This window comes from Punica granatum, chromosome 4 (genome assembly GCF_007655135.1).
Source record: "Punica granatum isolate Tunisia-2019 chromosome 4, ASM765513v2, whole genome shotgun sequence".
In the NCBI taxonomy this organism is placed as follows: domain Eukaryota; kingdom Viridiplantae; phylum Streptophyta; class Magnoliopsida; order Myrtales; family Lythraceae; genus Punica; species Punica granatum.
Window position 1 is genome coordinate 27,664,885 of NC_045130.1, and position 72,089 is coordinate 27,736,973.

At 35.6% G+C, this 72,089-nt stretch overlaps 4 protein-coding genes across 6 annotated transcripts; 2 read left to right on the plus strand and 2 right to left on the minus strand.

Annotated features, from left to right (window-relative positions):
- Window positions 1–13,988: 13,988 nt before the first annotated feature.
- Window positions 13,989–14,905, minus strand: LOC116205981 (metalloendoproteinase 5-MMP-like). Its single transcript, XM_031538697.1, has one exon. It carries the CDS (start codon window positions 14,898–14,900, stop codon window positions 14,019–14,021), a length of 882 nt encoding a protein of 293 aa, XP_031394557.1. The 5' UTR covers window positions 14,901–14,905; the 3' UTR covers window positions 13,989–14,018.
- Window positions 14,906–17,384: 2,479 nt separating this feature from the next.
- Window positions 17,385–27,225, plus strand: LOC116204682 (tRNA wybutosine-synthesizing protein 2/3/4). 3 transcript variants are annotated; one of them, XM_031536883.1, is made up of 9 exons: window positions 17,385–18,143; window positions 18,928–19,327; window positions 19,687–20,832; window positions 20,911–21,040; window positions 25,017–25,252; window positions 25,441–25,576; window positions 25,998–26,074; window positions 26,322–26,428; window positions 26,565–27,225. In XM_031536883.1, the coding sequence occupies exons 1-9, from the start codon at window positions 17,423–17,425 to the stop codon at window positions 26,669–26,671; spliced, it is 3,060 nt and encodes a 1,019-aa protein (XP_031392743.1). In that variant the 5' UTR covers window positions 17,385–17,422; the 3' UTR covers window positions 26,672–27,225. The 3 variants fall into 3 exon arrangements, with proteins under 3 accessions (XP_031392743.1, XP_031392745.1, XP_031392744.1); XM_031536885.1 differs by lacking the exons at window positions 25,017–25,252; window positions 25,441–25,576; window positions 25,998–26,074; window positions 26,322–26,428; window positions 26,565–27,225 and adding an exon at window positions 21,621–22,030; XM_031536884.1 differs by lacking the exons at window positions 25,017–25,252; window positions 25,441–25,576; window positions 25,998–26,074; window positions 26,322–26,428; window positions 26,565–27,225 and adding an exon at window positions 21,655–22,030.
- A 16,996-nt stretch (window positions 27,226–44,221) lies between these two features.
- Window positions 44,222–47,339, plus strand: LOC116204948 (peroxidase 42). Its single transcript, XM_031537334.1, has 6 exons — window positions 44,222–44,560; window positions 45,050–45,138; window positions 45,245–45,344; window positions 45,891–46,056; window positions 46,403–46,759; window positions 46,842–47,339. Exons 1-6 carry the CDS (start codon window positions 44,321–44,323, stop codon window positions 46,892–46,894), a joined length of 1,005 nt encoding a protein of 334 aa, XP_031393194.1. The 5' UTR covers window positions 44,222–44,320; the 3' UTR covers window positions 46,895–47,339.
- An 11,410-nt stretch (window positions 47,340–58,749) lies between these two features.
- On the minus strand, window positions 58,750–59,831 carry LOC116206348. Its single transcript, XM_031539193.1, has one exon. It carries the CDS (start codon window positions 59,701–59,703, stop codon window positions 59,029–59,031), a length of 675 nt encoding a protein of 224 aa, XP_031395053.1. The 5' UTR covers window positions 59,704–59,831; the 3' UTR covers window positions 58,750–59,028.
- Window positions 59,832–72,089: the final 12,258 nt, after the last annotated feature.

Below are 72,089 nucleotides of genomic sequence, written 5' to 3' on the forward strand. Positions count from 1 at the left end.
ACTGGCGACCCCAATGAAGAGTTGCGCGAGGCCCACCCCCCAACACACACAATTTGGGGGATCCCACCAGCGACCCCAATTAAGGGGTCAAATGCCAGCGACGGCATCCCTAATCCCCCCTCCCCCCACCTCTCACACACACACACACGCAAGCGCACGCACACGCACACGCACACGCGCACACAATTTGGGGGATCCCACCGGTGACCCCAACTAGGGGGGGTCAACTACCAGCGGGGGCGCCCCCAACCCCCCAATTTGTGGGATCCTCCAAATTGGGTTTTGGAGGGGGAGTTTTCCGCCGGATGGGGTGGGGCAGCGCCGGCAGTCGACCCCCAAATTGGACCCCCTCAATCTCCCGATCAGCCCCTTCTTTTTCTTCTTTTTTTTTATATTTTTTATTTAGATCTCTCAAAATTTCTTTTATGCAAATTATCCACAAAAAATCGTAACATTACCATTTAATTCAATTTTAGAAGGGAAAGTAACAATATGATATGCAGTGAAAATTTAAAAAAATTTCGTGATGTGTCGTGAATTTTTTTGAAAATATGACGTGCGGTCATATTATTTTAGAAACCATGATATATAGTGTATTTTACTTAAAATTTTAAGAATTGATGGAAAATATCAAATTTTTTTAGAAAACGAAACCTAATAGAAAAAATTTTAAAATCAAATAAAATTACATTAAAATCAAAAGCAATTTTAAAAGTTAAAAAAACAAAAAAATTGGAAAATTCGAAAACAAATGGAAAAAAATAAAAAAATTATTGAAATTCAGAATAAACGTAAAAAACAGAGAAAATTTTGGAAATTTACATACAAATAATTCAAAAAGATTTAGGAATCAAAGAAAATTAATTAAATTTACAAGCCACGTGTCAGCACCTAATTTCGGTCCATCGGCTCCGAGGGGGGCAAAATTGTCATTTTCTAATCTATCACATTTTCTTTAAAAAAAATATATTTTTAATTAAATTGAATTATGTATGTATAAATTAAAAAAAGGAAGAAAAGAAAAGAAAAAATGATTCGGGTAGGTCCGGGCAGCGTTGACCGGCTGCCCGTGACCAGCCGGCCCTAATTAAAAAAAAAAAGAGATTCGGGCAGGCCGGGCAGGGGCCGGGCAGCGCTCGCCGGCTGCCCGCAATCCCCGGTCGGCCCAGAACCCCGATATCATGGTTTCCGCGATTTTCGGCCAAATCGGCCGAAATCTTAACGTAAAAGGGGATGAAATTGCAATTAAAGGGACAGAAATACAATTCGGAGAGGGAAACAAGACCCAGTGAGCGAAATCAAACAATTAGCTCTCGTTTCGGAGAATTGGGATATCGGAGATTTCGAGAACCGTCGCCAGAAAACCGCGATAACCCCCCGATTCCGACTGATTTAGCGCCGGCTGAGGTCCCGATCGACCACGGCGAAGCATCGGCGGCGCCCAGAGCTATCTTCCGCGTCCATTCCAGCCGTCGTCGCAGCTTCCAGGGGCGAGAACCGCCGCCCACCAGCCTCGTGGTCGCCGCTCCCCCCGATCCCGGCCGCCCTTCGGCTAACGGGCCTCGACCCATTTCCCTTTCTTTGTAGGCTTGGCCCATTCAGGCCCAACGCTCTCCAATTCGGCTCAGCTTTCTTCTGAGTGGTTTCTCCTTCCGGCCAGTCCGACCCGACCCGATCCGACCCGATTCGTCCGGCGATTTTTTTATTTTACAGAGAAGTCCCTCAACTTTCCGGACTAGGTAAATTCTCAACTTAGTGGCATGATTAGGGCTCCTTTCCTGAATGTTATTGCTTGCTTGATGGATATAATGTGAAATGAGTATTCTTGGGTCGCGTGGGTGATCGGATTTGTCCCCGACTCGATTTTTACGAACTTTCTGCTTTGTCACATTTCAGTCCAGAGGATGCATTTTATTTTTTCAGATCTGCCCCGAAATCTAAAATTTATTTTCAATCAAGTCCCGGTCATTTTACTATTTTTCAATCAGTCCTGGAATTCTCAAAATTTTTTTGAGCATCCCAAAGAGCTTTCCAGGTTGTTTCAGTCTAGTCCTGGGGCCATTTTTCACCTTTTTCAGATCTGTCCGGAACTCTAAAAATTATTTTTAATCAAGTCCCGGTCATTTTACTATTTTTCAATCAGTCCTGGAATTCTCAGAATTTTTTCGAGCATCCCAAAGAACTTTCCAGGTTGTTTCAGTCTAGTCCCGGGGCCATTTTTCACCTTTTTCAGATCTGTCCCGAACTCTAAAAACTATTTTTAATCAAGTCCCGGTGATTTTACTATTTTCCAATCAGTCCTGGAATTTTCAGAATTTTTCAAGCATCCCAAAGAACTTTCCATGTTGTTTCAGTTTAGTCCTGGGCTTTTTCACCTTTTTCAGATCTGCCCCGAATTTCAAAATTTATTTTCAATCAAGTCCTAGTCATTTTAATATTTTCCAATCAGTCCTGGAATTCCCAGAATTTTTTCAGGCCTCCCAAGGAACTTTCCAAGCTGTTTCAGTTTAGTCCTGGGGCCATTTTTTTGATTTCAGATCAGTCCCGATTTTCAAATTCATTTCAAATAAGTCCTAGGACATTTTCAGTAATTTTTTACACAGTTTCCATTTTTAGAATTTTCAAATCAGTCCCCAATTTTTAGAATTTGCAAATCAATCCCCAATTGTTTCAGAATTTTCAAATCAGTTCCTGATCTTTTAAAATCGTTCAGTTTAGTCCACTGGACATTTTCTAAAAATATCTTACCCTTTTCTACTTGGATCACCCACCGACAATGTATGTGCCGCATTTAAATATTTTATTTTGTAATTATATGTATGCAACGTGACTATGTCGGAAATTAGAGTTTATCGAGCGGTCAACCAAATGGCTATCTCGACGACTCGAAACCCGTAAATCAAAGCATTCGGAAAATTTCTAATTAACCTAAAATTCTACATACGGGGTAATCGGGACGTTGAATTTGGCTAAATTAAATCACTTGACTCTTTTAAATAAATTGTACGAATTGATTAATAATCTGTAATCACGTCGACAGTTCAAAAACTGTTAGCCATGCCCTTTTCAAATTCACAATTTCAAAAGCAGCGAGATACGTGCAACGTAATCTTGATTTTCATACACACACATATTTACCGATTCAAGGGCATGATTACCAGTTTTTGTCTCGCCGTCATTCTAGTGTAGATTTGTGTTTAGAACGGGTTAAAACATGGAAAAACGGATTAATCACAAACTCGGCATAATCAACATGAGTAAATAGTCAGGTAGAGGGTTAGGTTTTGAGTTTTAGGTGAAAACACTCTTAATTTATAAAAGTCATATTGCCATGATACAGAATAATCTAAAAATAACCCACACATTTGAGACTCGACCACAGACATCATGTCTATCGGGTCCGTTTTAAATAATGCCGAATGCTACATACCATATCCATCATCCCTTTTGTTTGCTTTATGGTAGGATTTGTATGCCAAGATACCTCGGTTAATAATCAGTTAATCCACGTAAATTCGGCGATAACAAAACCCCATTGATTGTTTATTTGAGCTTGCTTGTTACATCTTTTGCACTTGATTGTTATGCAGATCGAGCCCGATCCTTTAGGACTCGATTCACACTGGGTCCAACGCCCACAACTGTCGATCACGGGGTCCAATGCCCCCATACACCAAGTGCGCATTTAATTTAAATTTCAGTCTTTTCCAAACTATACGGTGAGCATGAGTGAAATCATGGCCGAATGCGAACCGATCGGGATTTAGTCATTGTAGTTGTCTTTTATTTATTTGAGAGAACAATATAAGGTTTTATATTATACATATATTCATGTAAAATCCCGGTCGGAGAGTGGACGGTCAAAGTGTTTCTTCGAATTTATGGTGTCAAAACGCATAAGATGAGCGGAACTTAATAAAGCGGTAATTAAATTAAAATGACAAGCCTAGACAAGCTAGAGTACCGAAAGGGCGTGTGGGATATAGGCCCACACGTAATAGAACCCCCGAATTCGGAATTTTCGGGTTTCCGTACAGACCATTACCTTAGCATCTTAGGTGTACCCCGTACCCCTAGACCTGGGTAATTTGTCGGCCCTCGACCTTCGGGTCGTAAAATGGTAAGTGGCGACTCCTTCTCACGTGCGTCCGTCGCGCGTCCCCGGGAAGGTGGACACTCCCAAGCCGCGTTGCATTAGGCGCGCGCATGCGTGCCCCGACGAGTCGAAATTCGGGTGCGCACACCACGGAAACAAATAGAAAAACTCAAACAATTCCAGAAACTCAGAAAAAGAAATTTAAAAACCAAAGTAAATTTAGGAAAACTCATAAAAAGGACAAATTTATGAATTTCTTTAAAGAATTGTATTCAATTGTATTCAATTTTCGTTAATTTCTTTGCAATTTTTCTTTAATCAGAATTTTCTTTTTAAAATTTTGAATAAATTTTCAAATTTCCTATTATTTTTCCATATTTTCTGCAACTCTTATGAATTTTTTAAATTTCTAGAATTGTTTATGACTTTTCATAATATATTAATTTTTCTTTGACATTGGAATTTTATTATTTCAATTTTTCTATTTGCTCTTCTTTTTTCGTTTGGAAATTCGTATGCGAAATCCTCAGTACTAAATGATACTTGATGATGTGCCAAACTTTTTCATACTCGAATTCAAGGTTTCGTTCTAAAAGTTCACCATGAAATAATATTCTTTGTATGCGGAAATTTTTTGTATTTCTTACTTGGGAAGTGAAATCCTCCAGCACTAAATAATATTGATGATGTGTGAAAACTTTTTATACTTTTGTTCAAAGGTTTCGCACAAGAAATGCTTCTGTACGAAAGAATGTTGTTCTAGTACGAAAACTTTTTGTATTTTTTACTTCGAATTTCATATATGGGAAATCCTTCAATACTGAATGATACTAAAGATGTGCAAAAACTTTTTGTACTTTAGTTCAGAGGTTTTGTATGGTAAATCCTTTCGTATGAAGCAATGTTCTTCTTGTACGAAAACTTTTTGTATTTCTTACTTGGAATGCCATACAAAGGAAATTCTCAGTACTGATGATATGCAAAAACTTTTTGTATTTTAGTTCAAAGGATTTGTACAAGAAATCTTTCGGTACAAAACAATATTCTTTATGAGCAAAAACTTTTGATATTTCTTACATGGGATTTCGTAGAAACGAAATCCATTAGTACTAAATGATATCCTTTTGTTCTGTACTAAATGATATCGATGACGTACAAAAACTTTTTGTACCTTAGTTCAAAGGTTTCGTACAAGAAGTTCTTCACTATGAAACAAAATTCTTTATGTATAAAAACTTTTCGTATTTCTTATTTGGAATTCCGTGTAAGCAAAATCCTTAAGTACTAATGGATATTGATGACGTGCAAAAATTTTTCATACTTTAATTCAAGGGTTTCGTACAAGAAATCCTTCTGTGAGAAGTAATGTTCTTCTTGTATGAAAACTTTTCGTATTTCTTACTTGGAATTTTGTATAGGGGAAATCCTTCTTTACTGAATGATCCTAAAGATGTGAAAAAACTTTTTATACTTTAGGTTAAAAGTTTCGTACAATAAATCTTTTGACACGAAACAGTGTTCTTCTCGCACGAAAACTTTTCGAATTTCTTCTTTGGAATTTTTACAAGGGCTAAATGATAATGATGACACGCGAAAAGGTTTCGTACGAAAAACTTTTCGTATTTATTACTTGGGATTTTGTACAAGCGAAATTCATCAATAATAAACGATATCCTATTGTACTTAATGATATTGATGACGTGCAAACACTTTTGTACAAGAAATTCTTTACTATGAAACAATGTTCTTTTTGTTCGAAAACTTTTCGTATTTCTTATTTGAAATTTCGTATAAGCGAAATTCTTCAATACTAAATGATATTGATGATGTGCGAAAATATTTCGTACTTTTGTTCAAAAATTTTGTACAAGGAATCTTTATGTGAAACAATGTTTTTCTCATACGAGAACATTTTGTGTTTCTTACTTGAAATTTCAATTGAAATCCTTCAATACTAAATGATACAGATGATGTGCAAAAACTCTTCATGCTTTATGTCAGCACCCCATTTTGGCTTACCATTCCAAACAACGATATCAGCAATGGTCCAGACTATAACTTTAGCAGGAATACAGAAAACGGTTCGGAAGAGTAAGAAATCACTATTCATCCTCAAGTCAGCAAAATTGAGCAAATAACATAGGCATATGACAGAAGGACTCCAAGGGTCACCTAAAAGCAACAAAGTGACTAGAGAGCTCAACAATGTCAAAAATCGGCATTTCCAGTGTACCACATGGATAGTCCTATTTTCCGATGGTTTGCTCGACCGTCGGAAGATAACCAATATTGGACTTCAAAAATCCACGTCAATGCCAAACAGATGAAAAGTGTCTTCAAACACATTTCGCAAATCATCTGCTCTATACAGAACAACTTTCTGTGTATAGACAACTTTTCAGTGGAAGTCCAAAAATGTCGGTTTCTCAGAGAAAAGTTAATTCCAAATATCAGATGCGGCAATGCCCCACAATCATACAAAGCACAAGCAGTGTTTCAAATTGTATTTTGGAAGCCATACAGACACCCCGAATGACTTCCGAGCAACAAAACATGCATACGTTTCTTCGGAAGAGCATAACTAGAGATTGATTTGATGGAATAATGGCAAATGAAGTTTACCCTATATTGCCCTAAAAACTCCAGCGGATAGACGCAATTAGGCAAATCGGACATCAAAACCCTTCTCAGTTTCTCGAGTAATCTTCGAGGAGCACAAAAGGCCATTTTCAGTGGAAATCCATATCCGGAGGTTCTCTTTGGGAAAACTTGACGCCGGTTGCCTACCTTACACAGTGCTACCTTCTCAAGGCTCAATGTGGAATTGTCGGAATGAATCACACAACTCATCTAGACCCCCAAGCAGTGCTTTAAGGGTCTCAGATGCACTTTTCATGTCCTTAGATGCCCAATCTCAACAAACAGAGATCACGGTAATCTCCGGATCGCCCAAGCAACTCAAAAAGCAATATGAGAAATCCAGTTTCGGCCTCCTAGGACATCTCCGGCTCCATTTTTGCATTACCGACTTAAGTGCCCATGTAATTTGACAATTTATGTCAAAATGACCGACGTGGGATGCAGATACGAGATATGCTGTCAGAAGTGGGTAACCTCGCTCTGAATGCGTAAAAGGAGCAAAATCGGCTTTCGAGCCTCATACAGATATTTGGCAATTTCTCACGGAAAATGCCAATCTTGGATTCATTAAATCCGTTTCCTCGCGTATATCGATAATTCGACGTTCAATTCGAACCACGAGTTTCGAATGCGCAATCAATCAAGACCCAAACTTTCTCCCGGTTTCTACTTAATGCCTTAAAAATTTCGGCTTCTTCTTCTTCAATGTAAGAAGCTAACTTGCCAACTTGCCATCTCTTAGCCAAAATATCTTGGAGAGGTTGAAGACAACACTCAAGCCTTCATCAATGCTCATCAATGCTCTTGGCTCTTCCACATGAAGGATACTTGGCTCACATTCATCCTCATCTTCATTAAGTGGCCGAAATTTGCTAAGCATGGGAGTTAAGAGCACTTGCTTTTGCTTAATTGCTCATTAGTTTTGCCTATAAATTGCTCAAAAGTAATTAAGTTAATCACTTCTCTTTTTGTACACTCTCTCCAAGCTTTATCCCTCAAGAAATGCTCTCAACTCCATAGCCAAAACCAACAAGTTTCAACACTTCAAAACCAAGAGAGAAAAACAAAAGAAAACCCGAAGAAAACTTTGAGTTCCTAAGTCGGAAGCCAATGTTCATCATCTCGACTTAAGTTCAAATTTTCTCAAACTCCATGGACCACATGTTTTGAACCCTTGGAGTTCAGTGGTGAATTTGGTTTTTTTATTTGAAGTCTTTAAGTTATGGTTTCAGGTGTATTTTAGGCGTGGAAGTTCATCCCGTGCTCTCGGGTGAATAGTGGCAGTTGAGCTGCCGCGCGCCTGTCCGCGCACCCGTGCACCTGCCCGCGCGCCTGACGTTCTCTCGCTCGCCCATCTTTGCTGAGCGTGCATTCTTTGCACCCGAGCATCCTTCTAAGCGTTCAACCGAGTCACCCGACTCTCGAACACTTCCCCGACTCTTTCCTCGTATCCCGAGGCAAGGTATAATATTCTTGACTTAGAGAATTTAGGTCTTTTACATTTCTTGCATGTTTACGGAATTATAAGTTGTGTTAAGCATGTTTTACTTGCAAGTTATATTTTTATGCATTTTCACATTATGCCATGCATGTTCATCCTCGATTAACGTGCTAACATGTCGGGAAATGTTTGGATCGTCACTCGGAAGACCATCCCGACCCGAAACAAGTAAAAGAGCTCTCGGGTTTGCCTCAAGAAAAGGTGACCGAAGCTTGGCTTGCTTTCCTCGAGTTAAGATTGTCCTTCTTAGCCCGATCCAAGCTCGATTCTCGAGTTTTCTCATTTTTTTTACGTGCATGAAGTCGGTATTGTTTTATCGATTCTGTAAATAACATGTTTGTGCATGCTTCCGTGTTTGAATGTGTTGAACAAATCATGGCAATACCGGCTTTTGTCAAAAACGTGTCATTTATCGTGTTTGTTGTTTGAGCATGCGAGAAATGATTCAAAACAAGACGTGAAAACCTCGTGGAACTTAATACGGGCCATGAGATCTCTCGAGTTTCTCCAAGGAGAATTGGCCGAGAATCTCATGGAGTTATTCGGGTTCCATGAGGCTTCCTCCTCCCGTTTTAAGTCCGTTCTCGGATCCCGTGTAATTTACAAGTTTCTTTACATCAAGAACCTCACATGAAATGTCTTCAAGCAAACATGCATGGATTCGAATATCGATAACTTATTTGGGTTCATTCAGTTATGAGGGTATTTTTGGTTATTTGACTAAATTATCCTCGATCCTTGTGAAACCATCTCAGTTATCGAATCACGAATCGTTTTCACAATTAATGCATTCGGCAATAACCTTAAGCATTAATTCCACGAAAAGATTAATCGGGATGCTCATACGATTAATTCATTCAATTTAAATAAGTTTGTACGAATTGGACATTAATCTGTAACTCGCGTCGACGAATTACAAAACGGTGTTAATGCCCTTTTCAAAACCCTCATACTTTCAAATCCATATTGTGTTGTTTCCCTTTTCTGAAAATAAATTTTCAAATCAAGGGCAAGACCATCATTTTGTGATTTGGCGTCATCTTAGCATCGTTTAGGGTGTTAGTCGGGTATTCGGTATCGAAAATACAATTACCTGACTAATCATCACTCGACTTAACCAAATGCTAGAAAATGGTTAGGTGGAACTCTAGGTTCCAAATCTAGAGTCAAAATACAAGTTTAGATCAATTCAGTGATAATTCAGTGTCACAACACTGAATCACTGTACAAACAATCCACACACATGAGACTTGACTACGAACATCTTGTTCGTCAGGTTCTCAAAAGCAAAACCAAATGCTAAATATTTTGAACATGATTGCTTGCTTAGAATATGGCATTTGCTTGCAAAAACACCCCTGGGTCAATAAACTTGCTAAGACACATACATTTGACAGTAACAAACACTTTGTCTGTTATTAACATGTTGCGTGTTACATTTCTGCACCTGTTTATCATGCGGGTCGAGTCTGATCCCTAGGCCGAATAATATTCGGGTTCAATGCCCTAATAATTGATCACAGGATCCAACGCCCTAATCAACACTCACAGGGTTCAACGCTCTATTCAGTGAGAGCGTACATTGAATTTCAATTTTTCGGTGTTTTCCTAAACTAACGGTGAGTTAGAGCGGAATAATAACCGAACGCGAGTCGACTGGAATTCGACCATTTGTAATTTGTATTTATTGTTTTCGAGAACATTGTAAGGACTTTTATTTTGTACATCCATTCTGTAAGAATTACAGTCAGTAAGCGAACGGTCCAAAAGTCGAATTAATCGAATGGATCTTATACTTGACCAAAGAAAAGTAAATCCAAGAACTCGCAGTTCTGGTTCACGCAGGGATTCAACCTCCATGGTTCGATGAACTGTAACGCAAGATTGTGAACCAACTCTCGACACACGGGTTTACTTCTCTCTCGGCTACACAGCTGACATCGTTTAAATCATCGAATTTACGGTGTCAAAATGTGCGAGCCGAGCGCAACTTAATCAACGCGATAAATAATAAAACATGTAGCAAACCAGAGTACCGAAAGGGCGTGCGGGATATAGGCCCGCATGTAACATGATCCCCCGAACTCGGACTTTCCGATTCCGTGCAGATCAATGCCTTAACAACAACTAGGTGTTCCATACCCCTAGACTCGGGTAACTTATCCGCCCTCGACCTTCAGGTCGTAAAATGATAAGTGGCGACTCTTTCTCTTACACGTGTCCATCACGCGTCCCCATGGGAAGGTGGACACTCCCAAGCCGCGCGATCCAAAAGCGCGCATGCGGGCCCCGACGAGAGTCCACATTCGGTCCGTACACTTTAATTCGAGGGTTTCGATCAAGAAATCATTTGATATGAAATAATATTCTTCTTTCATGAAAATTTTTTGTATCTCTTACTTGGGATTTTGTACGAGCAAAATTCTCCAGTACTAAATAATATTAATGATGTGCAGAAACCTTTTGTACTTTAGTTCAAAAATTTTGTACAAGAAATCCTTCAATACGAAATAATATTCTTTTTGTGCAAAAACCTTTTGTAATTCTTAATTGAAATTTCGTACAAGAGAAATTTAAATATTTATTAATAATAAAGTTAATTATATCGAAATTAAATATTGCTACTATAGTACGGGTCGAGTTTGGGGACAGTGCTATTAAAATCAAACCCGGTTCGACCGGGATCGACACCATGGTCAATTTGGTTTTACTTGAAGATCGAATCTGCATATTTGGATCGGTAAACCCATAAAACATGTCATTTTTATTTGAATCCAGCGAATCCAAACAAATCGGACCGGTTCTATGAGTCCTTTTATTGAGAAAAATGAAATGAGTGGATGAGGATTTGAACCAAAGTCCTCTAGGCTCCTCACCTATAACACATGCATCGATAAACCACTTACACTACAACCAGTTTTGTCTGTATTAGTTCAAAAAATTGCTTTTCTTCTTGAACTTCGTTAGTCCAAAATCTAGATTTTCTTCAGAAACGAGAGATATACAAATGACGTAGAGTAACAGAGTAGAGAGAGCAGCTTGAGTGAAATCTTTTCAACTACTAATTAAGAATGGTTTTTCAAATTAGTGTGTGCTCATTTTATTTATCATTTTTTTGTAATAATTATGTGTATTTAATTTTTATTAAATATTAAATGTGTGGTTCGATCTATCGAAATTCCAGTTGAACCTGTGAACTCATACCTCAACCGGTTCGAAATCCGATCCGATTTTGATAGGACTGACCGGGTGATTGCCTTACGCGGTCCAACATAGTGTTTTGAGTGAGAGGGGTGGGCGCAGCAGGGTTTAGGTGAGGGGAGATGTGGGACTCACTCTAAAGGAAAAAAGGAAAATGAACACAAAAAAAAGAAGAAAAAGGAATCCGCTGCACCGCCTGCAATAGGTTTCCCAAATAAAACTGATTGCATATTTCGTTGCTTATCCGAAGAATCTCCTATCGAACATTACCATTTTCAAATCTTAACTTATATACCTACCTAACCTTGCAGCCATAACAGAGCCATGCAGCATTTTCACATTGTAACTCAACTCAACCAACCAGTCAAAATTGATCCCAAGATGAATGATCTCAACGTAAAGACAACAACTCCAAAAAATGACCAAAATAGATTTTAGGTGCTAATATGTAAAGTCCGTAACTTTTTTTTTTTTCAACTTAAAAGAGTTTTTAGGTTAAAAAATCTCAAGGCACTCTCTGAATTGGAACAGATTCCTATTGCAAATCAACGATAAATTTCTTTAATTCCTTTATGCACGTGCTACCACAATCAGCAGTGAGCTCGAGCTGAGCAAAGGTGGCCGAAGGAAACTGAATTGAAAGATTAGGGGTTTTGTTGATTTAGGGGTTTCCTTTATTTAAATCTTTGATAGAATTTCGGGTTGGTTCGGGTCGGTTTGGTTGCTAACCCCAAAACCAATAAGGAGTGTACAAACCGCCCAAATTTGATAATGGTTTTTCAGGTTTCCGGAGACGGGTTAAGTTGGGTTGGGTTAGTTTTGCTAGCACCCATAATGCACTTAATATAAAGCAGAACTATAGTGGGTACAAAACGCTTGGTTGCTTAATGATATTTTTGTCATTATTTTCTTGATTTTTGAGCTTTCTTTAAAAAATTATTTATTAAGTATAAAATTTTTAAAGCTTTTTTTTAACCGATTGTTATTTAATGAGTTTTTGAGCTTTTTCTAGAAAGCGAATTTTTAATTTTTTAAAACATATAAAATAGATTTGTGGGAATGGTCATTATTTTCTCTTTTCTTAAGCTTTTTTTAGAAAATTATTTTTTAAACTTATAGATATATAAATATAAATATAGATTTATGGATCACTAATTATTTTCTCGATTTTTTGAATTTTAAATTAAAATATTCTATGAAAAGATTCTAATATAACCAATCACATAAGATCATACTTGCTTTTGAAAGAAACAAATTAGTTCATATTTATCATAGATAAGATGTGTCGTATATTTGATTTTCAAAAAATAAATCAAATCAAATTTTTTATTGATATAGATTATAGATATGACGCGTTATCTATATCATATTATGTATGATACATCATAAATAGCATATGTGTCAGACAAACAATAACCTATTTTGAAAAATGATGCCACGAGCGAATTTTTCAATTTTTCGTACGCACAGAGTGTCTTGATTGCTAAATTAAACTTTCTTGGACTTTTGGGTTTTTTTTTGAATGATTTTTATGCATCTATATACTTAGAGAAAATTGATTCCAGTACAGCGCAACATTGCACATCCTTATTTTATTATTAGTTAAGTCATATACTTAGAATATAATTCATATATAGATCGGAGACTTCATGCATTCTTACAGATATATCTGATGTCGTATATGAACACCAAGGGGTTTGGCATAGTGATTAAAGAGGAACTCATGTATTCACCTGATTTAGGGTTCGAAATTCCTTAGAGCAACCAGAGTGCCTTTGACGTGATTAACTGGTCCATGCATTGCCAAATGTTGGAAATTATAATCTCACATGGAAAAAATGAAAGAATAATCATGAGTTTATATGAAACTTGGATACCAATACTTATTAGCTTGAACTTTTAAATTGATATGGGCCCGAGCCCATATAAGTTCAATGGAAATTCAATATGGTATGATAGCGAGTTACGCTTCCCCGTCGTCCGACTAGAATCCCAGCGATGGGGAAGCGTACAACTAGAATCCAGCGACGGTTTCATTAGATATCTTACAACTAGAATCCCTCCTTTTTCCGATCCAGTTACTCCACCACCGCGAACACTACGCCGACTCAATATCGAGAGCAGCCAAAAGAGCGCATTGTGTTAGTCCCCCTCGTCCGAGCACGGAAGATGAGCCCGGCTTGAGATCAATTGTTGAGGGCGGGTATTAAGGGCACGTGACAACGTGTAGGCAGAAATAGACCACACGTCGTACGTGAGGGCGAGTGTCGAGAATTATAATCTCACATGGAAAAAAAATGAAAGAATAACCATGAGTTTATATGAGGTTTGGGTACCAATACTTATGAATTTGAGCTTTTATGTGGATATGGACTGGAGCCCATATAAGCTCAATGAAAATTTAATACCAAAGATTCACGGAGCCCCATGAATTAGTCGGCCGAAACCCGGACATTCCAGATTAGGAAAAAATTAAATAGAAAAAAAAAAGGTCATGCACGCATACATGTCCCCGAGCATTTGGCTTATTGATCGAAGTTGCAACCGCAAATATATTTTGGCTGTTAATAGTATAAATCATCACTTCGGAGGATAGAGAGCACGGATGCCTTCGAGGTCATCCTTTTGGAGTTCCCTCTTCACGACCCCATAATTTATATAGGCATACATGACCGCGTTCTGGTCCTGGCTGTGGCCAAGCCCCAAGACGTGCCCGATCTCGTGCATGGCAACGGATTCCAAGTCAATCTCATCCTTTCTTGGGGTGTTAGATCGCCATGCCTCGTCAGCATCAAAGTGAACAAAACTGGTCAGTGGGCCGGAGGCGTGGGCAACTACGTTGTACCGCCCGTCAAATGGGGCATTATCCCCATGCCACCCCCGGTAAAACCCAATGTTAATGTCTGCAACCTGGCCGTTGTTTGCCTGTTCGAACGTAAATGGAGAAACGCTCTCCCACCGCTTCAAGGACCGTACAAAGGCGAGGTGGAGGCCGACCACAGGAACTGATGGGATGGTGTTCGTGAAACGGAACGTCAGATGCGTCTTGTTCCACGGAACGAAATAATCTAAGAAGGCATAGTGGGCATGGAAGTTTATCGGTAACGACTCGTTCTGGATGCTTTTATCTGGTCTCCGGATGATATCTGGCACACCACACCGGGATTTCACCATCCTATCCACGGTGTCTGAGTCCAGCTTTTGGGTGACTTTCAGGTGGTTTCTTTCCTGGAAGGTATTAATAGAGGACTCGAGGGAAATATCGTCATTGGGAGTGCCATGTGGATTGTTTGAAGGTTCCTTGTATTCGAAAGCCTGGATGGAAGGTTTCACCTCGTCGAGGGAAGTGAAAGAAGATTGTTCGGCGGATATGAATTTTCTGGAATGAGCTGAGGAAGGGTGAACTGCAAGAAACATAAGGGAAGCTGCAACTAGGAGGAGGGAAATGTCATCAATAGCCATTGCCTTAGCCCTTTTGGTGAAGCTTATTATAATTTCTGCGCTCACTAATAAAAAGCCCATCATTATATGTGAAACAGGAATGTTCCAATCTTGTCAAGTATTCTGGGAATTTTTTATTGAATCATATTATATATAAAAAAATAATTATACATAATCCATAGTAAGATTTTCTACCAAATACCTACCAAAAAAGATTGTCTACCAAATGGAAATAAGATATTACACCATATAGGAAAATCAGCATACACTTTGCATAGTAAATTATCTAGCAAATATATATATTACTAAAATTCACTTGGGTGTATAAAATGGGTTGATAATAAATGCTATAAAAGAAACTAAAAAGAAAAATAATTAAAAATATTTAATAGATGCAATTAAATGTACCTAAATTTCTTACTAAATACAATAAAGAGAAATTTTTTGATGTAATTACTTAATTTTATATAAGTAATAAATGCATATAAACAATTAAATTAACATGACATTATAAAAATTGGGCCTAGCTTGTAAAAATTGAAATAAAATTTTGAAATGCTTACGAAAATTAATGATGTATAATTTAAAATAAAAACAAAACATATATATATATATATATATATGAGCATATTGAAAAGTACTAGAATTCAACATGTTAAAAATAAGAATCATGAATTATAGAAATGATTACCTTTTAATGAATTCTATACAACAAGATATATAGAAAAAGTGTGTATAAAAAATAGAGTTAATATACAGATATATAAAATATATATAATGTCTCATTATATAAAATAAGAACAATCCTTACTCACGAAGAAAGATTATATAAATTGAAAAAATAATATTATATAGAATAATAACAATTTTTATGCATAAGGAATATTTCTTAAATTTGAAAAATTAAAAAATATATAAAACAATATAATTATATATAACACAAACCAAAATTGTGAAAGAAATTAAATAAATTTACAAAACATAATAATAACGTTGATTATAAAATTATAATTGAACTATTCAAAAGTATTAATGCAACTTTTTTGAAAATTATTTTTGAAAATTGATTGTTCAGAAATTTTATTTTCAATAATAATAATAATACTAATAAGTAAATTAATATATTAAATTATGATAATTATTATTCGTATAAAATATAAATATATGAACACAAATCCATACACTTATTGAACATTACTACCCACCAAAACAAATTGTCTACGAATAATAATAAGATTACATATGTAATAGATAATAGGGATATTTAATTTAGCCGGCGAGGTGACAAAGAAAAACAGGATAATCACAAAAGTTAGAATGATGTGTGATTCCCTTGCGCGGATCATTATAATACATAATCGAATTGCCTATCAAATAGTAATAAATGTTATTAGAAAAATAGCAGATGAGACTATATACATTAGCGCTGGGCTATTTCCCTGCATAAACCGCGTATATCGAACTAATTAATCACTTGCACACATGTAGAATACATACCACAGGGCACAGGCATAGACTGAGTTTAATTAACTTGTCAAACCAGCCATGCACCCCGACAAAAGGATCACCGATAACTTTTACTGTCTTATTAAGAAGCAAATGCATATTTTGAGAATTTTTTAACTAATAATTACATCTAATAATTTGTGTATTAAAGTCATTGAGCCAAGACCTCCGGATCTAAACATCTTAAGACCCCTACGGGCAACCGCGAGCAAGTTCCATTGTACTAAAACCTTCAGATCTAAACATCTTATGAATCCCTCATGGAACATTTGCGAGCGAGCTCAATTGGGCTATTACCTCCAAGTTGAAACATTTTAAGACCCCCAAGGGCCATCCGCAAGCGAGCGCTATTACGATGAGACCTCTGGATCAAAACAACTTAAAACCCCACAAGCTCCATTTGCAAGTGAGCACCATCGCAGACTAAAGGGTGACCTCGTCATATCGAAAACATAGATTACGCAGTTATTCTCCTTCCCAACTGTCATGCCCATTTTAGAGCATAACACATGAATCACCAGAACAAGAAAAATTTGAAATCTTGCATTCATTCCCGCACTTTTTCAAAAAGACAAGGAAATGAGGGGGCAAAAAATGATATGGATTCAAGAATGAGTCCAGGAACAAGCATGACCTCTCAGACCATGAGTAAAGCAATGATTAGAAAAACAAAATCGCTTGCAATAGATGCCCGCAGAAAAACAAAATCATTATCCCATGAATCTCCTATCGAACATTACCATTTACAGCTCTTAACTTATGTACCTACTTAGCCTTGCAGCCATAACAGAGCCACTGCAGTAGGATCACAGTGTAACTCAACTCGTGTCAAAATTGATCCTAAGTTGAATGATCTCAGCATAAAGACAATATCTCCAATTCAATAAATGACTAAAAAACTTTAGGTGCTAATATGTAAATGTTTGAAGTTAAGGGGCCAAAATTGAACATTTCTCCAAAATATACGGCCGCGCTGCTTCGTCAGGGTTTAAGAACAAGCAGACAGCGGCCAGCAAAAGCCACAGAAGAACGCAACAATGGAGTTCGAGAAGAGGAAAGCTGCGACAATGGCGTCTCTCGGGTGCACTGAGACCGACAAGTCCCCGAAAGGCAGTCTCGACGCCCCAATCATCCCTCTCCTCGCCGCCATCAACTCCCATCCCTGCTTCTTTACCACCAGCTCCTGCAGCGGCCGCATCTCCATCCTCTCCCAGCCCTCTTCCTCCGCCCCCGCCGAGAAGAAGAAGGCCCGCGGCGGCACCTGGCTCTACATCTCCCACTCTCCCGCCGACCCCGACTCCATCCTCTCCCTCCTCTTTCCGCCCGTCCCCGCTCAACCTCCCTGCGATCTGGTGTTCCGGTTCGAGCCGCTGATTCTGGCGATTGAGTGCAGAGACTTGGACTCCGCGCAGTTTCTCGTGTCGACTGCCATCTCCTGTGGGTTCAGGGAGTCGGGTATTACGAGTGCCAACGGGAGAAGGGTCATCGTCGCGGTAAGGTGTTCGATTCGTTTAGAGGTGCCGCTTGGGCGTAGTAATGACATTGCCGTTTCGAGGGAGTACGTACGGTTTCTCATTGAGGTCGCGAATGAGAAGATGGAGGCTAATAGGAGAAGGACTGACGGGTTTCTTCAGACATTGTTACAGAAAAATGGTTTTGGCGATACCCCAGTGAAACTGGTCAATGGCACTGGGGATGGGGAGAGTTTGGAATACATCGAGGATCTTGGCAAGGATGCACCTTTGGATAAAAGTGATGGTAATTCGTTTCGTGGCTTTGTTATTCAAATACTTATATGCATTGTTTCTTTATGTATAATCATATCGTTCAGTTGTCTTCTTACCATTTTGCATCTGTTGTGATGGCGTTAGCTCTCGTATTTAATCGGGGTGGAGTCCGATCAGATCCCTAAATGGATTGCTTAGCAATTTTAGATGTGTTTCGGAAGAAGTTAATCCTTACGAGCTTCTGATAACTAATTTGTGAATCTTTGCAGCTTCCATTCAGCACTTTTCACTTGAAGGACAAAAGTTGGTACTTTGTCCTGTAAGTTGCATTGAATGTTCCATACGTTTGCAGTGATACCTAGTCTAGATGAAATGTGTTGGACTAGAACTCTTGATGGCAAGTTCAGCTTTTCCGTCAAAATAAAGCATTATTGCTATTGGGGAACTTCTCCGAGTTGTAACTTGGCTTATGAATTAACTGTCTATTACTTATTTTGCTGCTGTGATGGAAGGACTTTACGTTGTCACCTTTAAGTAATGTTGTTTTTCTTTCTCCACCCTAAATTAGTCACTGGACAATGTTAGCAGTCACGATCAACATTTGATGTTCGTATTAGTAGATTCTGTTCCTTTTTGTGTGAAACCAAAAGGCTTCTTAGTCGAAATCCATCTAGGTTTCTTCTGACATTTATGCAGTCTGTCTGCCATGTGAAGATATGCTGGATTAATTATATAATGATCTTTGTTCAATTGTAGGAAAGCAATCCTCTTAATCTGAAGCAAGTCTCAGTTTTTCAATCATTGGCTATTGGCAGGATACAGTGAAGTTCACGATTGTAGCCTTTCTGTTGCTTGGCTAAACGTTCGTGGTGAGCCAATTGAGAAGCTATTTCTCTGGGGTCACTCTGCTTGTGTAATTGATAAAGGAAGCACCAAAAAAGTTCTAGTGCATGGCGGTTTTGGAGGAATGGGAAGGCATGCAAGGAGAAATGACTCGTTACTGCTGGACCCATTAGATGGGACTGTAGAAGCAATTGATACTGCGGGGGCGCCATCTCCACGTATGGGTCACACGGCATCATTGATCGGAGAACAAATGTTTGTCATTGGTGGTAGGGCTGATCCTACAAGTATTCTTAGTGAGATCTGGGCCCTGAATACTGCTACTAATCAGTGGACACTATTAAACTGCAGTGGTGACTCTTTTCCTCCAAGGTAATAGTTAATGTGTATTTTATTTTTTTCCTGTTGACTGCATTAGACCTTCAGGGAAGCATTTTCAAATTTTCTTCATTTTCTAAATAAGTCCTCCGCACATTCTACTCATGAATTAGCAATCATGAATTTGTATAATCCCAGCCGTTTTGACAAGAAATTTATTGGGTCACTCGAAAGCATTGCTCATTGGATGGAAATGTCAATTTTGTATTTCTCTTTTCAATCTGAGGCATCTCTCTCTCTCTCTCTGTTTCGTTAATAGGTTGTAGAGTAGAAACCTCATCTCCTTTGCAGTTCATTGGGATTAAATTTTTGCAATTCTCCTACTCCTTTGAACTATGTGTTTCATTTCATAGGCATCGGCATGCGGCAGCTGTTTTAGGCTCAAGGATCTATGTGTTTGGTGGACTCAACAATGATACTATATTTTCATCCATTTTTGTATTGGATGAGAAAGATTTAAGATGGGAAGAGTTAAAGGTGGGCGGAGAACAGCCCTGCGCTCGTCACTCACACTCTATGGTGGCATTTGGTTCTCAGATTTTCATGTTCGGAGGGTATAATGGGGAAAAGGCACTCGGGGATTTGTACAGTTTTAATGTCAAAACTCGTGTTTGGAGGAAGGAGAAGGCATTGGGAAGAAGTCCTTATGCAAGGTTCTCCCATTCGATGTTTGTTTACAAACACTGTCTAGGAATTATTGGTGGCTGTCCTGTTAAACAGCATTTTCAAGAGTTATCATTACTTGATATGCACTCACAAAGTTGGAAGCATTTCTCCCTCAATTCAGTAGGAAAAGAATTGTTTGTTCGAAGCACTGTCAGTGTTGTTGGCGATGATCTTGTTATTGTTGGTGGTGGAGCATCTTGTTATGCATTTGGAACAAAGTTCAGTGAGCCAATGAAAATTGCCCTGCATACTCTTGCTGCTTCAAATCAATTCCATTTTAATTGTCAGCAGGTTCAACAACTTGAGAACCCCCAGAATCTTAGGGAAGTGTTGGGCTCAAGTTCTGAGGACGGAAAAGGTCTATCTGAAACTTGGAAAAGTGCTTCAAATTGGTATCTACAGTTTGAAAGAAAACATGCGAAACTAGGGAAGGACTTGTTGAAGAAATTTGGGTGGCTGGACCATGGGAGGAAGGTATGTTCCAGCAGCGATGGCACCCGCATTTGCTTCCCTGTGACCGAGAAGTTGTACATTCTGTTCCATGAGAAGGGACGGGTAGATCCTTCAATAGACACTTCTCATGGGTCAGAGTCAAACATAGTCGAATTGCCTCCCTTGAAAGAATCTGTAGGGCAGGGAATTTCATTGAATGAGATCTCAAGTTCAAAAGCCTTGAATCTTCTGAAGCAACGCGGTGGGACAATTTTGGCCTATGAGACTGCTGAATTCAGAAAAAGTGTGAGGTCTCCATCTATCGTCATAAAACAAGCTGCAGTTTCCTTGATTAAGCAGAAGGGCTTACCAGAAAAACTTCTAGAGCAGCTTCCTTCCAGGTTTGCTTTTTCCGAACTATCATGCATTTGTCATGTGTCAATATACTTTTGAATCACTTTATATATCTATTGTGTTAGGTGGGAGAGATTGGGGGATATTGTTGTGCTTCCTGGGACATCCTTCAAAGATCCACTCTGGGATACAATAGGTGATGAGCTCTGGCCTATTATTGCCAAAGCTCTGAACACCAATCGCCTTGCTCGCCAAGTAAGTCTTCATTATACTGGAATAGATTATGACTGTTTTTGCCTGGGAATGAACATCTTGCACCACGTTTGGTCGACTAGAGAGGATAGGATATAGGGGGAGGATAGGAAATGATTGAAATCCTAAGGATTAAAAATATCCTAATAAAATGTTTGGTACATGTGGAGGTTTAGGATTAGGATATCAAGGTGAAATGAAATGGATGCCCTAAATTTTCCTTTTCAATTTTCTAAATAGAATAATATTTTGAAATTAAATTAAAATTTTAATAATAAAAAATATGCGAATTTATTTATTTTTTTAAAAAGGGTGGGGCGAAGCATTGAACAAAATTGCGGAATCGGGAGAAGGGTGGTGGTACCCTCCGCTGACAACCACCGACTTGGCTGAGGTCGCTGGCGAGCCCAGAGGAGCCGGCATTGGGCCTCCACCATTCCAACCACGACAGGAGCAAACAAAACCCAACACGAAATAATGAATAATCCTAGAAAAATTGCAACTTCAACAAACGATACTGTTATTCCATCTCTCTGTCTCTATCTCTCTGTCATTATCACTAAATGCAAACGACAACTGATAGATCCAAATCTCACTCGACTGCAATGGAAGCTTAGAATTCATCGCAACCCCACCAAGTCAAATCGAGCAAAGAGAAGATCGCGGTGAAGGAGTGGAACTTTAACCGCATCAGAACACTCCAAACTCGAGATGAATCAACCCAATTGCAGCGAGGAGGAGGGAGTGGGATCAAAATCCATTGGTTTATATGAGACTTGGGTACCACCCCTTGTAAGCTTGAGCTTTTAAGTGGTTATGGGCCCGAGCCCGTATAAGCCCAATGGAAGGCAAGGTTGCTGGCGACCTCTGGGCTCACCAACGGCCTCGGTCAGGTCGGTGGTTGTCAACAGAGGGCACCACCACCCTTCTCCGAAGTTCATCTGTGGGATTGAATGAATAGCACAATTTTGAAAATCTGATTCCAAAGGAAAGGTAATTCTGTCATTTAGCTCAAAATCATTTCCTTATCTGGGCCCAACCCACCTCCAGTCGGATTTGGGCCTTAAAGAATAATGCAGTCCAATTGTCGTCTCTTTCCTATCCTAGTTGTTGCCAAACACCGGAGAAGGATTTGAGAAATCTTATCCGGTGCTTTATCCGGTCGACCAAAAGTGGCCTTCAAGGTTGTTGACTGTTCATTACATACGACTTGGCTAACTCCTGTGACAAGAGTCTTGCCAACAATGTGCTACTCAGAAATGTACTAAGCAATTGAACTTGTTATACATCTTTCTTATATTATTACAGTAAACAATGTTGACATTGTTTGGGCTTTTCTAATATCATTCTTACTATATAAAGCCAGAGGCCCTACTCTTTTGTTGTACTATCTGTTTCCCAAAAAAAAAAAAAAACTTACTACGTATTGGTCAATTTATTTATAGTAGCCACTAAATGAGGGTTAATATGGTAAATTAAGTGGTAACCAGTTATTCACTAACTTCACCTTTCTCTTCCTTTCTCTCCCTCTCTTTCTCCTCTCACTCTGAACGTTCATATCTGTCTTTCCCATGTCTCTCTTCTCCCTCTTTCAGCCAACATTGCCAAAAGCAAGAAAATTTGTTCAAGTTTAATTTAGTCCTTTGTCTTTCTTCATCCGTTCTATTAATTTCGTCATGAAGCTTATATTTTATTTATTCGAAATGTTATGTACTGATATTCTATTACTGTTTAGTGTCTTGAAGGCATTTCTAATTTCAACCCTGGCATATATTATATGAACCTGCGTGTAATGCAGGTAGACCTTTAGTGTTATATTATTTTAGAAAATTAAAAGAATTTCTTTTGTAGTTCATATGTTAACTAGATGATAAAATATTTGTATCAGGTATACTTGACATGTATCCACATTACACGCGCAGGTGCATCTAATATATGTTGTGATTGTAATTAAAAAAGCCAAATAAAATGGATGTATTTTTAGAGACTAAAAACTAATAAAATAGCAATATATGAGATTTTGAGTGAATCAAAGATTCAAAATAATAAACTTAGGATAAATGCGAAGGAATGGAGAAGGCCAAATGATCAAAATAAACTTAACCAATTTTATTCTTTGGGCATGTTGGCTGGAGAGAGACGAAGAGGAAGGAGAGAGAGATGCATGTTGATTTGAGAAAGAGTCAGGGAAAGAAGGGAGAGATGTAGAATTTGTGAATAAGTGGTTATCATTGAATTTACCATGTAAACCTTAGTTTTTTGGCTAATATAATTTGAAAAATAAATTATAAGGGCCTTTTTGGGAAGTGAAAAGTGAGACTGAGAGTAGGATCTCTTGCTTTATATAAGAGTATAGAATACATAGCAACAGAATATATCATAAATGATTTCCTTAGATTACTTAATAATGGAAAACTCAGGAAAATATACATTATATATTTCTATACTCTTTGATAAAAAGTATGTATAGAGGATGTAAGGTTCTGAAAGGAGAACGTCAAAAAAATTAGAAATACTATGTGCATTTGAAAATTGTATATTCAGTTAGTTTGTTTCCCAAAGTAGAAGTCTTTATTGACAATAAAGTAATTTCTTTTCAAAAGGAAGAAATAATCCACTCTATTTAAATGGGTGATGCAAATCTAATCAAACTGAACAAGTTTGATTAGTTTGTCAAACGGCAGAAAAAGCTTGCCGAAAGAATTTGAAATGATCAATGACCATTAGAAAATAAGCTACATTCATACATAGACAATGAAGGTGCAATTATTATTTCTTTTATATGTTCGGCGTGAAATTATCATTCGCAAACATAATTTAAGAGTCCTTTTCAGTTGAAAGATGAGGATGTTTATAGACAGTTTGGTATTATCTGTCATAGGTTGTTTTCACTTCTCACCTACAACAGTTCTGAATAATCATTTGAAACTATAGAAACTCTACCAAATACAATTGGAAGCTATTTTTTCCATCATAAAAATTATGTTATTGAATATGAATATGCACATGAGCATAAGCAAAAGGTTCTGCTGAATTTAAAACTTCTTCATCAGATGTATATTATTAGGAATCTAGTACAAGAAAAGTAATCCACCTGTTAAGACATACATACATATATATGTGTGTCTATATATATATATATATAAAATATGTTAGATCATCTGTGCAATATTGTATCAGTTAAGAGATATAGATGTATATATACATATCTTCAATCAGATTATTTCTGCACTATTGTGATGTATATTTATTTATATTTTCCACAAATGAAATTTGCTACAGTTAAATGTCTAATTGGTCTAAAAGGAATCCTTAGGGGAAAAATAAGTTTGAGAAAATTCCACGACAAGAACTTGGTAATGTAGCGGCAGTGAGAACAGGAAGAAAGCTAACCTTTTCTTTTTGGCCAAAGGAAGAAAGCTAACTGACTATGCATATATATTATATATATATGTGTGTGTGTGTGTGTTTATTTTATAGCTTTTTGTGCAAGCATAGAAAATCCTGAATGTGAACTGCGGGTCTGGACCAGGTGGTTTTACTGTGAGCTTAAATGCCATATGGTGCACATACAATTTTTGACTCCTAAGCTTTCCAAGCAATAAGTACAGCTTGTCGGTCATATGCATGTACATATAGATTTAATGGAAATAGATGCAACACGGGCATCTTAATCATATCCTTTCTTAATTATCAGATTGGCCAAGTCGACATTGAACCAGCTGTAGAAAGCTGGGTCAAGTTCTTTCAGATGAGCAACTAGGCGTGAAAATGGATTTGAAGCAAAGTGCCAGCCTCTTTGGCCTCAAAATCATACGAGAGCTAGCCAGTTCAGATTTGTCGATAGATATTTTAGTATATTTGAAAATGAATTTATAAAGGCAGTTGGACCCATGAGCACATGCCTTGACCAGTTTAATGTCTACTCCATTTCAATAACATAAACTGTGTATTTAATATACAAATATGTTTGGTGCAGGGCTGTGTTGCGCCTACTGGTACAAGAGATAGTACTTTGAAGATGCTTGTAGGGGATAAGGGATGGGTTGTTCTTCGCGAGAATGGTATTTTATATTCCTTCGATGCCACCAAATGCATGTTCTCTTGGGGCAATCTTTCGGAGAAGCTCCGCATGGCTTGCCTAGATTGTGGAGATGAAATCATTGTGGACTTATTTGCTGGAATCGGATATTTTACGCTGTCCTTTCTTGTGAGGTATGGTTGATCGTTCCCCTTGGCTTTGATTTTAAAAACTTTGCGAAGAATTGGATGAGTTGATGGATAATGATTTTAGTGCAAATAACTGCATTTAAATTAATTAATTCCATTGAAAGTTGTTTGCAGTGATTACTAGCTTGTTCAATTTGCATATTATCAACTTCGAAAATTCGATCCTTGATTAGGGCTAAGGCAAAATTGGTCTATGCTTGCGAGTGGAACCCTCATGCAATTGAGGCTCTGCATCATAATCTAAAAGCCAATTCAGTGGCTGACCGTTGCATTGTTCTTGAGGGGGATAACCGGATAACAGCACCAAAGGTAACTTAGGTTTAAATGACAGTTATACATTTTAGCAACTTACTATAAGTTAAATCCTGAAGAAAAATGTAATGGACTGCTACACTATTTCGAGACATCTTTCATTTGAAACTACGGAACTCATTTCATTAACAACGTATCAGTACTTTATCCCAAAAAATAAAAAATAAAAAAATAAATTTCCACCTCTAATTGTGGGAGAGATTTCTTGAAAAAACCTATTAATATATCAGTACTTATTTGCTGTTAAATCTAGAACCTTTTCTGCTGTCTTTTGGTCTATCTGAAAAAAGACTTGTCATTATGTGTCCAGATAATTTTTAGTTTGTTCAGTGAGCCGATTTTTTCCTCAGCAGTTGACTGCGCTACTCCTCTAAGAACTTCTTTTGCACTTATAACTGATGTCATTGCTTCCTTCCAGGGAGTTGCTGATCGAGTCTGTCTTGGTCTCCTTCCATCAAGTGAAGGCAGCTGGGTGACAGCTGTAAGGGCATTAAGGTCACTTCCTCTTAACTATATATACTCTTTATTAGACATATATGGCAATTGGCAATGCTTTATATATTTAGCATACAGATGTTCCAGCATCACAAATAGGTAAAACTTAGGTTGGTGCTCATTTATGTTTATGTGTTGTTATCTGTACTTTTGTTTGAGTATTTGCTCATCTCTTTTGGATTAGTTGAACCTGGAACAAATTCCCAGATCATAAGCTCTTTGATTAATTTGAGAGTTCGTAATTCAGGAAGGAGGGTGGAATGCTACATGTTCATGGGAATGTGAAAGACTCGGATGAGAATACATGGGTTGAGCATGTGGCCAATTCTATTCATAGCATTGCTACTTCAGAAGGTAAGTGATTCACTGCAGTATAACACACATCCATACGATCATTTGCTCTATCAAGTTTTAAGAGCGTGTGAAAATTGGAGGATCCACTTACCTGTCTGGTCGATAATAACGTTGGTATTGGTTGGTCTGATTACAGGACGCTGCTGGGAAGTTACAATAGGACATGTGGAGAGAGTAAAATGGTACGCTCCACATATTCGCCATCTCGTGGCTGATGTTAGATGCAAAGGGAATCAGAGGTAACGCTGTGCTTTTCAGAAAATGGATTCCTATTCGAAGAGTGCATAACCACATGGACAAGCTCACACTAACCCGTCAATTTTGAATCTGATTCGGGATTTTCCTTGGGAGGCATCGGGAAGGAATTGGAATGGAATAATATCGATTCATACAAAGGTTGATCTCCGTGCTCCTCTCAGGATACAACCCTCTTTCTGCTGAGCCCCCTTTCTCCTTGGTCCATAGCACAGAGACAAAATGTAGGATGGTGCCAGAAGTTACTCCCGGGAGAAAGGACTCACTTAGTCGGGATCACTAACATATACTAATCTAATACTAATAGAATAGAAAATACTTATATAATTGAAAAGAACTGTCTTTTCTGTATACCTTTCTCGGTTCCGTTGCTACCGCTGGCTCTACGCAAATGATCGGATATAAGTGCTTCTTTTCTGATTGTCGGAATTCTTCCCTGAAAAATGGGATTGCCTTTAGAGTTAGACTATCTTTCTTTGTAAAGCCATAGTCATAAATTAAGATTCTTGTGGTGGTATGAAAGGTTCTTTAGCCTTCTAATATTGCTTGGTGTGCAATACTAGTGGCCTGTTTGTTTTCAGGGTTAAAAGCACAAAAATTCTAACTTTAACTTTAACTCAATCCACTACATAATAAAAATATACATTTCCCAAGTCAAAAAATCTAACTTTAATTTTAACTCAACACACTAGGCAATATTTTGTCATTTTTCACAATCAAAATCAAAGTTACTTTTAACTCTGAAACCAAACGCACCGTAGGTGTCTCGACATGAAATTCCATGTCATTTTGGTCAAAGTAGAAATAATTTTCGGCATTTAGGCGAGGACAAACAATTGACACGGATTGAGTTTTTTTTCTTGGTAATGAACCCAATGTTTGTGATGTCTGATTTCGTGTGCATCTATTGTTTTTGTTAAACACGGCTTCTATGATCCGGCAAAGACTCAAAATTCTAGCGCATTATTGATATTACTAAAAGTGACAAATGCTCGGAATTTATGTCAAGGAAAATGCAGAAACCCTATTGGGAGCTGTGCGTCAGACATCTTCATTAATACTCAAAAATAAAACAAGAGGAAAAGAAAGCAGGGGAAAGCTCTTTACTATGGCTGAGCCATACTGACGAACCGTAAAATCCAACGGAGCTGAGTTTTAGGCTAAAATATCTATTTATATTATATTAATGCTGGCTTTTGAAGGTTGGAGCGAACGTCAGGCTTCAACTCGATAAATAAGAGCTTGCCACATCAGTATTTTGACTATTTCTTTACTTTCTGATTAAATGTCTCTTCTTCTGCGCTCTCTATACAAGTCGTCCTCTTCCTCCCTTCCATAAAAATCATTTAGCTCTTTTCTTTGCCTTTCGAGCATCTCTCTTCTTATTGCAATAGTCATAGTGCTATGCATCTCGCCAAAGATCATATGCATTATGAGAGGATGAAGCGCACAGACATCGGCTATTACTTTGTGCAGGATATGGTTGCTCATGGGATGTTCATCTTCAAAATATTAGCACGCATGCTAATCCAGCTAGCATGATGACCCCGTGTTTGCCCATCGCCAAGTTTGAGTATTGCTTGGACTTGGTTGATGTCCTGGATAAATTGAGTAAGCCGGGAGGGGCCTTTAGCCAAGGAGTGCATGATGAGCATAATGTTTAAGTAGTTAAGTAAAATATGACCCAAGGTGGAGATTTATCGAATGTAATTCGCATGTTTGAGGTTGTGCAGACATTTTGAAGTCGTGGAGCGTCGTTGAATCTAACTGAAAATGTGGGAGGATGTTTGCAAGAAGTAAGAAATATATTCATGAAGTCAATGACAACTTGAGAGGCATGTAAACAAGTGGCAGCCTTTTGAATTTCTCTCAATGGTATGCATTTTGAGGCTCCAGCATTTTGAGATCACAAGGCCAAGGCTGTGTCTCAGGGAGCCGCTGCTGTCATGCACCAGCAAGTTGCTGGAAGTTTTTTACCGAGGTGCGGGGCGGAGGCCGTCTGTACAACCCGAGCCCGATCCTTGTTTTTGTATATCGGTTTGCTTCTTCGGTTTTGCCCACTTAATGTCGGTCTAAAGCACATCTTCTAAACCCAAATTGCCGTGTAATCACATAGAACACCTATTGGAGAGTGTTGATGACTTTGAGAGTTTTTGTAACCGGATTAGGATTTCACATCTCAATTCGAAATCTCTAGTTTGTACTCTTAATCATTGGTCATAGAGAGAGAAGACGAAGCCTTCTTTGTCGGTGAATGTTTCCCTCTCGATCACATCGATGGAGAGGATTTTACCTCATAAATTTCTTGTGTCAATCTCCTCTTCTTCTCGCTCTATTTAATTCATTGTTTATTTGAGTCGAATCCCCAACAAATTAATATCAAAACCGATTACAATGAACCTATTATTTTGAAATATTGACTAGGTTCCCCAGTCTACTCATTCCGACATGGCGACAATGAACTGCTGTAAAGATACTGCAATATTGAGTCCTTACAGACTTTTAAACTGCTATTCATGTCATTACCAATTGGATCACTGTGTTGTGCTTTGATTAAACCTTAAACGTATGTTCTTAGGCTTTTCTCCTTAAATAAGAGACTCTTGGCTTTTTGTAAGTTGTAGGTAAATATAAAATCGGGCTCGGGTTAAATAGAAACTACCCGATCGGCGTGTAGAATGCAGAAACCGTCCATGGACTCTACAAGTATGGAGTAAAAGGGAGAGAGTTACTGATTTTCAATTGCTTATAATTTGGTGGAGAGTCCATGGCGCAATCAACAATGATAGTTAAACCATGCAATCAAATGAATTACTAAAAATTTAAATATGCTTCTAAATTTGCTTACTTTACTTTTTTTTAGCAATTTACTAAAAAAATTAAGTAATTTACTACCAATTAAAATAATTTACTTTGAGTGTTTTCTTCCATCGCTTTAATTTTGATTGTATCATAGACCTTCCCATAATTTAGACAGCCGTGGGAGAGATTATTACGAGAGTCCAAGATTTGACTTCTTTGAGCATCACTGGCCGAGTCCAGATTTTGGCCCATAATGGTTGGATCTGATCGAATCAATCCAGCCCAGCCCATCAACATAAAATTTGAGCACATTTACAAAAGCTCAGTTCTTGCTAATAAATATATGCGGAAAGTCTCATTAAAATAATTGAACCTGCACACTCTTGATTTACAGATGATAACGTGCACCACTACGTTACATTCACCTTATTCACCTGTCGTTTTTAAGACCTCGAAGAAAGAAATTATAAATCTGCATGGATTTTGGAGGCCATCTCATTTTGTTAATTTCCTGTACTGAAAGTCAAATTAAGAACGCAGCATGCCTAGCACGCAACATCTTCAGACTTCAGATTTCTCGATTATACAAAATAATTATGATGATTTGCAGCTACTTCGATCCTAATTTATTTAATATTGGGCTTGGTCTTGGTTAATGTACCATTTCTTGTACAATGCATGCAATGATGACAATTTGGCTTTGACTATTCACATATAAATATATAGTTTTTAACTTATTATAGACAACGAGATGATATTTATATTACTTCAAGCCAAAAAGAAAATGATATTATATTACGTATACAAATTATATGTATCATTGTGATTTATGATGTGAAATTATTGGGAACTCTCTTGTTGATATCTTCTTCTTAGCTATGTGACGTTAGAAAAGATAATTATTGAAATTTAGACAAATATAAATTAAAACTTTTAAGAATAAATTGAATATTAGTGAGCTTCTGTGATCCTAGCACATTCCTATTCCTTCTCTATCCTTCGATCAAACGCCATTCGTCTTAAAATATAGATAAACCTAAAGTGCATAAAAAGAAATTGATCGTAACAAAAAGTGAACCAGAGGGGGCGAACTGACACTAAAGCTATACTTTGAGGGTCTAAATAGAATTTCCACAAAGTGAAACTGTCGGTGGCCAGGCCAAGCCAAGCCTGTCCTATCCGGGGGCCAGCCGCTTAGCTGCCACTTGGCTTCTACTCAGGTTTTTTCAAATAAATATATAGAAAAGAAATTGCTACATTAATTAATGAGACTGATTAAACATCATTTTTGGATTGGATTGGATTTTTTTTTTCGAGTGCCCTTGCATATTCAGAAGCTCATTGTCTCGACTAATCTAATTTAAATTGAATCGACTCATTAAAAAATAAACTTCTACCAATTATGATTTTTTTTCATTCACAAAATTTGAATTCGAATTCTTTTTAAATGAGCATAAACGTTAAATCGCTTGAAATATTATAAATGTGACTGATGGATGGATGGATTTTACTTGTTTGTCTCGATCATATTATAAATCTCCTCTATAATTACTGTTCTTTGTCGGTCGGTCTGGAGGTTTTGATCAAATTTAAAGGATAAGCTGTCCCCACCATTTACATCACCAATAATTATTCAAAGGCTCCCCACACTTTGAAAGTTTCACAAGTTGTAGAAATTTCCTTTGCTCAAACTTGAGCATGCATGAATGGCTAGCTCTCATAATTCTTAGCCAAAAAAAGGAAGAAAAAGTCATACATATTTCTTTCAATTGGTGGGTCCATATTGGAATCTCTCGAATCCTGCAGTTAATTAATTGATTAATTAATTTCCATCAAAGAAAAAAATCATCGTGCGCGCTTAGGCCTAGGGAAGCAAGATGCCCCATTAATTATGTGTGATTAAGCAATGGAGAATTTCACATTTTAAGGGATGATCCTCTTAACAATAACATATGATATACTGTAATTTATGGTATTCGATGTATACAGATCTTGACCAAACCATCTGAGTCAGCTGCAAAAAAAATTGATCAGCTGCTTTTGGATAATTCATAAATATCATTTGTTCTTCTTGATAAATTTCCTAACAATTTCGTACAGGAATATATATAACGTGCGTAAACACAAATTTTTTTTCCTTATGTTTACGCACATAACAAAAATATTAGAGGAAATTGTCGCCGCCTGACCTAAAATGCTACTTTTGCATGATGACCTGTCTGAAATACTTATTAAAAAAAAGAAAAAAGAAAAAAGAATTGTCACAAATTGATTTCCAAAAATCATAGTGATATTTATTGGCTCAAGGTAGACTGACTTGTCATAAATTTATTTTGCATCTTTGAGCAGTCCAACTCTTTTGTCTTTTGATTTGTATTTTGCGATGGCATTTCCTGAAAGAAAATGTGAATTAAACGGAAGATGCTGATCCTAAATATACATAATAAACTAGGACTGATCAAGCAAACCACTAGCTGTACTTTGCTTTATATCTGATTATATAATATTAAGTTGTGCATTACATTGTTTATCTCATTTCAAATTTCTTTTGTATGGTGCTTGGTTGTGGGTATTAACATCTATATTTAGATACCTTTAAGAGTTCCACGTATTATAAGGTTGCAGAATTATTAAAGCCAAATGAAAAGCTTTTATCCTGAAATGCACATCTTTTATTTCGTATACATATGAAAATTTTGTCTCATTTCATTGGAGTAATCCGATTTTTATCCCATTTTAAGTATAAAATAAATTATGAGTATTTTATCAACGGACATTGTAATCAATTTTTTAGTTTTTGGATTTCAATATTATATTCTTTTATCTCTTTAAATGTATTATGCACATCAATTTTTTTTTTTCACTTTTTCGATATAAGTGTAGCTGTAAGGGTTTTACAGTTACTTTTCTTTTGCTTTATTTCTTTTTCCAATGGAAACTCATGAACCCCGTACTATCCTCTTTATTACTGTGACCTTGTGAGCAGCTCCAGAAGGAGATATTTGGCAGGACCCCCTTATTTTTCCCAAATAAGGTAAAGAATAATATCAAAGCGTGTAGTCAATTCTATTGGGTTATGTCACTCATAGAAGGAGGCCAAAAGATTCACACTTTCTTTGGATAATGGGAAGGAATATGAGTTATGGAGAGGTGAGGTGGGTTATGAAGGAATTCTCTTATTGGTTCATAATCCTTATCTGAATAGCATTAGGAAGGATAGGGTAAAAAACTTTTAGTAGTTTTTTTTATGAGTAAATTATAAGTATATCATTTGATCATTATACCTCTTTCTCTCGTTATGATACATGTAAGCCGACATTGTCATTGCAAATGAAAATGTTCAACTACATGGACTTAGACTGAACAATTGTGCCAACGGTAGGTTCATACGTTTATCTACTCCATTAAGCATATATACTTTATCATATTATCAGTAATTCTGGCTCTTTGGTTCGTCCCCTAATTGGCTGGCTCTTAAATGCCACATGATCTACTCGTTATAATAAATGATGGATGGAGCACATTCTCTAATCTCTGTTGCAGCGATATCGAAATTCTCCAACCACTTGTTCTCTGCCTTTAGGTCTCAAATAATCATTTACTATTTAGATATTTTCTTTTGGTGGCTAGTGGCACCTTGTGACCCCTTCTATAGATCTGAACCCTATTTTATCCTTTTATAAATGTTCTTCTTACATTATTATTATTATTAAAAAATAATTTTTTACTTCTTTCAGCCGAAAAATAATAAAGTTCTACCAATAAAGTATTACTTGAATGATAAGCAATTTTAATTCTGTGAAAAGGAGAATCCAAGTTCAAGTCTCAAAAAATACATTTGTTAAAAAGAGAATAACTTATAATATCTAATTTCCTGATTTTTTTGAAATTATGAGAGTAATGCGTCCCAATTTTTTCGCTCAAAAAAGTTAATAGTGCTCTAATCCCCTTAATTGACGAAAAAAGAAGTATTCCCGTAGACAAAAATCAAAGTTTATTAATAGCACTCTCGTGCATTTAAGGAAAATAGACGAACGCACATGAGGTATGTTATTGTGACCAAGTGAATTTTCTTATTAATAGTAATATTTTAGTTTAAGAAAATTTCAAAGTATTGCCGGCCTGAGCAAGACATTATTTCCAATTCAATTCAAAAGTTCATTTTTTTTAAGTACATCCAACCCTAATTTGCATAGGTTGAACTATGCTTTCCACCTTCACATGAGGTAATTTCTGACCCACATGATCAACGTGTTCATGGAAAATTGTGAAATAATCTCTTCGTAAAAATACAAAAGCCTTTTTAATCTTATGATCCACAGAGCAAAATATTATTTACAGCTCTATAATCGAAAGTGCTAATACGACCTCAATCAATGGATGAAATTGCTCCATAATCGTGAAGAATGACTCCCACTCTCAAGTTATATTTATAGTATGATTTTGCTACTTTGTCCGTATCAGAGCAACTATACTCGACGTCACAATATTATTCATTAGAAAGAGATTTTAGCTAGTGAATTGTAATAATATGATTCAATGTGGCTAATTTATTATATTTTAGTCTTATCGTCTTCCATGAGTACATGTTTTTTCAGTTTCAGAAGCGAGATGGTAATAGTACATTCTGTCACTTATAACATTTTGGAAAAAAGACAAAAACCCTCATTGTGGTTTGGGGTCAGGACAATTGCACCATGCTATTTTGTTTGGGACAATTAGCTCCTATGTGGTTTGCTCCGTTAGATATAAGGAGTTTTGACGTTAATTTTTTTCATTATCAGTCCTCAATCTTTAGCTTTTTAATCATTTTGATCCTAAATCTTGTTATTTTATCATTCATATCCTCAACTTTCCATTTTATTTCATTTTAGTCCTATAACGAAAAATCGAAGGGGGAGAGGGTCGGGTCGAGGCAGCCAATCGGCGATCCCTCCACCGAGGGTGTTGACACCCACAGAGGACGCCAACGACCTCGGCGGATGAGTAGGGGTCCCCGATTGGCGGCCCCGACCCCTCCACCATGGGTGCTGACACCCTCAGTGGAGGGTTCGGGGTCGCCGATTGGCGGTCCCGACTCCCTCCCCCTTCTATTTTTCGTTATAGGATTAAAATGAAATAAAATGAAAAGATGAGGATATGAATGATAAAAAAAGGATTTAGGATCAAATGATTAAAAGGCTAAAGATTGAGAATTGAAAATGAAAAAAAATATCGTAACCCCCTATATCTAACGGAGTAAATCACAAGAGGACTAATTGTCCCAAACAAAAGAACATGGTGTGATTTGTCCCGACTCCAAACCACAATAAGGATTTTTGTGTTTTTCCCTAACATTTTTATTGGTGGCACATGAAAGATCACGCGACGAAAAGTCTCTTTCTTCTTACGTGGTACTTTTTTATGTCTCAATCCAGCTTTTATTATTTAAAATAGATTTGTTATAGTATTATTGGGATTATGTCAAGCAATATATATATAATTACAAAAGAATCTAACTAGCTGTTAAAAGTTTCGGAATTAATATAGTCAAATAGTAAAACATTCAACAATTTTGATTTTATGAAACAAGAAAATGAATCCATTGTAATCTATACTAGTTGAAGCGATCTTTTTGAAGAATTATATTAAGAAAACCTTGAAAACGAAAATACTTTGATAAATTTTTCTTTCTAAGGGTAGAAGGTCTATTATATTTTTGTCATTGAAAGCAAAAGTTTTACTAAAACCTCAATACATCGATGACATTTACGCAAGGAAAAAATAACAAAAACAGGCAATTGATTTTTCTTTTTATATGAAAGATTATTTCATGGCCAAAAATGGGAAGGTTATTTCTTCTTCTTTTTTATATTTGTTGCATTATTTGGGATGAATACAAAATTGTAATAGATTAAAAAAAATTTCTTATATATTGTAAATGCAGAGTAGGAATTCCTTATACTCAAGTTTACTATAAAAAAAAGTAATTAAATTACGCTCTTTCCTTAAAACTCGGCCAACCAACAAGGGAAAAAAATGAATAAAAAAGGGTTCCGCTCCCCCCCCCCCACCAAAAAAAAGGGTTTTCCCCACTTCGGTAATAAGAGAGTGGAACGAAGAAAAAGAAATGCTTCGGCCCATTCAGCTTATCCACCGGGCAAAATTGGAACAAATTCGCATTGTCTGATCCCTGCAAATTATGGATAAAAATTATATGGACCACCCAAAATTCTAGTTGTGCCCTTGCACAAATAAGATACAACATATAGTGTGTGTCTGTATATATAACATCTCTTCCCTTAAATTTGTAACAAATTAAAACAGGTCCTTCTTCATGAGGGACGTCCCCAACCGCCTCACCAATTTTTAGCCTCTTTTCATACATAATTTTATTTTTTATTTTTTTGGTTACTGAGTTGTAATCAAATTTCGCCAGCTATTTCCCACGGTCCTTGTGACCACTCTGTAACCCATCAAATTAGTAAGTCTAGCACACATATCATGTTGATGACCTAATAGAAAGTATTATCTTACAAAATTTCAACGAATAATCTATACATATTTTTCATTGTTGCCTTTACTACCTTCCCTATATTTCTACTTGCTTCTTCAAGTATTTCCTCTCCCTTTCATATCTATATAGAGAAGAACATACCTACCCTAACTATATAAAAAACTAGCAAAAGAGAATCTATCAAAATAATTATATTTTAATTAAGAGTACGATTGATTTAATGTCAACACTAAATTGTAATGATGTGTAATAAATCATTAAAATAAGTAAAAATTAATTTATAAGTTTATACAAAGGAAAATGACTTAACAAGGAGCAACTACTTCTATGTAGTATTTCTTTTCGTGTCGTAATAAAGTGTTCTAGCTAATGTGGGCTGCGAGAGATGGGAAGTTTAGTGAGCTATTTGAGAAGAGACATGGCCAAGAAAATTATATTTTTTCTGGGTAACTTATTTGTTTTATTTGGGATATTAGTTAATTAATTAAATTAGTTATATGGATGATTTCTTGAGAGTTCAAAAAGATCTTTTAAAAGATGGTGTCTTTTGGTAAATCATTTATTAATTCTATTATTGTATTAGATGTTTGAAAATAATGTTGGGACCATATATTTTGTTTAGATTATTGAAGTTAAATGATAAATGCTATAGTATATTATCCTCATATTTTATTATATCTATCTTTTCTTTAATTACAAAGGAAGTCCGTGCATAAGATTAGTATAAGAAAATATAAAATCTAATGAAATATAACTGAAAAAACCTAATAAAACGGTACATGTAATCATACTATGGGAATATAATCTGAAACCTCTATATTAATTAGTCAAGAGCGTATGCCACCAATTTATATCTATACACAATGAATTAGACTTGGTTTTTGTGTGTTGTCACCTAAGATGACTATATTAATTTTTCACAATTATAACTTCAAATCTTCAACAAATTTTAACTAGTAAAAATAAAAGCAATTACAATATTGGTTTTGATCGCATTTCAATTTCGTCCTTTTTTTGCGTCATTTACATTATGAGAATTATGTTATTTGATCTTTATGTTAATCAACTTTTTTAATACTACTACTTTGGCATGTAATTTCATGCCATACACATATTTATTCATAATTAAGTTACAATTCTATGATACATTCTTTGTAAGTTTCAAATAAAAATTTTTGAAAACAAAAAAGAATTGATAAAAAAAAAAGTAAAATAAATGGAAGGCCCCTCTAGTGTGGGGATGGGGAGCCTTCCCGCCTACCACCCCCTCCTGCGAAAATTTTGCAACATTCTATATAAATTCTCTCTTCCCTTTGTTTCTTTCTCTCCATTTTTATTTCTCAGTCCAAAAATGCAAGGAAAACTTAAATGGGTTAATTCAAATGGTTCGACATCTCTTTCCCTTAAATAAGATATCACTTTTGAATCTTTTAAATAAAGAAAATTACAATTAAGAGAGTTTTCAGTAATTCAACTAGGATCAAAGCTGGATTAATGAGGATTTATTGGACTTCCTAATACCAAGTGATGTATATCAAAAGAAAATAAAGCCGGGAGGAAAGGGAAGTAATATTTTTTTTAATAAAATTCTACATATCCAAGATTGTAGAAGGATTTCGTACTTCGATTGCTTTCAAAATTTCGATGGAGAAAGACATTTTTGGTCCTATAAGTTGACCTTCAATCAATTTTGATGCTAAAAAGTTTTAAAAGTGTCGAATTAGTCATATACGTTTGCTCCGTAAGGAAATTTTAGTCCATTTCGTGAGGGAAAGATAATGGATGCTGACGCCACGTGGCAATTTATTATTGGTTGAAAATTTAAAATTTTAAAAGAAAATGAGAAATAAATATTAAATAATAAAAATTAAATTTTAAAATAGAAAATTAAAAAATATATATAAAGAAAGAGACCCAACCCTTGTCGCTCGTCTCTAGGGGTAGGGGCCCCACCGGCGCCCCCACCCCTTGGATGAGGTTGGGCTCCTACCCTTGGAGAAGAGCAACCTAGCCCCCAGTAAGGGATGGGTCTGTTTATTTTTTACTTTTTCTAAGAAATTTCTATTTTAAAATTTATTTTTTATTAATTCTTCATTATTTTTTTGTGTTTTTATTTTTCTTGAAAATTTTAAAATTTCCTCCAATAAGAATTTGCCACGTTGCGCTATTTAATTGCGTTAGTGTCCACATCAGCATCCGTTACCTTTTGTCACGAAATTGACCAAAATTGCCTTACAAAACAAACACATATGACTGATTTGATACTTTTAAAATTTATAGTACTAAAATGGACTAAAAGCCAAATTTATAGGACCGAAACTGTCATTCTCCCGAATTTCAATAGATAGATTATCTACAAGTACCTGGGCATACAAGTAAATTAGGTCAAATACAATTCCAAAGCTGAATTAATAGGTAATTATTATAATCAATCTTTTTAATAGATAATTTTCAAATATTGGACTTTATTATTTGAAACGTTGGCCTTCATGTAGCAATATATTAGGGTCAATAATAAAAAAAATACAAAATTTTCACATTTTAACAATTCTAGCACGAACTTTTTTTCTTAACCTAAAAATGCATAAACTTTCGATTTGATAGCAATTCTAGTTCAGTATCAAATTTTCTGTTAATTTGGACGGAATTGAGGCTATAGAAGGTGTTGACAACCCCATCGGGAGGAGGGTGCTGGACATCCCAATCAGGGGGTGGTGGCCGGAATCGAGGCCCCCACCCTCGGGAATTAAGAGGACCCTCAAATTGGGGATTCTCCTTATTCCGACGAGTAGAGCCACGACCCTGGCCATCACCTCTCGATTGGGGTTTATGGGGCCGTCTGTAGTCTCGATTCCATCCAAATTAACGAAAAATTTGACGTCGTGCTATAATTGTTATTAAATTGAAAGTTTATGCATTTTTAAGTTAAGGAAAAAAGTTTGTACTATAAATATTAAAATGTGAAAAATTTGTGCTTTTTTGTGTTATTAACCCTTATATATATATATATATATACACTCAAGATCTCGACTGAGGGATAACCATAAAGTACTGAAAGAGCAAGAATCTGATATAAGGGAATATCAACATAAATAGATGATCAACATGAAAGATTTATTTAGAAACTTAGCCCATGATGGGCTGGAGGGAGTACATGCATATTACACCCAACAAAAGAAGACATTGAAAATAAAAGAAAAGGGGAAGAGTCTGAAATCATTTACACCCAAGATCTCGACTAAGGGATAACCATAGAGTACTAAAAGAACAAAAATATGATATAAGGGAATATCAACATAAATAGATTATCAACATGGATCTGGTGAGGGAATTTATCAGCAAACTGGATGGACCTGTTGATGGGGATTATGGTGCCCTTGCTGATGATATGCCCTAAGAATCGAATTTTTGTTGGAAAAGGCAGACTTTAGTCGGAGACACAGTCAAGCCATTTTTTGATGTGATTCTCATGAAATGGTTCACATATTTGAAATGAGAATCAATGGTTTTGAAAAATATGAGGACATCATCGATGTATACAATTATGAAATCTGAGTATGCACCAAAGATGTCATTCATGATTTTCTGAAATTCAGATGGGGCATTTTTGAGCCCAAAAGGCATTATATTCCATTCGAACTGTTTGAAAGGAACCGTGAATGCAGTTTTGTATTTGTCCTCTCTCAAGTTCAATATTTTTGTTCACGTAGAAAGCTGAACAACTCCAGGGAGACTTGCTAAGTCTAATCAATTTTTTGTTCAAGAGTTCCTGTGTTTCCTGCTTACAATGTATTTCCAACTCTTGATTCATCTGAATGGGTCTGTCTTTTGTTGGGATATTTTTCTCATCGAAATCCTTTTCATAAGGTAGATCAATGACATGTTGCTTCCTACCCCATAAAGCATTTGGAGTTTATCCGCAGACTGACTTTTGGATCAGACTATTGAGATTATCGATTTTTTTGTTTCAAATCTGATTTTTGGAGCAGATTTTCAACTTTATGGTGGAAAATCTCATCTTTTACCCAGCTAATTTGCCTCTCAGTCGCCTATATCATGTCCAAATTTCTGGTTACAGGTGTTATGATGAAAGGAAAAATGATTTTGCTTCCTAAGTACACCGTTTTTATGCCAGAGTTGGTGAAAAGGAAGGGTTTGATGAGCTGGATGAATGAGGTTCCTAGTATGACTTCATTTTTTAAGTCTTTTACTACTAAGAATCCAGTTTTGTATGTTGAATCTTTATTTTTTACTTCTGCTTCTGCAATTTTGTATGAAATTTTTAGTTTATCATTACTTGCAGAACGTAATAATTCATGGGTTTTTTTCACAATATTTTAAAGGAATCAATCCCTCCCTCACACAATTTGCATTTGCACCAGTATCCAACAAGGCAGTTGCTTCCATCTGGAAGTCGTGTACACTTATTATAGGTTTTAGGAGGTATTTTTGAAATGTGAATTCCTGGCTTTTACACTCAGGTTTGGGTTCAGCATTGTCCAAGGTCTGAACCAACTTTTCATCGTTTTTCAGAGTTTTAACTTCTTTTTGTAACTCATGGAGTTTTTGGCGAAGTTCTGACTCAGTTTGTTTTCTTTCTTTTTCTCAGTTTTCATGCTCTAAGGCGTGGGTGTTTCTGATCATCATGTTGAGTAACCTAAGGTTTTTGGTTTGCTCAGGTTCTATGGGCTCAACATATTTGGGAGGAGGTTTTGAGGAAATTATGATTTTGTTAAAAGGCAGTTGCCAAGTTATGGTTTTTTCAGTGAATTTGATGGCCTTTTCTTCCATGTAAACTTGGTTAAACCAGTCCCAGAAAAGGATATTTTTCTTGTTTTTCTCCATGAATTTTATCCACTGATTTTGCATTATTGTCTTAACGTATTTTTCTGAAAAGACATCATGCAACCAATCCCTTCTGTTTTTATTTTCTTTGGAGCAGAAATCGTTCCCAAGGCTGTTGGATGCTAATGTGAAGGGCTTCTCAATCATATAGATCTCAGGGTTATGATTGATTATGGTGCTATCGGTTATGGATAAAAATGTTGGTGAAGGGGATGAAGACTCAGTTTCATCTGTATTTGGGACAGAGTATACTGGCCTAGGAATATCAGTGGCGACACTACTTAATCCTCTAAGGTTGACGGACCTAAGAGGGGTTTCAGTAGCTGTTTGGAAAGTGTTTGCCGATGGAGCAACACTGAATGATCTTCTTCTTAGCTTGGTGCTTCTAAAAGAAGATCCTATCGAGGGGTTTGAGGTTGATTGTTCGTCGACTGATCTCCTATGGCGAAAGCTTATGGAAACTCTCCCATTTTGGAACTGGCTCACTCGACTAGGTTCCTTATTTTGAATTTTTTCAGGGGCAACTGCGTCTTCTAAGGCCCATTCATCAGGAAGAGTTACCTCATTCCACCTAATTGGTCTGGGGACTACAGTGTTTGACCTGGCAATGTCCGCTTGGAAAAAGAGGGTTTGTCCTTTGGGACTATGTTTGAAGGCTTTGGTTGCAAACGCTGAGACCATTGTTTTGTAATGGACTCTGTACACAAGAGCTAAAGGGATGGAGCCTAGAGCAATTTTGTAATTGTGCGTTTTGATTTGCAATGTTAAGCCATGAGTTATGTTTTGTCTTTGAAGGACATGGTGAAATTTGGGAAACAATTAAAATGGACCGGTTCGTCGCACAGACTGGTCTCAACTGTCCCAAGGATGGATTCATGGTATTTCAAAAGCCTAGCGTCCCTAAGCACTAAGAGTACTGAGGTATCTAAGTCTTCTTTGGTTAGGGGTTTTATGCCCACTTGGACGAGCACTATATGGATGAAGTTGTACCTTCTCTCATATTTTTTCAATGACTCTTGGTTCAATAGTTTTATGGTTTGTGAGGATTTTTTTAGGGGGATATCCCTTTCCTCAGTGGTTATGGTGTAATCGGTTTTTAAAAATATTTGTTAGAATTTTGAGTTTTTATAAGTCTATTTTGAAGCGATTCTTGGGATTTTCTAATCATCGATAAGATTTATCAAAATATTCCAAATTGATCTCTTCTCTGTTGAGAACATAATCATTATCGAAAGAGTTTTCATAAGGACATGTACTCGAAGAGCTTGCTTTAAACCAATCCATTTTGAAAACAATAAATCTTCCAGTTTCACAAATATTTATCAAGATATTCAAACAACATATCAGTTCCTTACCTTTCAGTACACTAATCTATACCTAGACGAAATTTCTAGAGATCTATAGACCAATAGCTAAGTGGTTTGAAGATGCTAAAAACGAACTTACTCTCTCACCCCAACTTCTCTCAAGATCAAGATCTAAAACATACCTGGACGATGCTGGAAGAAGCCTCACACTGTGTTTCCCTTACAAATCTAGTACATACCTTACCCAACTGCTGTACCTGGATTTAACAATAATAGCACACAAACAAACTCAGCATGACTCTCGCATGTCCTATCTCCTACCCCAACTGTTGAACGATAACGTATGAGGATAACTCTACTCCGAGTTACGCAGATAACCTCCATCTACTTAGACCATATCTTTACACCATTACTCCTCCTAGTTATACCCAAAAACTGCCCTAATCGTCGGGACTTACAACTGGGTTCAGTAGGCTTGGAGCACCGCACTTAAGGATTAGAATGTGTAGGGTCCATTAGAACTGCCGGATGGACATTAGAGCCTCATAACATTACTTCTTTGCCTAACATCAGTTCATTGTGGTATTTTGGATCTAGACACTAGAGAGACCTATGCTATGACTGTGCATTACTACATTTATCAACTTTAGTTCATTGTATAGATATGCAACTAGACACTTAAGGAAGAACACAAGATGAGATACTACCAGCCATGAAAGCGGTCCTAGATGTGATGACCTATACAAGTTACTGGAACTAAAAATAAGAACGGATTATACATCCTATCTCCACTTGGCTCTGATATCATGGTATCAGTCCATATATATATATATATATATGTATGTATGTATATAAGCTAGCTTGTAACAGTCCTAACATAGTGGCTCTACCCCTCATCTCCATTGCAAGTTAGGACTACTAACCGTTTTATATTTACCATTCTAATAGAAGAAGTTGTTCCCCGGCACTTCCACAAGGCCCGTGTAATCCGGGTCATTTTAATCAATGAATATGGACAAGTGTTGCCAAACTTCAATGCTCACAAAAATTAGCACATAAATCATACCGTGAAGTGCATTTGGTAAATCGCACGTCATGTGTATAAAATGTACATGTGCAGTGATAATAAGTTATTTATTATTCAAGGTGAAACCGATGCTCAAGCGAAGATAAATTTTAATTAATAAATTGAGCACACCGCAATAAGGAAACCCATTGTTATCAGAATCGGACCGGACTGGCCGATTCGACCGGTCAGATCGGGAACCGGCACCATGTCTGGTCTGGTTCGCCTGAAAATCGAAATGGCAGTTTTGAACCGGCCGATTTTAAGCAAAATTCCATTGAACCGGCCGGTTCTATGGGTTTTTATGGGTTTCCTATTTAATGTAAAAATTGGTTGGTTGTGTAAGGATTTGAACTCATGACCTCTTGCTTCTCATATTAATATACTACAAACCAAGCCACCACCACTTTTTTATTCTTTTTACTCTACTTTTAAGTACTTATTAAAATAAAATATTTATTTTAAAGTAAGAAATTAAATATAGATATTTTCTTATACTATTATTATATTTCTTTAAAATCATCATACTTTTATCTTAATTATCATAATTTTTTTAATAATATGAATATTTATTTTATTTTCAATAAACGTGCGGTCCGACCTATCGAACTTCCGGTTGGATCCATAAACTCATGACTCCATACCCCTTCCGATTCATCATCCGATCCGATTTTGATAACACTAGGAAGCCCCACTCTGCTGGTTCTTCTTGAGCAGTAAATGTAAATGCATGAATTAGGATATATCCAAGTGTAGGGAGAGGAGACCTAAGGCAGCAAGACCCGCAGCTTCAGTTTAATGTCCTTGTCTCTTCCCCACCGTGATAAAGTTTTATACTAAACGGGTATACGTCACATGATAATAAATATTCCCCAATTTCTCTTAATTTTAGAAATTTTTAAAATATATATTATATATTTTTAACAAAGATATATATACATCCAGTAATAAGGTGCCAGGTAATATACTCATTACACACAATAGACTCTCTCGCCACCACCGTATCCTTACTTTATTTGCTAAATCATCGCATCCTTCCATTATATAAGAGCACACACTCCCTCCCACTGAAAGAAGAGCGAGTGAGCAAAATTAGGGGAAGAAACAAAAAAAAACCCATCATGGGTTCCAAAGTTGCTCTGTTCTTCTTGCTTGCTGTGTTCGGCTTCTCAGCCCTGTCAGCTGTTTCAGCCGACAATGGAGATCATCAGGAGGACCCTGGGCTGGTGATGAACTTCTACACGGACAGCTGCCCCCAGGCTGAGGACATCATCAAGGAGCAAGTCAGGCTCCTCTACAAGCGCCACAAGAACACCGCCTTCTCCTGGCTCCGCAACCTCTTCCATGACTGCGCCGTCCAGGTACGTAGTTCCATCTCACCATGACCCGTTCCGTTCGTACCATATCATTGCGTCGTCTCTTGTCACATCATATTTAATTACCGGTCCGTAAGACATGATAATATATGTAAGTAAGCTTTCCAATGTTGACCTGATAATTTGAACGAGGTTTACAAAATGTGCTCACCAAAATATCTCGGTATCACGTACAAATAGTCGTACGCGCTGTTATCGGTCTCGAATTTCACGGATCTCATGCCCAAAGAGGTATATTAGGCTACCAACTTATGAAATGCGTACAACTATGGGTTTTGAGTGGTCCACTGTTTGAATTTGACACGCGCTTATCAATTAAAGTTGCCTAGTTTTAATTCACCATTACTCTCAATACTTAAGAGTTTTTGTAAATTTTCTTTCTACTTGGAAAAAAATAAAAAAATAAAAGTAATGCAGCAAAATTTGTAATCTAATGTGCGGTCTGATCGGGCACTTTGGTATGCATGTGAGCAGTCATGCGATGCTTCCCTGCTGCTGGACTCAACGAGGAGGGAGCTGTCTGAGAAGGAGCATGACAGGAGCTTCGGGATGAGGAACTTCAGGTAGTTCGTGTTGACGTGTCCTTCTTCGTATATTTTTTGTTATCTCGCGTTAATTTTCTATGACCTTTCCGACTTACCAGTGACCTGGTTGATTAATTCCTCCCAGGTACCTGGACAACATCAAAGAAGCGGTTGAAAGGGAGTGCCCCGGAGTCGTCTCTTGCGCCGATATCCTCGTCCTGTCTGCCAGGGACGGCGTTGTTGCGGTACTCCGGCTTAAAACCTTCTTCCCCTTCCAAGTTTTAGAATTTTGTTCACCCTTTTTCATTTCTGTGATGGGGTTGCTTAGATCTGACTGTAATTTCTTTTTTTTTTTTTTGGTGAATGAAATGACTGTGTTTTCAGTTCAGGAAAAAGTTGCAAAATATTTGGGGTTGACTTATTTATTTAGGACAGGGGAAGGCCGACATTTAAGTTTCTTGACGTTTTCTATTTTAATGAGGTTTTGAAGATAATTATTACAATTGCTGCTGAAGATCTGTTTCCAGATCTGGAATTTTTCCATTACCTTCAGCCTCAATCCTCTTGTTTTCAGCTGAATTTGACTATTATCACCTTGGAGTTAGGCCGAGTTGACACATCTGAACGGGAATTAGTTTTAGCCAATAAACTGATGATCGATATTTTCTGGTCATGCTGAAAAAATGTTGGAGATACTAGATTAAGTACGTGTCTTGATGATTACTTTGTCTAATCAATAGTTTAGATCTATATTTATGGATTTATGATTTAATTCCCCTTCCGGTTGGCAGCTAGGAGGGCCGTACATTCCGCTGAAAACAGGGCGAAGGGATGGGAGGAAGAGCAGGGCAGAGATATTGGAAGATTACCTCCCAGACCACAACGAGAGCATGTCTGTTGTGCTCGAGAGGTTTGCTGCCATGGGCATCGACACCCCTGGAGTCGTTGCTTTGCTAGGTATAGTACCCCATCATTGATTACATTACTGGCATAGTACTCCAAACTTCGGTATGAATATTAAGTCTGCTTTAATTAAGGCTACCATACATGGGATGAAGTACAAAATTGAACAATGGACTAGGACATAAGAAATTTTACCCTTTTTCCAAACATCCGAATCGGATGTTCGCTTGTCGGCTTCTTGGCGCTCCCTAGCATAGGTTTCTGTCCTTGATCTTATGGTACGAGGTACATGCAACATCTTTTTGATAGTTCTTTTTGTCTTTTTTTTTGTTTTTTTTTTCTTTTGATACTAACATGCAACATGATCGGTCTTTAACCGTACTATAATGTGTAAACACAGGTTCGCACAGTGTCGGCCGGACCCACTGTGTGAAGCTGGTTCACCGCCTGTACCCGCAAGTCGACCCAGCCCTGAACCCAGACCACGTGGAGCACATGCTCTACAAGTGCCCTGACCCGATCCCTGACCCAAAGGCGGTCCAGTACGTGAGGAATGACAGAGGGACACCCATGATATTCGACAACAACTACTACAGGAACATCCTGGACAACAAGGGGCTGCTGATTGTGGACCATCAGCTTGCCACCGACAAGAGGACCAAGCCCTACGTGAAGAAGATGGCGAAGAGCAACGACTACTTCTTCAAGGAGTTCTCGAGGGCCTTCACCATCCTCTCTGAGAACAACCCTCTCACTGGTACGTCCAAATTGATTCCTTGGTTCTCACACAAGTTAGTTGATCGATACTAACGCAATGCTCTCAATCGTAACTTGAACAGGGACGAAGGGTGAGGTCAGGAAGCAGTGCAACATGGTGAACAAGCACCACTAGAAGGGCCTAATCGTCGATCCTCCCAAGTTTACTACATAGGGGGAGGTGAATTAGCGAGTGTTGCCAAGTAGTAATAAAAGCATGGTTGGCTTCGGTTTGTGTCCTTGCTAGGGTTTCGAAGTGTATCCTTTTAATGGAAAGGTTCGGAGCAGTGGCTTTGGGTGGACCCGAAGTCATTGTGTAGATGTAAATTAATGGGAAGGGGGGACCAAGGACTTTAATCAAGTTAATGGGTACAATGTGCAATGGAACTGTTTCTCTTTTGTAGCCTTTTTCCATTATTCTACTTTGCTTGTGTTGGCATGAAGGTGAAGCTGACAATGTTGTCGGCAATAAATTGGTGGAGTTTCCGGAAGAAGAGTTGTATTTATATGGATGGATGTAATGGGATGGATGATGGTGCATGGTGCGTGGAGGATATAATATATATGCATGGATTGTAATATGATGATGATGATATTCTATTTCTTTCTTTCAGAAAATTGTTTAAAGATAAGTTCAGACGCCTCTTTCTTAAATACGGGTTTGTTTTCATGTTTCTTAAAAGGAAAAAAATTATCAAAAGAGAGTGTAGCGCGGTGGTATATGTTATTTTCTGATAATCAAGAGATTTCAGGTTTGATATCTATGTAGAACTATCCGTATTCTTTTATTAGTTATTTAAGATTTTCATTTTATCGTTTTAGGTCTACGGGCCACCCTCGTAACCGAGACTATATATCTGCTCTTAGAGGGGAATCCTTCAGTTTGTAGTAAATACTAGTACTAGTATTATGGGTCTCTCATAGTCCATCATCTAATCAATAAAGGGGCTACCATTCTTTTTCTTTTTTGCTGAATGGCTACCATTCTTTTTCTTGGTATCACGTGATGATACCTAGCTAGTGTTTGGAATTGAATGTGGAGTGGAGACCCCAGTGTTTGGAAAGGAAAAGGTCTAAAAAAAGACAACCAAAATTTGGATCCAATGCTCTAAAAACTTGCCTCTTGGCAGGAGGGAAGTAAACAAATAAAGAGGAAAAAAAAAGAATGATAGGAAAATAAATAAATATCTTAACCGAAATAATATTATAATGATGATAAAAGAAGGTGCAGCACGGTATTATACATCTTTACCTAATAATCAAAAGATATCATATTTGGTACTCGTTGCGATCATGTGCTCTTTTATTAAATAGTAGAATTTTTATATCATTCTACTTAGATTTATAAGCCTCTCTCTGATAATCATAAATAATATTATACCGATGTGTTTCCACATATACACAAACAAGAAGAACGAGAGGATCATGACTGGATAAGATTCGAACGCGTCAGCAAAAATAATTTTCCTTGTCTTCTTCTGCATTTATTAACTTCGATGTGGTAGGTGAAGGGTCGATAAAATACTCCAAGTGGGCCTTTCAAAGGCATCTCATTGATTGATTCTTGGGGGCCTTGGAAATTAATAGCCACGTTGTAATAAACATGTAAACAACTTGGGGGTCCCTAAAGCACCCACAATTTTATTAAAGTGATAGTATCCCTAGCCAATAATCATGAAATTAAAGTGATGTGAGGATCTTATAATAGACTTGATTCAGCGCTGGAGATTTGTTGACACCTGATTTTCGACTCTCCTCTGTAAATCAGGCCGCTCCAATGTTATAAGCATATTGATCCGGTCTAATTTCGAGGAAAAAAAAAACAAATTAATATAAGGAAATTGGTCTTTCAAAACAAGAGCACTGTTTAACGGATCGTTGAATTTGCAAGGACACGATGGTCAGTCTTCCTTGGGAAGGAAGGGAATTTTGAGTGGTTCTAGCTCAGGACAGCGCGCCTCAGTCGAGCGTGAAACCATCGCCGAATAGCTGTACGTAGTAGCCTTGCTCGGGCAGGTAGCATGCTCGTGGTGTATTTGGTAGATTAGATATTTGCTCTCTATTTTCCTCTTAATCACGAGATTGTTTCCTTAATATGGAGGATTATACGCTTGCCTATATGTATGCTTCCATGACTGGAAGTATGAAGTGTTTGGCCTCCAGAATTTTACAGGGCGTTGGCAACTTGCCCCGCATGTTACCACATTCTATGCCGTGTTCATCAGAGAAATATGGATCAATGTGGTGATAGTCCCCTCTACCTGAAATCAAGAGTAGTAAAACTTCTCATGCCTTTTGCACACTTGATCTACATATACCAAAATTCATGTGGCGTTGAACAGAGAAATGTGATTCAATCCAGTGACACACTCGCACTCGATTTAAAACCAAGAAGCGAATAGTAAGACTTATTATGCCTCTTTATATCCCATTCTCCTATTCCCTACTACGCCTCCTTGTTTCTGAAAATAAATCTGGACTTATTTGTTGCAACCATATATGGATCACACACACAATAGATAATAATTCCGAGATTCCAAATTGGTCTAGTAATTAATTGGTCTGGTGTGTGATGAAGGAAGAAAAGCGTCGTGCTTGGATGTTACTTTATCCATAAGTTGGGCTGCTCGGCCGGTTGTTCATCAGTAATTATTAGAGCTTGTCCCGCGTGACGCGCGGAATTAAAAATAATTTTAGTTTGAAAATTAAATTACCACATGTGAAAATTACCGATTTTAAAAAATTAATAGAAAAGAAGAATATATTATTGTGTTGTGAGGATACACATTAAAAAGAAGGTGCGAGGAAACACGTTAAAAAGAGGAGAGAGAGAGGTAGAGAGAGAATCATGGGTGGAACTGAGAGTAAATACTTATAAAAGAAATTGTACTTACATAATTACCCTTTAACATCAATTCACTGAGTGATTATCAATTAACCTTATTATTTCTTTATGGGTAGTTTTGGATTCCTTCTCCAATTTGTAGTAATAGATTAAGTCGAAATGGGCCTATAATTCTTTTAATGAGCCAATTCGAGCCCATCCGTCTCTTTTTTTCTTTTTCTTTAATGAGCCCATTTGTTTTTTTTTGGTCAACAATATAATCATCAATTATTATAATACATAAAACCGGAGACCCCAGGATGTAATTGCGTCACCCAACTCAAATTATTGAACTCTCATGACTCAGCTCATTATTGCATGACATTTCAACTGAAAAACCTAAATAAATTTTAAAAAAAAGATGCATGTATCTATTAATTTAAGTTGAATGAATTTTATCAGTTATTGTAGGTATTAGTTCAACGAATTTTAAGTATGCATCTATTTATTTGTACTCAAGAATATAATTAAACATTCTTTTTGAAAAATTAAAAGTCTCTCGATAACTAAAAGATTTTCTTGAAATATGAAATGGTTTCTTAAATTCAGTGTACGACATATCCTATAAATAGAACAACTAACAATTTATTTTTTGCACCTTTTTTTTACTCTTATTTCTCCCTATAATTTATCTCGACCAATTTCTTTCACGATGGTTTATTCTTACATATTTTAAATTTAAGTTAAACGATAACTATTTTTATTATAATTTTTTAGCGTGAGTTTGTTATATATTTTTTTCATCATATTAGCCTTTTGTAATGTTTTATTTACAATAATAATCTCATACATATCAAGTTTAGTTCTCTTTGTCATTGCAATGTTCTTCTTAATAGTAATGGATAACTTTTCATTTCATAACAAAGCAACATTATATATATTATATTACCATTTTTTATATGATTCAATTTGTTGCAGTCAAATCTTTCATTCCTATAATACTTAGGCTTATTAGCTATTTTAAACACAGGAAAATTGTCAACCATGTAATAAGGGAGAATTCCATTTTAGTAATTCTCAAATTAAGTTGTATCGATTTTTTTTGTTTATTTTGTTCTTGATAAAATTGTAACATTTAGTGTTTTATTAAAAATTGCAAATAAACTCTAAAAGTTTTAAAATAAAAAGATTTCTCAATTCAAAGATAAATAAATTATTATTTTGGGTAAAATATAAGAAAAATTAATACCCTAAATTGATTGATATCATGGTAAAATTCCTGATGAAAATTTAGGCTATCGACTCAAAACCCCTAACGAAATACCTTTTGTATATAGTTATTCTTATGTAAAAAAATTATCTCATTGTGAGGTAGAATCTACCGGCGGATTCTTTGCCACTTGAATCTTGAGTGGACGTTAGGGAGCTCCAACTAGACTGAAGAAGAAATAGAAGAGACGGCCTTCATTTGAGAATGTATAAATTGTTGTTTCTTATAGAACTCAAGCACATTAAAGACATATATACATTTATATAGTTAACTAAAAAGAAAGAATCTTAATTCAATTAAAAGAAACATAATATCTTAAATTTTATAACAATATATACGTAATGCCGTAAAAATATATGCATAAATGTAGTAATTATTTTGCTATATTTATGGACGACCTAAAGTATATGATGTATATCTACATACATATATATAAATGTTAAACATAAGATATATGAAAATTATATTCCGGTGTATATAATCAACATATTGGCGGTATATATAAAATCTATATATTATATTGCATAGTATTGCCTATGGAAGAAGCCTGTGATCGAAAGCCCATGATCGACAGCCCGTTCAACAACCGGCCCAAAGCGCAGCAAAATCCGATCAGGACTGCTATGCATGGGTGGGCGATAATTCAAGAATGGCAATTGTGGATTATTCAGCCAATTTCTTCTCAACTATGGCTTTTTCTGCAGAACTATTGATCCTTTCCTGTATTTCGTCATGATGGTTGCACAATATTATTACGTTTATACATTGATGACATTATCTTAACAGGTGACTCGCTGACTTCGATGAACAAGCTTGTGACTAATCTTGCTCGTGAGTTCTCTATGAAAGACTTGGGGCCATTTCATTACTTCTTAAGAATCCAAGTCCTTCGTGACATTGGTATTGATTGTACAGCCGAAGCCGTTCTTACTCTTCTCTAACAATTTGTCTGCCCTACGTCTCACCACAAATTCAGTCTTCCTATGTTCGGACAAAACATATTGAAATCGATTATCACTTCTTTGGAGAAAAAGTTGAACTTAGCTCTCTTATCACTCGCTATATGCCCTTAGCTCTTCAAGTTGCTGACATATTCACCAAGCCTTTGGCACGGGGTGTATTCGTTGGTTTGCAACTCAAACTTGTTCTTTGGCGTCTTCCACATACCAGTTTGACTGAGGGTACTGAAGGAAAGGATCCCACTGATCCCGGTGGCACCTCGTAGCCAAATTCTTGTTATGCTTAAGGAAATCATAATGTATAGAATGTATTTATTCATTACTATCTGTGAGTATTCTTTCTTTGTATACATAGATCTCTGTATGTATTAAAGAAGCACAATACAGTGAATAGAACAACCTTTCTTTGCCCTTTCATTCTCTCTCTGTCTAAATCTTCTATTAAGGGATCACCTCAACTTGAAATCCGAGTTTCGACTTGGCAATGGGAAATGTCGGTACATTTTCCCCAAGTTAAACTTTGCTTAAAAGTAGGAGAATCCTTCATATTGTATTGTAATATATACTTGAACAGAGCCGCATGAAATTTGTTCCACTGAGCAAATTCGTAACTATTGATGTTATCTCACGCGAGAATTGGCCTCATAGTTACAGTTGAACTCGTGGAGTATAATTTCCTGGCTAGTTAACTCCTAGTATGAATGTTGATTCCATTTTTTCCAAATTACCTTTCTGAGGATATAATTCAGCTGCTGTTTCTACTTCCTCTATCAACTGGTGGAACACTATAGTGTTGCAGATTTGAAAGATATCGATTTCAGAGCTTGCAGTGTGAAAGGTTTCATCAATATTTCGTGGTTCAGATTGTTTTGATCTTGATTCTGTGTTTGGCATTTCAAGTCCTTCAACAGACAACTTAAACAAGACATTCTCATCTCCCTGATGAATCTTTAAATTGTTGAGCTGTCTTTCTACTTCTTCCAGATCGTCTTCGCTTACACATAATATTTTGTTAATTTGGCTCTTCGGTTATTCTGATTCTACTCTGTAAATCCTGCGATCAGGGTTGACTGGATTGAGAACCAGCCTGCTGTCACCATGTTGTTGGGTGATCGCGTCTTCTTGACAGTGGGCGACTCCTATACGAAGAATAGATAGCACCTACGCTGATCATCTCCCATTGAATTTGAGCAAGAAAAACAAAACATATAGGTCTCTTCTTCTTTCTGATGGGCTGCCTGAGAAATATCTGTAGGAGAGTTGACAGTCACTCCTGAATATTCTTTGAATGCTCTTTGCATAGAATCTGTACATTATTGAAGATTTACTGGAAATTTCTCGTCCTCCTCGCTTATACAACTTAAAAAGACATCTAAGTTTTTGAACTAACATGTTGAACCGGACACGCAGTAGCCTTTTATTCCAGCTTCAACTTTTCTTAAAAGAAAAAAATAGGAAAGATATAAAATTTCGACTATCTTTCAAATACTTAGTTTTACTTTAACCCCTCTAATTAGTATTTGTTTATTGCTGACATCTTGCTGACAAACATGTCGTGCACTTAGTCCATAAACGATGTTTTACATGGATCTCTTTGTTTATGGATTAAGTGCACGACATGTTTGTCAGCAATATAAGATTTCCAATTATCACAAATTATTCTGACACCAATCGAGTAATATTCTGAGTCATTTTCTTGAGGACATTTATTACTCCAATGAAACTCATGGTTAAGCGTACTAACATTATTGTTCACCATTAAATTGCCCGATTAAGTATACCAACATTAGTTTTTTATGGAACACTAAATGGTATGAGCAGAGAATATAGTGCCAAATACAATATAATGTACGCGTGTTCATGGATGTAATGTTTTCTAATTTGGAGATAGGTAACATTGATATGATATGCTAAATCTATTATACAACCCTCAACATGGTCCTTTCTGATGGAAGGAGGACGCCGTCGTCCGTGTAGACACCATAACATCAATTTCTTTTTCGTGAGATCATTGGTATACTCAACTTATTGACTGAAATTAATCTCGTTTGACGTTAATTTTGGCTCTGATCACAAACCCTGATATATCAAATTAACTCAATGGTCGACAGCAATATTGTTGAAATCCCATGAGCTTTTGTCATAAGAAAACACTATACCCTCGGGTGAGGATCATTTCAGAAGTTGGAAGCGCAACTACGCTGGTAGCATACAATCTTTTATAACCGATCCTATAGATCCTCATAGGCGGATTACAAGTCATCTAAACTGAAAAATGAGTAAAATCGAACCACCAAGAAAGCCCAATTCATAGCACAACTTAGGGTTAGCCAAGCACGATAATCAATTAACAAAATCACAAAAAAACATGTGAAAAGGCTGCAATAAACAACAGCATGCAATAAAGCCGTCCAAAATTTTAATTTCAGTCTAACTGATTTAGCGCGAGCACCTGCATGTTCTGTGAATTGGCTCTGATACCACTGTTGGCTTTTATATTTTGAGTTCTAGGTTTTCAAAACATGAATCGTAATGGAATAATCTAGGAGAACTGATTTCAACGAAATCCTAATTAATGTTGTTATGTCTACTATTTCTCTTGAGCCTCGTCCTATTAAGTCGGCTTTAAGACATTTTAGATGGAGAAACGTCAGATGCCCTCATTCTTTAAACAAAGTTTCTGTTGGGTCTCCCTATAGAGGCCCTAAAGGGAAAAGGCCTAGAACAAAGAACTGGGCCGAACCAAACAAGGCCCAATAGAAGAAGCCCATAAAAGGCAGTTATAGGAAGATTCTCCCATATGTTTTTTTCAAATGATATCAGTTTCTTCATTAAGTGTTTTATTAGTTTATTTTTGTGGGGTTGTAAAATGTAATGAGGTTAACAAATATTACTTCCTTAATTTAGGTTAGATAGTTATCATCATCAATATTATGTTTGCCGCAACAGGCACGCGACAATGCTAATATTTATATCTATATCAATATCTATGCTAATAATAAAGTAAAAGAAAAAAATTCTATATCAATACCTGTATCTATAAGTTAAAGAAGTGTTCTTCCATTTTATTGTACTAATCCCATGAGATCCCTTGTAATTGGAAAAAAAATGTTCCAAAAAGCTCTATTTTAGCTTCAAATGTGTCCGTTTACTGGTAAGTTAAAATTCTTGTCTTTTCAAAGTATACCCGCATGTCCTTATTCCAGCCATCCCACAAATGTTATTTTCAAAAGTTCCCTACAACTCTACCAACATTGCAAAACAATCTATAGCTTGCATTTGGCTTTCGAGTTGGATAATCATCCAACTCAATTTGATTTTGTGCAATGATTGCAAGTGTTGATCAATATATTGATGTGTGAGAATATATATATGTACGTATATATAGATGTGAAAGTAAATGGAAATTTTATTATTAAAAAATTGATTATAAAAATGGTTAGAAAATATATATGAGAGAATTTATTATTAAATTTGAGAAAAAGATAAAAACAAGTAATGATTGTGTCATTAAATTGAGGGAAAAATAAAATTGAGTTGAGTTGAGGAAGATCATGATTTGGAAAACAAACGAATCTGATGGATAAATTATTATTCATACAGGCATGATGTATATTAATATGAATGTTTTATATTTTTCGTATTTTTTTAAAATATTTTTTGAACAATATTTTAATTTTTTTTACCTCATTTATCCTCAAATACATAAAATAGTCCATATACACACACGCACACACATATATATATATATATATTTTTGATGATTTAAATTATTTTACAAAGGATTAATAGGGGAGATTATGTTATGAATAGTCATATAAATTGGGAAATAATATAGTTGCAATGAGTTTGGAAAAGGGCATAGTTTTTCTTTCCCACAAAACACAAATTTCTTATCTCTGTCGTATTATATTATTGACTCATACGCGCGTTTGTATTTACCGACATTACTAATGAAGGTAATGATTATCCGTCGACAAATAAATAATGAAAAAAAGAAAAGCAAATTCATTCACTCGCAAGTGGTCCAATTGATTCTCAGCTGATTGGCTCATACTACCTTTATATATTTTAAGGGATTTTGTAGGATAATTATTTTAAAAAAAAAGATTTTTTTATGGTGGCACAATACATCATAGCGAGAAACGCAGCACTTTCTTTTACATGGTATGGAACTTTTTATTCAAATATATAGTATTTGGCGTAGTACGTTGAAAATTCTAACAGTATTACGCAAGTACTATGTTTTTTAATAGAAATTACCATGCCTTATAAAAGAAAGTATTAGATATTATGGTGACATTTTTCACAAGTTATAAAAACGCATATTTTAAATATAAAATTTAATAAATACTTCTGAAGAATGACGTTTTATTAATTGGTTCATTTATTTATTATTTTATCTCTGCAAATTTCCTCATATATTTGTCTCGTTTTTCTTAATTTCAATTATATTTTACATTAATTTAGGCTCTACATCCCATGTTTGTGTACCATTATAAGATATGTAATGTTAGTTTCTCGTCCTATTTAATCAGCAGTAAATTATCATTTTGGTCCTTGACCTTTGAAGTGGACATCAGTTTCATTTTCAACCTTTCATTGCCATCAAGAAAGCCACGGCATTACTCATTCGTCTATCATTTTATTTCTTGCCGTCAACCTGTCGTAAACTGGACTCTAACACCGTTAATTAAAATATTAAAAAAATAAAAGAAAAAGCAAGAAGAGAGAAAGGTGGCAAATCATGGCCCCCCTCTCCCCGCCACCTCCCCGGTCGGGGGAGGCTGCCAAAGGACCAAATGCCTTTGGGGACCTCTTCGATCGGGGTCGGTGATCGGCTCCAACATAAACCTCCCAACCTGAGGCCTTTCCTTTGTCTTTTTTCTGAATTTCTTTTATCTTTTTAATAATTTAATTAGCGGTGTTAAATGCCGAGGGCATTTTTTTATGGCAATGAAAGGATGATGATGAAATTGATAAGCTGCCTTAAATGTTAAGGACAATATTGATAGTTTGCTTTTTAATTAATTAACTAGGTAAAGGTCCGCACAAATTTTTAAAATTATTATTAATATTTTTATTTCGCAATGTATGCAATTTTTAAATTTTTGTTGAGAAAATACTTTAGTATCTCCATAATATCCCACATAACAAAATGTAGAAAACGCCTTTTTCAGATCTATATACATAGAATGTAGGAGACAGTTATAGGTCAACAAAATGCATGAACAAAATCCGAGAGTTTTAAAAAGTGAGTCGTGGCATATTCTCGTTCTGCTTCCGACTTCTATAAATTATGATGATGGCTCAAAAGTTTTTAAATAGATTTCATAGTATAAAGTAAATTTATTTTTTATGAGTATAAATTTTTTTTACTATGAGTTATGTGTTATTTAACAAAAATCTTCTAACATATGCATGATATATCTTGATCTTGATTGATAAAATGTAATTGATAACAAATTATATATATATAATATCGCTTCTCGGTTTCTCTAGAGAGAATGCAATAATAATATTTGTGCACAACCAATTTGCTAAAAAATGAAAAATAACCAAATATATAATTCATACTTTGAAATACCAATGTATCACCTCTTTTGTACTTGCAAATTCGGGAACAATGTATACTTTTATTTTTTCAGTAACAACATTTTTTTCTTCAAATTTGTAATTTTTTCATATAATTTCTTTCTCTAGTATTTCCTACTAAGGAAAGAAACCTCTTTTCATTAATTCTCAATCTTTATTAACTTTTCTATTTTTATCCTAAACCATTTTTAGTTTTGATTCCCGTCCTAAACCTTTTCCTATTGGTTCACTTTTAATCTTCCATCACTTTTCCCTCCGAAAAACTATTCCTTTTAACATTTTCTGAAGATATAAATTTAATTTTGAAAATAAAAAAGCTTGCGACTTTGGAGGCTGGCCATTACCCGACGCCCCATATCCTTTCTTTTTCTGCTTTTCTTTAATCATTTTTTTAATAATGAGAATTTTCGGGTTTTATCAAACAAATTTTACAGTCCACATGAAGTACTCTACAAGTCTATGGGACATGTCAAGTCAAGGCTGTGCAGTTTTATCCAATAGAGAGTATTATATCGAGTGATTTGTGAAATTACTTCAAACTGAGACTTTTTTGTGGGATTTCTTTGAGGTAGTCAAATCCTTTAACTATCGGGTTCTTTAATTAACTTTTATTTAAAGAAAATGTAAAAAAAGAAAAAGAAAAAAAAGGAATTATTTTGGAGGGAAAGTGACGGCAGAGAACGCTTGGTATGTCCTATGGCAAGCGATACCACACCTCACTAAGTCTTGCAGTGCACACTACACGATGCATCCTTGCCCCCATAAATAGAATACGCACTGTACGGAGAGGACACAATGTGAATTTCTCGTCATGCTTTCAACAATTCTAATGTTGGGCACAGGATCTAGCCAGAAATTCTAAAATTATGTCAAATTGAAGATGAAAACTCAGTAATTACGGCAAATTTCGAAGGGCTAGCTAGAAAATGTAATTTAGATCGAAGTCTCAAGATCAAATGTCGACAAACTATTTATTATACGAATCGTGACCAGAAATTGGAGAATAGGGAGGAGCATCAAGTGGTTGAATGAATGAACGCATTTTGGATAAAGAAACAAACACAATCAATGGACCATAAGAAAACAAAACAAAGAAAGGGAGGCATTGGCATGTCAATTCTCAAATCAACAAAAGAACAATAAAATCACGTTTTTTTTTTTAAGGAATCTTCCTCAACCCTTCTCTCCATGTGAAGCATTTGCAATTCCTTCTTATGTCTTATATTTTTCTGTTAGTACTCCCAACTTGTCCCCTACATTGATGATGAAAGTGGAATTATTGCTATCGACACCAATACATATAATCAATTTGGAGTACTCTACTACAAAGTTCAACAATAATATTAGTAGAAAATTAATTTCCATTTCCATTTCAATTATAACTCAGAAAATAGGATTAATTGGAGAGGATGAAGAACCAAGAACAAGAAGAGACCACCGCGCTTATAACAATCATGGACTCACCCAGAACCTCTAAAGATTACATCCAATCGCCTAAGTGTCTACTCATTAATTAATGAGCTCAATTTACCTTATCTCTTAAAATAACCGATCGAATGAAGTTTGGGTACTCTCAATTCGAATATGATATGATCCCGTGCCAGGCTTAGTACGATTGATCATCACCCGTCAAACCCGGTTCGGCTCCACACGGCGTCACGGACACGCCTCATGTCCCGGCCCTTGAGCGTGCGCCCTACTCCCTCGAACACCGAAGTTGCCGCCGTTTTCTGGCTTCTCGCGTACAGGTACTCGTGGGGTGGGACTATCTCCGAGCCCTCCCGGTCATCCATCCCATCATCCGAGTCATGCATCGACTCGACCGAGTCCACCCTGTATATCTTGCTCCAGTCCGGCACATTCACAGGAGCTGAAGTAGCCACGTGTTGGTGGCCACCGCCGCTGCCTTGTGGCGAGGCGGCCACAGAAGCAGCCATGCTCATGCTGTCGCCCCCACCGCCACGGTACTGGTGCACGATCCTCGGCGATGTGGCAGTGTTGGCAGAGCCCTGGAAGGCCAGTGATAGCCCGCCGACGTGGCCGCAATTATCTCCTCCTCTCAGGACCCTCCGCCGGCGGCCGTCGTCTGCAGCTGCGGGAGGGCTCCACGGGAAATGAGAGCCGCCTTGGCTAGTGTTTTCTTCTTCCAGGTCAGCTCCATCATCTACCACGGCCCATATATCTTCTTCCCGGAGCTCCGATGCGTCAGTGCTGCTGGATCCATAGCCGTTGCTATAACCATAGCCACCGAGCAGCTGCTCGCTCCGGCTTGTCGTCAGTCTCCGGCCCTTGGCCATCGGCCACTTTCCAAAAAGCCGGGGGCGGCGAAGAATATTAATATATATAAGTAACTTTCTTTTTTCGATACGGTGTAATAATAGAGATTTCGTTCAGCTGATCATATAGAGTGGTTTTCGTGGGGCGATCAATTCTATATATATATATATATAGCACTTTCTCTCAGTGCGGTCTCGTTGAATTTCATTTGAATTTAGTGCTCATTTTGACTTTCTTCCAATTATAAATGGAAGGTAAAAGATATTTCCTAGTCCTTTATAAAAAAAAAAATTATAAGTAGAGATTTTTTTTTCCTCGGTTGTTAATGAGATCCATGATCCTAATAAGAGTCGAGAGAAATGAAACTAAAAATTCCCTTGGTCCTATATCAAGGATGAGTATTATTTATGAAATCCCTTTTTTCAGTATCCTTTTCCATGTTCAGAACAATTGTTTTGCATTGTTGTAAGAGCAACCCAAAATGCTTGATAAGCACATGTGTACATTGCCAAATATTTTGGAAAGCATGGCCTCCCCTCGCCATATATTCATGCCTTAGAAAACGTTTAGAAGATGAAAATTTATGTGAATTCTTAGAAAAGCTTATTTAAATTTTCTGGACTTAAGGATTTTCATATTTGATTGGTCCATAACAATTCACATTCTCATTTGCTCATTCCCGCTTGAATGGTAATACAAATTGCCACCTGGGTTGGCAATGTGAATTCATATGTTGGTGGTATAACAAAATAAATAAGGGAAATTTACCTAAAATGACTCATACTTTAACCGTTTTGTCAAATTTATCCCTTTTTTTTTTTCGAATCTATCTCATGATTTACTTTTGCATCAAATATATCACAGCGTTATCTTTTCCGTCGACATCTAACGGCTGTACTGACGTGACGCCCACGTGGCAAGTGTGGCCCACTATCCCTCCACTTGCCACGTCAGCACGGCCGTTAGATGTTGATGGAAAAGATAACGTCGGGATAGATTTGATACAAAAAGTAAACCATGTGATATATTTGACAAAAAAAAGCATAAGATAGATTTGATAAAATGATTAAACCATGGGTCATTTTAGGTAAAAATTCTAAATAAATAATAATAAATAAGATTCTTAATAAGGTTAATTGAGATACTAAAGTGGTAATATGGATAAGCGATAATTTAATTGGTGGAGTCTATCCCAGAGACAGACGGACGCAGACGTTAGGGGGAGGAGGGGGGCCGGGGGGAAGTCCCCCCATACCCATCCCTTTTACATAAAATTTTCTAATTTCTTGTTGTTATGAAAAGAGATTAGGATTTATTTGCCCCCTAAGTGCATATTAACATAGACCATTTATATAATGTTCCCTTAATTGATTTTTTCGGAGTATTTACAGATGAATTACATAATTATTTTTCCCTCGTTAACTAAAAATCCTAGCTTCGTCATTGCTCTATCCCGAGGCAATGTGTATTAGTAATTATAGTACTGGCAAATTCCCAAACGCCACTTTACAAAATCATGTAGGGTTCACTCGGCCAATCAACATACATTAGTCGATGCGGTTCCTACTTTTTATCTCTTTGATTAGTGTTGAATCCATGACACATATATCGTTTAAGGTCGATGAGTCACACTTGTGACGTGCAATTATTGATGATATTATAGGGGCTTACACGGACTTTAGCTCATCTTGAACTCAAAAGTTCGAGTTGATAGATTGTGGTACCCAAGTTTCATGTAAACCCTTCCAATTCCTTTTGTGTGGCTGGTGTGGAATTTTGCCTCTTTTCACTCTCAACACATATCTTGTCTAAAATCAAGAAATTCGAAATTTATTTTCATTAGTAAAATTTCCCATATTTCTTTTTTTTTTTTTTTATCTTCCAAGAATTTTATCGAATTCATCAGCTTCATTTGTAATCGAAAAAAATAATATAAAAATGAAAGCCTAATCTTTTTTATTTCTCTTCTCTTCCTTTAAAGACGCCAAGACGAGCAAGAAACTCTGGAAAATAACAAAATATAATGAGCAAGAACTTCTCAAGGAAGTCATTGGCAGGGCAGGGAGGCGCCTGAGATAAACGGACTAAATCTTTTGTCGGCGTATGAGTTGAGGAATTTCTAAATTTGGAAGAAGAGGGAGTTTAATCGGCAAGTCCAAGGTTTAGCAGACGTGGTCAATTTTGATGATTCTATTTACTCATTTTGGTCTACTATTAATTAAGGTGGATCGATTAATTTACTGGAGAATGTGCCAAAAGATTGATCGATTCTCTTGTAAAGGTTGGCGTTTACTCGAATGAAAATACTAAAGACCTGCTTACTTTTGAAGAATCTTTCACGTTTTAAAAAAAAGAAAATTCTAAAAATTATATAAATATATTTACTTATATAAAAATGGAAAACAATTTAAAGAAAATTTTCTTCGCCAATATTTAGTTTTGTACAAGAATTAGATTATGAATTATTTTTTATTTCTCTAGCTTCTAATAACTAAGGTTATCAAAAGTTTCTTCTTTTTTTTTTCCGCGTCTCCTCTTTTCCAATTTATTTTTTTTCTAATTTTACATTATTTTTAATTAGTTGTCATCATCAAACCCGTATTGATTTGTTGTTAAAAATTTTACTTCATGTATTGATAACTATAAGAGCAAGTTTATCTATAAAAAAAACTATAAGAGCAAGTTATTATACATAGATTATGCTTTATTTCAAAGGGTTCTTCTATTCTATGCCCTAAGGGCATAGGTTAACCAATAATTACTTACCGTACTTAATTATGTTGATCATTTAATAAACATTCCCATATATCTCAATACCTAAAGTACCCCTTATTACAATTTTGACAATAATCCAACCTTTCTCTCTTCTAATTAATTATCGTTTCCGCAAAAAATAATTCTGTTTTAATTACTAATTTCAATAGATATAGTTTTGGAGATTAAAAAAACCCTAAAACCCTAGAATCTTAAACCCCAAATTCCTAAAACCTAAAATGCTAACCCTAAAACCTAAAACCCAAAATCGTAAACAGTAGAAAAGAACCCGAAACCCTAAATTTTTAACTTTATGTGATTTCAAACTTTTCCAGTTTAGTATTTGAAGTTTCAAAGTAATTTTGATTTTCTAGGAAGTTTCTTATATATTTTTCATATTATGTATGCCCATAATAATTGCTGTTATATTTAGTAAAGAATCGATAGAATTAACTATTTCAAAAATTAAAGAAAGTGTAAATACGGCATTGGAAAAGTCACATATGAGTTAATAAATGAACAACTAATCAAATATGGCAACTTTTTTTTTTTGCTAAATAATGTAATTCATTAATAATAAGCAATTGTGTAAACAACAGTGTCTAGGCTTAGGTCTAGATATCTTTCGAAAATACAAAGCGAATGAAAATATGGCAACCTATGATTAGTTAACAATGCCTTAGGGCATAGAATAGAAAAACCCTATTTCAAAATATAAAATCGAGTTAAGTTATTACTTGTTTAGAATATTTCGGATTGCAAAAAATTTTCTAATCTAACATTATTAAACATGTTTTTACATTTTGCTATGGAGAAATAAATTAATAAAAAGGAAAAGAAAAATAAAATTAGAAATGGATAATTAATTTCCTAAAAGTAAACATGCCGTAAATCTCCCTAAAAGTGTGCCTAATATCTTTCTAATAATTACATATATTAAATGACTCTAGGATATTGTGTAATTAATAATTAAATTTTTATACCATCTACTGCACGTGAAAATTGATTTTCCATTGGCAGCCCTCAAAATAGCGCCATGTGTCCTCTATAACACTAAAGAGTAACACCATTACTTCTTAATTTAGTTTTATCATTTTGAATTAAAATTTCATAAGTTACCTTGCATATACCAACATACAATATTAACTTCTAATTCAACCATAACTTGTTATGGGAAATAATCCCAAGCAATAATAATATTCTACAGTTTTTCATGATGTTTGCCCTCTTCTTGTTCATTTCTCAGTCTCCATGATTTTTGAATTAGAGCAGAAGTCATAAACTGATGAAATTTATATTGACGGGATCTGTGAGGAGGTTATTAATCAGGACGAAATGCTTGAAAATGATGTTGCGATTGACGAATGTCCTATCGTACTTACACATTTCTAAACAATGATTTTTATTAAAATTTAATACATCGTGTGTATCATTTTCTATAGTTTGTTTTATTTATTAATATCGATTGCATTAATCTAAGACTCTATGAAATTAAAAATAGTTCAGAGATTTATACGATATCAACAAAATTAAAGAGCCATGATCCATTATTCTCTATAAATGTAATGCTATATAATTCAATTAATAGGAAAATAATTTAAATGAAGAATGGACATTAGTCTACTTTGCGTAGACAGTGTTCTATTTCCTACAGTAGTGCAAAATCCATGTTACTTGACAATGGGAAGGACTTGAAAAATAGAACTCTTTGTTATAGGTTCTGTATATTATGAAGATAGGAAGAATGTGTAATAGAAATAAAAACACGCTTTGTATATTATGTACATATTTTTTGGGATTATATCCACTAATAATTGTGGTTAAATTAAAAGTTAATATTATTATATGTAAGGTAATTTATGAAATTTTAATTCAAAAAGATAAAACTAAATTAAGAACTAACGGTGTTACTTTTTGCTGTTAGAGAGGATACGTAGCACGATTTTGAGGGCCAATGGAAAATCAATTTTCACAAGCACTAGACAGTATAAAAATCTTTTATAACTCGTGCCATTGCGAGTAGAATATTTAATTAGAAGGATAACATTATATTATTTTTATTTATCTCTTTTTCACAGGAATGATATTTTTCCCCTCTTCTACTCGCAGCTTAACGTGTTGATCAAGGAGATTATGGGCCAAATTCGTTTTGATCAAAGACAGAGGGGGCGCATTAGACGAGCCGGAGAAAGTAGAGAGGCTAATAAAAAAAAATTATTCAAATGGAGCTCGCTGCAAAGGGCAGCTAAAAATTATAACATCAGTGCATCTGGAAAAGGATTTAACTTCCCTCATAAGGCTCCTTAAAAAGGTTAATTGCACGAATCAATTAGGGAGTGTCACGTCATCAAGTGTCGGGCTATTATTGATAAATAAATAATAAGAAATTTATTAAATAACAAAATACTTATTATTCGATAAGAAATTTATTATTTTTGAATATAATAAGATACTTGATAAATAATAAAAAATTTGTTATTTTTTAAGAAATTTATTCTTTTAAATATAACAAGACTCTTTTTGAATAATTAATTTCTTATTAAATAACAATAATCTTATTATTTTTTAGAAGATATTTAAAAGTTCATCTGTTAGGAGCCTCCTCACACTAGACACTCTCATACAAAAAATAGTGACTCACTAATAAGACAACAAAATTTGAACAAAAAAATATGTATGTATTGACCATTTTAAACCCAGCCAGTTCTATATTGATTTCTCATGGCTCTGTTACCAAATATGATACAAAAGCTGATGTTGTTGATTGTCCAATTGCCATACTCACGTACTTAGGTACCTTAGTGTTGTGAGAAATGTGGTTTACGAAGCAGAACTCACCCTCGATTAGGACCGCAGAGATACTTGTTTATGTTCTTACCAATGGAGAAAAATACTTAAGTAATTTTAATCAGATTGCCAGTACCCACCAAAATAAAAGAAAATGTAAATATTTATCTATAGTTAAATCTTATTTCATAATTTTTCAATTTTATTCCTAATCTCACTTAAATTTGGATTGAGGAATTTGATCTGACCTTTGAAGTATATAAAATCACCTGATTTTATTTTTAAAAAATTTTAAACTTCTGATTTTACACTATAAAACGAGTAAATCATATGATTTTGTGCATAGAATGATTCACCTTTTTTTTATTATTATTCTCGCTCTTACTCTTATTATTTTCGAATCCTACTCTCAGCCGTATAGTCCCAAGTCATCCCGGCGTCTGAGGCACACGCTCCGATCGGGTCGAATAATGATAACCCCCAGATTCCAAAAAAACAGCCTTCATCGAGACTTCATGGCGCAGCCATCTGAGACCCCACATCCACGTGGGTTTCTAGGCTTCGTCTCACCACCCAGGAGGTGTCTACTGCCACGTGTGGGGCCAAAGACAAGGTCCTTTTCGCTGCCACGTGGCACGACGCTGACTGGTTGAACTTAAAAATTAAATAAAAACCATGTGGAAGTGGCATGTGTGCCGCCGGAAACCATTAATTACGCCTCAGATTTAATGATTGTTAGCGAGACTTTCGTATTTTTTTACTTAGTGTTGCTATTTATATTCTTATAATAGATTATAGGTCCGCTTCATAACCGAAAAAAATATGTGGAAGAAATCCAGGATTGGGAGATCGTTTATTGTGCTGAGAACTTTAATTTGGATAATTGATCGGACTAGTTAGATTTTTAAATATCAAATGATACAGATGAAATAAATTAAAATTAAAACAAATATGAATTGATTCATTTATTTCTCAAACAATATTTTGAATTTAAATTTTATGAATAAAATAAATTTAGAACTAGTGAAATCTACCTTACTCAACTCGACCTGAATTAGTGAACATGTATTTTTTTTTCAGAATAATAGGCGGTATAGATAATAAGAAAAAAGAATTTTTTTTACATTTTATTTTTCTTATTAGACAATAAAATTATTTTTTTATTTGGCAAATGAAAGTGGGAGCTATGATTATAATTGATGATCTAGCAATAAAAATCAATATATGCTAAATTAATGCATCTATATGCAGTTGATAAAACATACTGTTAGTATGCCAATATTACTTACAATGCAGGTTTTGAAACTCATCGAATACACTTGGTGGCCAGGGAAGTCCTGCCGTACCGAACATGAATTAATTTCGTCTTCTAAACGGAAGATATTTGCGGTCTCATGCACTTCAATGAAGAATAGAAAAAATAAAGTATGCCGATTGTAAAAATGGAGGTACAAATTGAGCGATCTCTGTGATGGGGCACATTGGACGGTCGAGAGTCAAGGTGTGGGGACCACATATCTGTCCTTTTATGATTAAAAAAGAGTCATCAAAGAGAGTGTATAAAGTGTATGGTGTATGTTCTCGCCTGATAATAAAAAAGCTACAGATTCGATACTCAGTGAGACTATTTATATTTCTTTATTAGTTGTTATAATTTTTATTTTATTATATAAAACTCACGAACCTTTCTTATAAAAAAAATGAAAAATAGGAATCCCATCATTCGTGCTGCAAAATATATAGAGCAAAATCAAAAGAGCATGCAACAATGTACGTTTATACTTGATAATTAACAAGTTTAGAATTTAATACTCATCGTGTAATTATTTATATTCTTTTATTAATTTTTAAAATTTATATTTTATTGTATTAAATTAATGAATTTCTTTATAATCGAAAAAAATTTGTCTAGAGTAAATTGGATGGACCCTCTCACCTGCCTTGAATCAAGTTCAGTTTACACCAAAAAGACTAGATGGATGTGACCTCTCAAATTTGTATAGTTTTATCTGTCGACCACGGCCGTGTTTTAGAAAATAATGAAAGAAATGTCTATTGATCGATACATTAGTAAATGATCCTACGTCGTCATGTAATATGAGAAAATACTAATTAAATTACATAAAATAGAGAAATTAGTGCTAATTATTCGAATAATTATCATAGTTATTTTTCATTAAACAATTCTTATTATTCTATCTCGTTACGTCAATATGAGATAGGATCATTCAAAATTTTTTCCTAGTGGTCTGATTATTTACAATGACCTGGATTGATTGGTTTCGTCCAGATACCTTCCTCGGATAGTTAGGGTCAACTTACCATATTCAAGCGCATCAAACCAATTCCCTTCCTATTTTGTTTAATTATAGGAGTTTGCGATATGACAACTATCATGATATATATCAATCGTTTATGCCGAACAAAATTTAAAAATCACGGATGGACGCGAATCTTGTGTCTCCTTTCCCCGTTCCCATCATATGTCCATTTTATCAGGAGTTGACACATGTCCTATTAAAAGATAAATGACTAATTAATTTTTTCGGTAAATAGATAAATGACTTATTATATGCTTGAATGTATATGGACACACACATGAACTCCTTTTTCTTTCCTTTTCTTTTCTTTTTCACAACATAACAAATTAATCTTTTATAAGGACACAGAGATAGAAGACGGGGACAGGGAATGGGAACAGATGATTTGCATCCCTTATGAATTAAAGGTTAGCGTAAGTATTACCTAACTTTCGTACAAATAATGGGCTCACGAAAATTTCACTCCATAATATTGTTTTGGAACTATTTTCTGTAGAATCAGATGGTATCGCAGTCAATTTATGCACACCTTGGCTAAGCAGAAAGGGGATTTCAAACTTCGTAGATTAGGAGAACAATTGCCTTAACTACTCGAAGAAATTCTTTAAGGTTATCTTCTCCTATATACAATGCCTAAAATTGATAAGCTTTGGAGAAATTAATACAAAATATTCATTGTTAAGTTTAAGCATACTTTTTTTGGGTGAATTTGGGCCAAAGCCTTTATGCATCGAAATAGATTAAACATTACATAAGCGAGTGATGAAAACAACTGCAATATCCTCGAAAAGTAAAACTTTCAAGCCCAGGTGGACTCGTGTCAAACCTATAAGCGCCTCTGGGAAGTGAAGCGCATAGTTAGGCAACCAATCAGCACATCTATTCCCTTCCTAATACACCTGCTCCAGCATTACTGACCAATACTGATCCAGCATCTCCCTTACAATAGCTCCATTAGTTCCTATTTGCCTGTGAGTCAATTGGAGAGTGTTGATCACCACCTCAGAATCAGTTTCGAGAACAAACTTTCTTGGCGCCACGCCATCTCTGACCCGGTCTTAGTCGTCTATAACTCTGCAGAGACCGATGTTGTGACTCCAATGTTTTGAGCAAATCCCAACACCCATTTACCATACTCATCTCGAAGAAGCCAACCGGTGTGAAGTGCAAGCTTTCGATATATTTATCCTATTCAAATTTGGACTAGAATATTGAAATGATATGTTTGTTGTTCTTTTTTTTGATAATTTGAAATTCAGTTCCTTTCATAAAAAAATTAAAATTTTATCCATAATTTAAAAAAACGTAATAATGAAAAAGTTATTTTAAAGTCTTCTACCAAGTAATTTTTCTAATAAACACTAATGCATTCAATTGGAAATTAGACATGTTTTCATATTTGAAGCAATTATCATATAATAAATAGTTTAACATAATTAAAAATAAATAAATATATATATATATATATATATATATATAATTTGTGCTTCTGAAATTAACCTCTCCCAGTCAATGTTTACATTACAATAATATTTATCAAAATATAAATTTAGAAATACTTATATGAAATTATAATGAAAATTACAGCCAATATTACAAAAAATCTTCCATATGCAAATATTCTAATTAAATTATAACTGTTTCAAGTTTCCTATAATTAAAATAAATATAAAATTAAATAAATTATAATATATATATATATATATGAATTTCTTCATTATCAAATTATCAATATAAATACTATATACGCATATATGCTTAAATCCCTGTAATATTAATAAGAGCAAAAAGCTACAAATAGTATATGTTTAACGTCAAATTCTATGATAAGAACTTATATTTATCCCGTGAATAAGAATTTCAAGATTTTTGTTTATTATGAATCATCTCATATATAGTAAAATTAAAATTGATTAATTTTCTATAGAATATAAAAGTAATTATTTATATTAACATATTCAATACCTAATAAATTTACTAATTCTACTTTACATTATGTATATTATAGATGAAAGATTATTCGGCTATTAATTACTCTTTTCTTTGCGATTTTTCTTATTGACAATAATTTGTTGCCTGACATTCAAAGTTATAATTATCTTCCCAGTCGTCATGTCGACAAAATGAAATTAATAGAAAGTCATCATGTCGCAGAAGTTTGTTATTAAAAGCAATTCTAGTATGCGGCCAAAAAATAAAAATAAAAAAAGGAACAATTCTACTGACGCTCGCTCGATAAATATAGTATTCTAGTATGCATTCATGACGTTCCCTGTCATGAAAACAGCTTTAACTAGTGGATCGGGAAAATACCAAATTCTAGGGATCAAATCACGCATGTCATTATGTTGCGGCTGCTTCTTCCTGTACCCGGGGGGCCTGGGCTACTTCAATAGCTTACCGTCGCTCCAGTTGATATGGCACCGTCAATTCCATAATAGCCATTCGTGAGGTTGGGATCAAACTCCTAAAAATTTGTTTTCTTTTTTGTTATAAAAAGAGCCCAAAAGTTTAATATAAAAAAATAAAAATCTTATTAATCAATAAATGAGTGCGAATAATTCACTGTAAAATTCGAACTTAAAAACTATTAATTAATGGATAAGAGTGTACGTTACCATACTACATTTTCTCTCAAAATCATTCTCTTTTTAACGGCAGAAATGTACATCTTTTATTTTGAAAGAGTCAGACTTTTATTCTTCAATTTATGACTACTTTTTCATTTTTACTCTAAACTATCTTTTGATCGATTTTGTTCTCAACATTACATGATTTGTTGATCTTCGTCCTCTGTCTATTTTTCCCTCCAAGAAAGCTGACATTGTAGTTATCAGAATAAAAAATATATATTTTTTACAGAATAAGAAAGAATAATATAAAAGAGGGATCCGGAAGGCTTAATCGAGGTAGGAGATGGATGAGGGCCACCATCGGCCGCCACCTTTCGATTAGTTTTAGGGTGTGGGGAGGGGAAGATGTGTGTGTTGGCATGGGAGACGTGCAATTCCGTCTAGCGTTTCCAATCTCCATTAAAAGTTTTACGAAAAAAGTAAAAGTCCTAATGAAAGAAAACTAAAAGTGACATTTTTCTTTTTCTCTTTTCAAATAAAATTTCTTCCAATTTAAAAACGAAAAGAGAAATTTCTTTTTCATTTGAAAATGTTTTGGGACTATATCTCCTTTTTCGATGGCCATATCTCCTTTACCAAGAAATGGTAATCTAGGCCGTATTTTTTTTCCATTATAAGGGAGGTCCATAAGTGTACAATTAAATAAAATTCCTAATAGTTAATAAAAGAGGTATATGTAATCCATGAAAATTGAATTTGAAATCTCTTCGTTATTATGTGAGGGTGTAACATTCTCTTTCTCTTATCCTTAATTTTCCAAGAGAATGTTAAAAGGAAAATTTGGAAATGTGGGGTGAAGAGAGACCAAATATATCATTCAAATTGAATGAAAGAATTCTTCTGTAATCTTATATTGCAACAAATGAAGAAATAAATGTTAATCAATTAAGTAATTATCATAAATGTTCTTAATTATAGTAATTTTATTAGTTTTTCCTTCATCACATTATTGTAAGGTAAGAACGTTTAATTAAGATTTTCTCTTTTTAATGAAGAAAATTTTAGATGATCCTACATCAAATGACGTGGTGAGAAAGAACCAATAAAAATTGTTTAATGAAAAATAATTATGACAATTATCCAAGTGATTAGTATCAAGTCTCTAGTTTCATACATTTTGATTGGTGTTTCCTCATGCTACATGACGAGGTATGATCACCCAATAACTTCTCCCTTTTAATGATAATCGTGCTCATCAGGGGCGGAGCCATATGAGCGCAAGGGGGCAATTGCTCCCTCTGGATTTTCAACTTCTTTAAGATTTGCCCCAAAAATTATAAATTTTCAAAATTTTGCCTTATAATATGTATGTTAAATTATTATTTTCCCCCGATAGAATATATTATATATGTCAAGTCATTACTTTGCCGACGCTGGAAGAAAATTCTGGTTCTGCCCCCAATAATCATCATGCACTCATTCTTCGATCAGAGTCCCATCACTTGCATTTACTAATCAGTATCAAATCCTCTAATAAAAGTTCCATATTTTGCGCAACAACAGTTTGTGCTCAATGATATATCATATCGAAAATGATATAAGAAGATTAGATCACGATGTGGATCGATCATCGAGCGATAAGAGCTGTATGTGGGCTCTTGTAGGTCAACTTGCGGGCAGGGGTGGAGCCCTTAGGGCATCAATAGTGATGGGACCTGAGCTAATTAAGGATCCTACCCTACAAAACTAGCATTTTGTTTTTCCTTGCTGGAACTACAAAACTTGCAATTGGCTTCGGGGTTTTACAACCAGAGGTGTGGACCCCATGAATTTGTTTCTAATTTGGATTTGTTATACATATAAGGGGCCTCTCCATATTTTTTGAGCATCCTATGCTTTGACATTGATGTAAATCCTTAAATCAATATTTATGAAACGGCAATATAATACAAAAAGGAATATATATATATA

Excerpts from the sequence above, each read along its gene's own strand:
- LOC116205981 (XM_031538697.1), bottom strand. The coding sequence starts at position 14,900 with ATGGCTATTGATGACATTTCCCTCCTCCTAGTTGCAGCTTCCCTTATG.
- LOC116204682 (XM_031536883.1), top strand. The coding sequence starts at position 17,423 with ATGGAGTTCGAGAAGAGGAAAGCTGCGACAATGGCGTCTCTCGGGTGC. Across the intron at positions 18,144-18,927 it reads ACCTTTGGATAAAAGTGATG|GATACAGTGAAGTTCACGAT; the intron begins GTAATTCGTTTC and ends GGCTATTGGCAG. Across the intron at positions 26,429-26,564 it reads TAGCATTGCTACTTCAGAAG|GACGCTGCTGGGAAGTTACA; the intron begins GTAAGTGATTCA and ends GTCTGATTACAG.
- LOC116204948 (XM_031537334.1), top strand. The coding sequence starts at position 44,321 with ATGGGTTCCAAAGTTGCTCTGTTCTTCTTGCTTGCTGTGTTCGGCTTC. Across the intron at positions 44,561-45,049 it reads TCCATGACTGCGCCGTCCAG|TCATGCGATGCTTCCCTGCT; the intron begins GTACGTAGTTCC and ends GCATGTGAGCAG. Across the intron at positions 46,760-46,841 it reads TGAGAACAACCCTCTCACTG|GGACGAAGGGTGAGGTCAGG; the intron begins GTACGTCCAAAT and ends TAACTTGAACAG.
- LOC116206348 (XM_031539193.1), bottom strand. The coding sequence starts at position 59,703 with ATGGCCAAGGGCCGGAGACTGACGACAAGCCGGAGCGAGCAGCTGCTC.